Genomic DNA, 72089 nt, shown 5'->3' on the forward strand with positions numbered 1-72089 from the left:
GTCAAGCCACAGATGTCAAGTCGCCGACATCAAACAGCGACCTGCCTGGATTTTAGGTTTTTCCAGATGAAAGGTCTGGATTTCAAGACTTCCAAGATTTTACTGAGGCATCAGGTTGAGCCAAGCCATCAACGTCTACTCGAAACCAAGCCTGAAGAGGAGCCTAGGCTCGATGTCCAGAGAAAAAGCTACAAAGAAGTCAGAAGTTAGAAATCTGACCGGGGTCTTCCACTCATTGTATCCAACCCACGCTCCATAACGTTCAGCCTGAAACTTGGACTTTGTCTTGGTCTAGTGTGACCAGATGTGCCAAGTTGGCACCGGAAAGTGTTTAATCTTTAAAAATTCATAACTCTGGTTCACCACATTGCATTTTTGTTGTTTTATTGTCATTTTAATCATTCTATTATTTTCTATTTTTATAAATTGCTGTGGAATTTTTACTGTGTGGTTTCTTATCTAATGCATTGGTGGTTTTAAATGCTTTACACATCTGTCTCCTATGTTAAGCCTGCCTGCTCACAGCCAGCTTCCAAGGGTTGAGCAAGAGATTAATTTATGGTACCTTGACTGTACCTTGTATTGTGATTGTGGCTTTACTACTAGTGGTAGGTCCCTACCTACATGTTTTAATAAACCATCTTCCAACAGTGGGCCACCCACAATACAGCCATTGGTGTCACTCTCTTTCCAATTTATATCATGAGAGAACCTGCAGTTCATGAGCTGGCCATCATCTGTGGCCAGTCTCCATACACCCAGAGTACTAAGGGGCCTGGGGAAGGAATCTTTGATTGGACTAAGTCAGATGTAGAAGCAGAATGCACACAAATATAATGGTCACTCTTGAAAACATCCTAATACATTTTTGTTTGAAATACTTCTAGGTTATGTTTAAAAATAATTAATTGCTGTAGTGTAAATGAACATGTTTATTACCAAAATGAATATAAAGAAAGCATGAAAATGTGTTCAACCTGCCCCAATTATTTTCAGAAGTGGAATGGAGTTAATGTGGACCAGTGCAATCAGGCCTCTGGGTTATGTTTATAGTTGCCTGTATAAAGGTACAGATTCTTGGGGTTTGCAATTAAAATAAAAACACAGAAGACTGGGGTTCTCAAAAAGAAAGTCATGTCCATGTGGTAGGATGAAATTATTGTTTATTGATTGGATTCATGCATCTACTACTCATTAGCTGTTCAAATCACAAATTGTTACTCAACATTGTATGTTCAGCTTAATGGAACAATTTTATATTTTGCCAACATTTCACTATAAATAAAGAGAAAGCACTAGAGACATCGAGTCAAAAAGGGAAAAAAGCATTTGATGCTCGACTGATCTTCAAAGAAGGAATGACAATTAGGACAGACACAGGCTCACCCCTACAAACTGCCAACTCAGCCAGACAGGAGTCCCAGTGATTAGATTACTAACGCTGTGCAAAATTATGGTTTTCTCTTTATCTACTGCCTGTCTTTTTGTTTGCATGCTTTTATAAAGGCAAAATATTTATAATCTGTTACATCATACAAACTTTCAAATTCCCGACGATAAATGTGATCTTCCTCGATCTCATAACCAGCCCCAGTGACAGCATCCTTCAGAAAATCCGCATCTATGCAGAGAAGAGGGAACTTGAAGTCACCGCACATGTAGAACGTGGTTTCGAGGGCAACAATCATTATTAGATGCCCTCCGGGCTTTAAGAGAGAGGAGACATTTTTGAGAGCGTCGCAGTAGGACTTCTTGTCTGTGACAAGCCCTTCCAAGGCGCACGCCAGGAGCAGACAGTCAGCCCGTGGATGGATGACGGGGGAGAAGGGCTCACAGCTCGACGCATCGTATTTCAGAACTCTTTTGACTTTTATTTTTAATATTTCTTGCTTCTCAATCCATGTCTCACTAAAAGAAAAAGAAAACAGGATTAACATGCTTTTGATGAATGAACGACAGATATTTTGTAATGTGAAGATAATTATCTTCATGGTTCTTATATAAAATTCAATACATGTCTTCAATATGGTCCCCCATGACCTGTTCTGTGCACTTTGTACAACTGTATTCCAGCTGTATTTTCTGCTAAGGTGGAGGAGCATCTCCCCACTTCTCTAAGAGCAGTGCAAAGGAAAAATAAAATGATAATAACAGAAGATTATGGTTAGGGCGGGTCGGAGCTGGGCTCGCATGACGTCAGAGTTAGGAGAAGGGGTTGCTGTAGCATCACTGTGCATAGCGGTTTGGCTGACTGTCTTGGGCCAGCTAAACCGTCATGCGCACTTATGTTCTCCACCGGCTGAAGTGCACAGCCTGGGTGGGGAGAATACATAGCCTCTCACTCCCTGTCTGAATGCCAAGCCATGGCACTCAGACCAATGACGGTGCTGCTGTCATGCTTCTGACAGCAGCGTCGCAATTGGCTAGGGGAGTCTCTGGAGCCTGCGTGCAGCTTGAAGGCAAGAAAATAGCGAGGACGGAGGAGAGGTGGCGGCTGGCAACCAGCGACCAGCGGTAAAGTCTTTTTTACTCTTATTTTTCTACCCCCACTGCTCCCCCTCACCACTGATCCCTACCAGCTTCCATTGCTTTATTCTCTGGCGCAATCTCTGGTCTATGAACTCGTCATATATATGTTCTTGCAATTCTGCCACCCTGCCTTTTCATTAAATATGCAGTTTTGCCTTTTTTGGAGTTAGTTGTTTTCTTGGCATATAGGGGCATTGTGCACATTTAGACGCACTAATTCCTGCAATGTGATCAAGATCCATAGTTTGTGAAATGTGGTCATTACCAGATACATTTGCAGTCAACTCTTCATTTCTCTGCATTAGATGATATTAAATCCATTTTGTGGTTGTGGGCATCTCACTTGCTGGCAGTCAACTCTCCATATAACTTAACATCTCAGTTTCACAAGCTTTGTCTGGTGGCTTAGTGGACTAATGAGCTGACTGTAGGGGCCTGTGTTTGACCTCAAGGTCAAAGTTTCAAATCCGAGTGGGTCCACTCGGCATTTCATCTTTCTGTAGACAACAACATGAGGAGTTGGGTAACAATAAACATCTGTTATTCAGCACCAAGATACCCTTGGGTGAAAGTGGGCTTTACAAATGCACTTTATGTTATCCATGCACGAAACAGCAAGTGCTACTAACCCAAGAAAACCTCCATCAATTGGAGTGGCACTTTTTCACAGAACAGAAACTCTTGTAAGAGTTTCAGATATAAACAATTTTCAACCTTTCAATGTTTTTCAGCACAAGTGAAGTCTACAAATCTGAGGCATATCAAATTTAAAAGCAGTTGTCACCCGCTTAGTGATAACTATCTCTTTGCAGAACAACAACATTTTTTTTTAATTGTTTAGCAGTTAGAGTTAAATATATAGTGTATTCACTGAAAAAAACATAGGTTTTACACACGTTATAGTTAGGAATTAGCATTTAAAAAACCTTGCAAATTCACTGAAAAAACCATAGGTTTCACACAGGTTATAGTCACTGACCATGTCATGAGTGATGTAATATGTGACATCATCAGCAGTGCATTGCAGGCGCGCAAGTTATAGTTAGCTGCACTAACTATAACGGGGGAATTTCAATGGTTTTGTATGAGTGAAATATCCAGCTAACTATAACATGTGTGAAACCTATGGTTTTTTCAGTGAATTTGCAAGGTTTTTTAAATGCTAATTCCTAACTATAACGTGTGTAAAACCTCTGTTTTTTTCAGTGAATTTCAAAGGTTTTGTAAATCATAATATTTAAATGTATTAATTATTATATTTCTTTCTTTTTATACTATTTTCCTACCTTTTTATTATAAATACTTATATTTATTTTATTTTTTAAGTTATATATCATATTCTTAATGTAAAATAATAACAAAACTAAATTCAAAAATATTTTTTTATTAATTACATTTTTTTTTCAACATATTCAAATAAAATTCTATATAATTCCTTTTTCATTGTTTTTTTGGGGGATAATCGTACCTTACGCATACGGTGATTGCACAGTACTTTGTACAGGTAATTGTACTCTGCGCGTACCGGCGCACACGTCACGAATACGCTTTGACGTTACACGTTGCATCAACGCTTCCACGTGACATCATGTACGGCGCCCCGTACGCGTACAGCGCGAAAGTTTCTAATTGTTCAAAAACATATATTTATGTATTTAATGTACAAATTAAGGGAAGACATTATCTGGGATAATCATGAAAATAGTTTTTTAAAATTTTAAATAAGCGTATATTACTTTGAAAAGCAATTACGGAAATCGCGGCCGTATGTCGTCCGTATTCGCAGCGTAAGAGCATCATAAGCGCACTGTAAGCGTACGCAAAGCCATGTGACTTTAAAAGAAGAGATTTGACTAGTTCATAACACTTCCTATTCCAACTGTTGAAAGACCCCTCCCATTTTAATTATTCTACTTTGACTTTCTAAGAAAAAGCATCTCTTCTGTAGATCTCAAGTCATTTGGAAGAACAAATCACCGTGGCTGCACGGGATGATGCTTCTTCAGAATATTCCTCTGAGGAACATTTTGTACCTGCGGAACCTCAGAAGAAGCGCAAGGAAGCAGTTATCTGCACATTTTTTACATTTCCTCAAGGACAAAAAAAGGTCAATGCTCCCAAAGTGACCTGCAAAATTTGTCAGGTTACTCTTTCCAGGGGTGACCCCACCAAAAAGTTCTCTTTCGGCACTGCTAGCATGGTGCGCCATGTCTAGAATCTTCATCCAAACAACTATGCCAGAGTTCAAACTCGAAGGTTGCAGGCGGACCATGGATCTGCTCTTCCCAGTACATCAAGTGCACCACCACCACCACCACAGAGTGGTATGCTTGCAAATATACAACCTGAATTTGCAGACCTGATTGTTCGTTGCAAATTTTGCAGCAAACTACTGTCCTATGGGGAACAATCCATTGAACTCATTCTCCTCAAGAAACGGGACCACCGTTGTTCTCGTCAATAATTTTTTTGTTTAACTGTTTTGTTGATGTTCCACACTTTTTTTGGTTCTAGTTTCATTTTTTTGTTAAAAAAAACTTGTTAAAAAATACAAAGAAAATGGAAAACTAAAAAGACAAAAAAAACGTTCTTCTCAGAACTACCTCCACTGGTCAAAGAAAGAGCTATATTTCTATGATAGTGTGTAAAACTTTGTCTGAATGAATGTGTAGTGCAAATATGAATGAATGAATACGTTACTAGTGTATGGTGAATGTGAAAGTGCAGCACTATAAGGAAGTGCTACAGCATAACTCTATAAGGTGTTTACCTATAGTATACTGTAGGACCTCCGAAGCACTTGAATGTAACATATGCACATAAATTTGTTACAAGGCAGTGCTTCAATTTGCACTGCTGGTGAAACTGCTTGGGTGAATTTGTATGTGTTAGGGGCGGATTTACAACCCCCTTCTGCCTCTTTTACACAGCTGTTGCGTCACTTTTGTGACACAGCGGTGGTGCAAAAGATGTGCCATGGTGTGTGGTATTTACAATGTGACGCATATGGAAGGTGCATCACATTGTAAAGCACTGCACCAGAAGGAGGCTTTCCTGCGCAGTGGGGGAGTGTTCTGATGCAGAAACGCCTCCTAAAAGTGACTGAGTGAAATCTATAAGATTTCATTCAGTCACTTTTGGGCCTATGCTGCGTCAAACCACTGCACCTGCTTGAAACAGGTGTAAGGATTGACACACCATTGTGAGCATAGGGCCCCAAGGGAATTGCTGGAGCTGCGTTGCGCTTGCAACTTACAACACAAATACATCACATATCTGTGCCATATTTGCCCCATAATACACCACATTGTAAATACGGTGATTCCATGGTGGTGATATCACAGTGCAAAATAACTGGCATATCTCTGAGGATGTACCACTTATTGTACATCTGCTGATTAGTGTTTGAATGTAGTGAATGGATTACTACACACTGATCAATGAGTCACTACAAAATTATAACAGGAGTGACAGAGTGTTTGGTGGAAGTGTAAGGATAGAGATTGGGGAATTGAACATATAAAAGACAAATTTGCAGGTGCATAGAACAGTGCATGCATAGTCTATAGGAGTTTGAAGCAGTTCATGCCCTGAGGCCCACTTTGCACCATGAGTACTTGGGTACTGGCTGAATGATTACAATTCTGCAAGGAGAGTGTGTGGCTGAATGTATAGCGGCTTTACTTTTACAACACTGTATAGATAAGCACATACTGCTGTATGGTTCACTACAATACTGAAACAGTAGTGTGAGAGTGTTTGGTGAAAGTGTAACGATACAGACTGGGGAATTGAAGGTATAAAAGGCAAGTTTGACGGTGTATAGAACAGTGAATGCATAGTCTATAGGGATTTGAAGCAGTCCATGCCCTAAGGCCTACTTTGGTGCATGACTACTTGGGAACCAACTGAATGCTTACACTTCTACAAGGAGATTGTCTGGCTGAATATATAGCACCTTCACTTTTAGAACAGTGCATACATAAGAACATACTGATGTATAACTCACTACAATACTAAAATAGCAGTAGCAAAATGTTGGGAGGAAGTGTCAGGATACAGACTGGGCAATTCAAAGTTTAAAAACCAAGTTTGCAGATGTTTAGAAATGTGCATTTATTATCTATAGGTGTTTGAAGCAGTCCATGCCCTTAGGCCTACTTTGCTGCATGACTACTTTGGTAGTGGCAGAATGATTACACTTCTCCAAGGAGAGTGTAGAGCTGAATGTATAACTGCTACACTTTTTGTACAGTGTATAGATAAGCATATATTGCTATATGGCTCACTACAATATTGAAACAGTAGTGGCAAAGTGTTTGGAGGGAGTAAAAGGATAGAGACTGGGCAATTAATAGTTTAAAAGACAAGTTTTCAGGTGCATAGAAGAGTACATGCATAGTAAATAGGAGTTTGAAGCAGTCCATATACTAAGGCCTACTTTACTACATGTATATTTGGGTACTGACTGGAGCAAGCAGTGTCAAGCTCAATGTGTAACTGCTTCACTTTTAGTACAGCGTATAGATAAGCACATACTGCTGTATGGTTCACTACAATACTGAAACAGTAGTGTGAGAGTGTTTGGTGAAAGTGTAACGATATAGACAGGGAAATTGAAGGTATAAAAGGCAAGTTTGCAGGTACATAGAAGACTACAAGCATAGTCTATAGGGGTTTAAAGAAGTCCATGGCCTAAGGCCCACTTTGCTCCATGAGTACTTGGGTACTGGCTAAATGATTACAATTCTCCAAGAAGAGTGTCTGGCTGAATGTATAGCAGCTTCTCTTTTAGAACAGTGTATAGATAAACACATACTGCTGTATGGCTCACTACAATACTAAAATAGCAGTAGCAGAATGTTTGGAGGAAGTGTAAAGATACAGATTGGGCAATTGAAAGTTTAAAAGTGAAGTTTACAGATGCATAGAAAAGTGAATTTATTATCTATAGGTGTTTGAAGCAGTCCATGCCCTTAGGCATGGACTGCTAGGAAGAGGTGTGGCGCCGCGGCTAGGGCAACTGACTCCGGAATCTGGGGATCACGGTTCGATCCCCGGCACCGGCGGCAGATTAGCCCAGCACCATGTGACTCTGGGCAATAGCTTGTTTAATCTTCCCTACGGCCCCCAGCGCCTAGAGACCCTTATGGGTGATTGTGCGCTTTACAAATGTGGATTATTATTACTTTGCTGCATGACTACTTGGGTAGTGGCTGCATGATTACAGTTGTCCAAGGAGAGTGTGGAGCTGAATGTATAACTGCTTCACTTTTAATTAAAACAGTGTATAGATAAACACATACTGCTTTATGGCTCACTACAATACTAAAATAGCAGTAGTAGAATGTTTGGAGGAAGTGTAAAGATACAGACTGGGCAATTAAAAGTTTAAAAGCCAAGTTTGCAGGTGCATAGAAAAGGGCATTTATTATTTATTACTCTTCCCAACGCCCCAAGCGCCAGCACACCTTTCCGAGGTTAGGTTTATGATTTACAAATACTAGCAATTTTTAAATTAAGAAGCATAATAATAATAAATATTAATCCTTTTTTTTCTTCCAATGATAAAGATATTTTTTTCTGTCTTCTATTTAGATGTTTTAATCATGAAAATGCAAAGAACACAGTTTACCGAGTAACACTTTTTAAACTATTCAACATATGTAGAGAATAATACCTTATATGTGTTATGATCGAAATCGAAACCTTTACAGCTTCACAGTTTGTAACTTTTCCGAACACGTGCAGAAGAAAAACAGTTAAAACGTGAGCACGTGTAAACTGCAAAACGTGCCATCTAAATAGGTAGACCCACAGCTTCCTTCCGTAGACTGCTAAACAACCAATAACTATATAAACCACACCTACTGTGCAATTAGTTTCGTTTTTGCGAGTTATTTCTGAGTCGCCAATCTATGTTGCAGGTTCAGTTTTCTAGCATCGGATTCTCTTTTTGCGTCAACAAATATATTCCGGAGTTGCAAGTTGTTTCAATATGGCATAGGCATAGTCCTTAGTTATAATTTGTGGCTATTTGTGGATATTTAAACATTTATATCTAGAAAAAAACGTTATTGCATGTTTTTCGCTTTTTCTCTGTAACGTCAGAAGCTTGTTTGAAGAAACTGATAGATTATAACTTGCTCTTTTTCTGTCTCCTTTCATCTTATGTATAGTGACTTTTTATACTATAATATTGACACTGTACTTAGCTTGAGAGGTGTTGGTGACCCAACGACGCAAACCCTAAACATTTACAATCAACGTCACCATCTTCCACTTATTATTGTGTTTTCCCCTAGAGATCACATACTGGTAATATGTATATTATAACATTAACAGTCTTGGTGATCTTAGTGGAGTTCAAGATCCATCGTCACAAAGAGTACGGATAAGTAAGCAACGATACCGGCTTGCGGTTTTCATTCTATTTTCCCTTTGTGATCGTGTGCTGTGAAAATATATACATATTATTATTTTCACCGTCATGATCTCAGAGGAGTTTATGACCCGTCACCACGAAGATCAAACTCTTTCACCCCCCGGAGAAAAGAAGTTCAGTAAATAATTACCGCTCGAAAGTATTTCATAATGGATGTTCTGTTAAATACATAACTTTGTTTTCCTTTTCTTTTTACTATAACAATGGTATCAATCATTATATTATAATAGATTGTCCTACTGCTACAGAAGGGGAATGGGAGATTTTTCAGCGCCATCTATAATATAACTTTCAAATATTAAAAAGTACTTGATCAGATATTTTTTTTCAAGAAACATATTTTACGAAACAGCGGAACAAAAAATATAGCTATCATGCATACTTTGTTACTTATTAAATATTTAATAAACCCTACATTTCTGAATGTTATTTTCTAATTTCTATTCTTATTTTTTCGGTTCCTATTCACCTTCTCCCTAAAAAATGTATAGGACCTGTACTTTATATTATAAGAGTACCATCCTACATATTCTTTAGAGAGTATGTGATTTATTAGCGGAACAGTCTGCAACCTCTAAGCACTATGACAGCACGTTCCTGAATTGTACAGAATACAAATTTGAAAAATAATAATGCATGCATTTCTATGTAATATGAAACCATTTGTATTTAACTGTTTTTTACTTGTTCTCTTGATCTGTGATAATGTAGTGTGGGAGTGTTTCTTGTAGCACTTCTATTCTACTTTATCTAAAAGTTACTGATGCCCTCTTACATCATCAAGAATGGGCAACACTTTTACAAACTGTAGCACAAAAAAGAAGTATATAGCCACGCTTAACTGATATTTTATGAAATTCCATTTTTAATTTTCACCCCTTTCATACATACAGCGATAGTTTCTGAAGAAAGTTAATTTGTATTTGCTTAATAAAAACTGTTTCAAACATAGACCGAATTTTTTGCTGTGCAACCACACCTCCCCATCAGGAAAGTAAACACCACATTATAAGTACAGAGTACTCCTAAGAAGTATGTCACCCACAAACTTGATTAAAAAAAACAGCGCAATACGCTGTCATTTTTCCGCCGTGATTTATACACCACACGGAAATTATATAAATGGCCCTTGAAACATATAAAAAAAATGGTTCCCTCATAATCCCTCTCCACCACCTTATGAGCACTGTACAGAGTTAATAGTGTTCCTAACCTGCCCTCTAATACTTTCTTTCCCCATACTCCTTTGGAAAATGCATCACAATATCACTGACAACAGTGAACCATTCCCACCCAATAAGGAGCAGACTTGTGCTCGGAACACTTTAGCCAATAAAATGTCCATGTTGTTCCACAGACGAGCAAGGAATGACTGCCAAACCTTCTACTTTTCATACTTCACAGCCAATGAACATTAAGTATCGTAAAATCCCGCTTGTAGCACGTTACCCTAATACTCCCCGAACAGGAAGGAATCCCTAACAAAACTTTTCCACTGACTTCTTGTACAACTAATGGTTCCTATGAAAAAAATATAAATCTCCAGCACAATAACTATTTCAATTAGCAACATATTGTGGTGAACTTCTAAACTCTGTGCTCATGCAAGTGTTCCATGAACTTTTACTATGGTAGCAGGCAGAAAGATACTGCTGTACAAAAAACTTTATATTTACCCTGGATCCTCTACAAGACAGAAAGGAAAGGAAAGCAAAGTAAAACAAAACCCTGTACCAGATTTACAACCCCCTTGCGCTACTTGCACGACCACGCCCCCCCTAAAAAATTAAAAGTGTGTGCACCTTAAACCCCTGGAATAACCACCTCCCAGAGATTTCGGTACTGTGTGACACGGGCTCGGTGGCCCTCCGCCTGGTGCCCTCAGGAGCCCTGGAGACCGCCACGCCCAGAACCGGTTCCTGCAGTGTCCCGGGGTACCTACCCCTGGGATACTGCTGTTTGCTATGAGAAGGCGGAAGTCTTGCAGCTCCCGCCCTCCCATAGCAAACTTAGTTTGAACTTTGAAAGACACAACAGTGAAATCTATTCTCACTTTCAAAATCCAAACAAGATTGCATTTCCACATACAACTTAGCATCTCCCCATGTATAAAAGCAATGACTTTGTTCTATAGAGGAGTGGACCCCATCGAGCTGTGTACCCCTTTCACACAGCGCATGTGTATTAATGGTGCGCATGCGCACAATACGCCCCAACACACCCACCATCAGTCCGTTTACCCCTAATGTTTCTCATTTCATTTGCGAATGCTCTATTCAAACATGACGGTCACGAGGAGTCGGCAGGACCAAGGGGACATTGTACGCTCTGTCTTTTTTGTAGCAAGGGTCACGTGTGCAGTGATGTATGTACTGGATGGGTATGGTGTGGGTGTATACCAGCCAAGAGGGATTTCTTAGTTCCAGGTCTAGTTGTCAGATCGGCACACACACTCCCTCATGGCTCGTATACACCCACACCACACCCATCCAGCGCATTCGTCACTACACACGTGACCCTATGTATAAAAAAGACGAAAAGCACGTGTTGTACGTCATTTTAGAGTTGTTCCCAAACTACCGAACAAGGGGCCCACTCCTACATGCGTGACCTCTTTGGTCACTGAGTTAGTGGTGCCTGAAGCACTGAGTGGATGAAGAACCAGCGATGATGATGGGAGCACGAGTATGTCGTTAGCCATTAAGATATCAAGACTCGGCACAATATATGAGACTTCTTTGTTGGAGATCGGGACTACATCACGTAGAAGGTGTCTTTTCCACGAAAAGGTGAGCAGTGAGGCTTGACAACGCATCGGAGGGAGTCAGGGTTGTAGCAGACTAGATACAAAAATGCTACTTAGCGTTTTAGACAAACGCACTCCTATATAGTGTATTAATTTACATGTATACATTTTTTTCCCAATAGCAGGAACATTTTTATAATCGCTGAAATGTCCAGAATATTACCAATACACAGTTCGTAGAAATGTGAGAAGGAACGTGTATAAAAACGCGATGTTATCTAACTCCAAATTAATATAGTAACAATTACCAATCATAACATCTTTCTTTCATTATCTTTTAGATGTAGAGGTTCAGGATGGATTATGTCCGGCACGTGATGAAAAACACTGGTGATAAAAAGGTGAGCTGCGAGTATTGTTTTCAATCACTCTCTTATTTCCTCTCTTGTTTCATAAAAAAATTACAGACAATGTTAACTTCCTTTTTATCTTTCAGGTTATGTTTTACAAATTGATGACACCCCCGCAAAAGAAACTTACAAAGCTCTACGTTTGTGTATTATGCATACCCATTGTAACAAGGACTGAGAAGCCTGCTTTGACACGTAGTGCTCCCTGTTTGAATGACGGCAATGGCACAAGGTGAGCAAAGAAGCTTGTTTCCAAAAGAACGACAAGTTATCAGTGAAAGAAGAGAATGTGTACTATGCAGCAGGCAACACCCATTGGGCTAACGGGGCTTCAGCTAGGATGAGTTAACTTCCTGGGCCCACACACAGTCACACCCGAGTACTTCACAGGTCTTTTAAAGACCTTTTGTTTGTTAATGAGGCTTTGATGCCCGCCCCCGCTTATAGACCCTGCAGCTCCACTCTTCTTTTTCCTTGAAGTTAAGCCCCCCCCCGAAAAAAAATTCTAGCCCCTCTGATATTGTTTAATTTGGTTGCGCCTCTAGCTTCAGGCACACCCCCCCCCGTCGTGTGTGTCTCTCCCACGTTTTAATGTCCCTTTTTCTCTCTTTCTCTTTCTTACTCTCTCACATCGTTTATCTTTTTTTTTAAAGTTCTGGATGCTGCTGTCTCCAGTCTGCTGTATAGAACCTTATCTGAGTTGAAGTGGTGAACTCTCTTGCTTACAGTGAAGGCTGCTTCGACACGTAGAGCACCCTCTTTGAATTACACCAATGGCACTAGGTGAGCAAAAAATGTTGTTTCTAAAACAACAACAAATTATTTGTGGAAGGAGAGAGTGGGTTGTGTGCAGCAGCTAGACTGTGTAGAAATGCATAATTACCTCCGAGCAGTGACAACAGATAGGTTACTACAGTCTGAGAAACAGAACTACGAGCTTATTGCGCCACTTTTGTGTCACTTTTAACATGGGAAAAGTGGCGCAAGGAGCTTGTAAATCTGCGTGACTTTTCAAGAAAAACTCTCAACTGCAGACTTTGCAAGTTAATGGGGAGCAATAGTCCAGGTACGCAATTTTAAGAACTTATATTAAAATATTGTCAGGAGTTTTGCAACTCAGTTTACGGTGATTAATCAAATGTCCTTTTCTTTGCTTCACCAAACATCCTTCAGAACCAATCACGGCATATATACCATTATTAATAATTTATGTAATATTCCATTTAAAAATATTGTTTTGCAGCACTTCATAGAGACAAATGTTCTTAAGTTGATGACTTCTATTTGGTTAATATGTATCGAACATATTTGTTTTTACAATATCTGTACTTTCTGGCTCTTTTTCAGGAAAATATTCAGTTTTTTGTGCAGATTTAAGTACTCGATTTCATGTTGCAGCAAGACCTAGACTCACCCAAATGATTCTTCTAGATTTGGAGTATAGACTTGCAGATGATAAGCGATCCGAGCATTCATACGCTCCAATTTCTCGATGAGATAACCTCTTCAAACTGTTAGTATATAATTTCTTAGTCAGACTCTTCTTGTGGAAATTCTCTTCCCACATTTCTTTCAATTCCGTCTTTTCTGAATTTTTTATGAAGGATGTTACATATCGAGCAAGTTGAGGGTGTACTCTGAATCAGCACATCCGTGGACACACAATGGAGGCAAAAGGTGAGCGATGAGTATTTTCTCCTGTATTAACTGCTACATCTATAACTGTCTCTCACAGTGTTAATGTTGTTTTCTCTCTCTCACTCTCTGTGACATCATTTCTCTTTCTCTTTTAAAGTTATAGACACTGCTGTCTACTTTGACATGTAGAAGCAGAGTTGAATTCAAGTTGTGAATTTTGGTGGCCGCAGTATTTATACAAGGTAAGCACAGCGGCCTAGATATACAATGCCTCCATTGCAATGCATTAGAAATAAATCGGCGTATTTACAATCCCGTTGTGCCACTTTTGTGTCAGTACTGCAGTAGGCACTTCCATATGGACACCACTTGAACGCGGGACTATAACAGAAGCAAAATGTACTAGGCACACTGCACACATAAAATCGTAGTGTTACCTTCACTTGCAATGCTTCACCTTAGTAAGTCACATCTACGTAACTTTAAACTCTAATTTTCTTTTTTGTTTTTCAGATTACCTATCCTACATCTTTTGGCGTCCACATCACAATTTGTTTATAATACTGTTTTATTAAAGTTATTTTTCTAGTTGTTTATTATATCATCTTTAAGTTACGCTTAGAGTTATTGTTGTTTTAATAAAAGTTAATAAAAAAACTATAGACTTGTTTTTTTTGCGGGGGGTGACGGTACACAACAAAAATAATATTTATCATTTGAAGTACTATAGTAAAATGTTTGACAGTATGGTTGAAAGGTACTGGCTGTACAATAAGTTATATTTTCTCTGGATAGACTACAACATAGAAAGGAAAACAAAGTAAAGCAAAACAATGAGTACCACATTTACAAACCTTTTGTGACATTTTCGGGTGCAAACCTACCCCACTACAAAATTAACTGTGTGGGCCTCAATGACGCCCCTCAAACCACAAAAACGACCACCCCCCAGAGATTTCTATATTGTGTGATGGAGGCTGCATGGCCCACTGCCTGATGCCCTGGTTCCTGCAGTATCCTGGGGGAAACAGCCATTACAACGCGGTCATAACCACGCATGACCGTCACCACAAATTCATTAGCACGCATATGGCTTTACAACGCATGCCTTTACCACGCATGCTTTTACAGCTAGTATACATTTACCACACATGACAAAGGCATAAGCATGGTAATTGCTTTGTGGTGACGGTCATGCATTGTAATGGCTGTGCCTTACATGCTTCAAATTAGTTTTTAGGTATGCGTGTGACCAAGTCTGATAAGATCGGGGGCCAAGGACAAACACCGTGGTGTCTGTGGCAGGAAATCTCATGGATCACAGAGAAGATAGGCGAAGGTAAAATGAAAGTAGCAGGTATAATAAAAATAACGGAGGAAAACTACTAAAATAGTGGAGGACGGAGTATGTAATTAATGTTTGGCACCTCGGCAATACGTTTCAAATAAATAAAGATAGAATATGATTATAGTTATATTACAAAAGTATAGCAGTGGATGAGGCACGCGACCCAGCAGAAGAAAGCAGCAAATTTAATACCTGAAATGAGGAGAAGTTTGCTTGCCGAACTTGAAGAAAAACAAAGAAGCATGGGCTTGGAAACGAGGCTGCGCATGCATAGAGAGTACAACTGGTGCACAGAAAAACCCTGAAAGTTTTACATACTATCATAGAAATGTAGCTTTTTTTACCAGTAAAGATAGTTCTGAAAATAACTGTTTTATGAGCCCCAAAGCTCCCACGGTCCCAGCCAGCTCCCCGTGTCCTTCGGGAGCCGGCATTGCTCTTCGTCACCCTGGGCACTGCAGAAGGCGGCACTGTAGGCACCCCAGGACACTGCAAAAGCCGGCCCTGAAAGGTGGTGGTCCCCAGGGCCATCAAAGGCTCCAGGAAGGGGGCCGCGTGGCCCCCCTCCAAATGTTCAAAAGCCCGAGGGCTGGTAGTTTCCTTGGAGCTGGGTGGTCCCCCCCCCTATTTTCTATATTATAGCCTTGGGGAGGTGGCGGTCCCCGGGGCGTGTGTGGGGGGCTCGTAACCCCCACACAGTTTTTTTAAATAAAAAGAGGTCCCAAGGACTGGCGGTCGCCGGGGCTCCGGGGGGGCCATGAGCCCCCCCCCGCATACATATAGTTTAAACACCAGGGAATGGCAATCCCCGGGCAGAGGGACCCCTCTGGCCCCCCATTATGAAAAGAAATTGCCCCCGATATTTGAACCCCCGGGGATAATTAACAATAAAGCTGTCTTTTTTTTCTCCCCAAAATGCATACCATACGCGTACCACGCAATTTAAAAAAAAAAAATTGGGGGGCCTAAGGATCCATGTGGGACCCCCTCAGCAGGCCTAGAGGGTCAGGATGTTTCTACCCAGCCCCCTTTCCTTATTTTTCAACTTTGTTTTACTGTTTTCTTGTGGCTCGGTTCTACCGAGGCACAAGATGGCTCCCAACACTTCCTGGTTTGGAGTGTTGAGAGACAGTTGACATCCAATCAACATGCAGCTCGTGCTCGTAATTGTACGGATTTCCGTACGCGTACAGTACTTCGTCTCTAGATATCACTATGATTTTACTTTTGATTTTCTCAGGAACTACTGAACGGATTTACACCATTTAACAAAAAGCACAATCTGTGAACCGAACTCTACCTCTCTTCCAAATTTGGTATAATTCCGTTCAGCTGTTCGGGCTGTAGCCCTGGCTAAAAGTCCCTATGGAAAATTACATGGGGAAAACATGTTTTGGGACCCCCTTTTTTTCTCGGCCCCCACTTGACGAATCACCCCCAAACTTTCAGGGGGGCCTTGAGCGGAGCAGGCCATTTTCTTGGAGAAATTTGTCCACCGGCGCCAAAGTTATTCAGAACATGGTTACAAACTTTACTGGAGCTTAGTTGAAGGAATTACATGAGTACAAAAGCATAGCATAAACATGAGGAAAAAATAGGCAAGGGGAGAATAGAATAGGGGAGAGAGGGAATGAATAGGGGAGGTAGAGGAGAATAATGGGGGAAGAGGAGGGAGAGGGTATAAGAGGCACAATGGGGGGACGAGGAGAAACAGTGTCCGACGTCCACCTGGGTAGGTGATGGCCGAGGTGTGAAACTGAGCCAAACTCCTCTATAGCTCCACCGGTCATCGGCCAAAGGTTGCTCGGACACCGCAGTACATAGAGAAGGGTTATAGTTTCCATATGGGCACGCCGGTCAGGGTGTACGGTGCTGTGCTCTGAGTAGTAATGGGTAAGAACCCTAGCCTCTGCTGTGTGAGACTCCCTTGAAGCTCAGTGTGGTCTCTGAGACTACAGGGCATACATGTAGGATTCCTCCCCAACAAGGGGAGGAGTGCTTTGGAAAGGGGCCCACTCATGGTGGCCATTATAAGAAAATGTGTGTGTCATATGTCCCCAGAGGCGGACATTTTGACCTAATATTGCTTCAATAGACCGTATAAGCTGGTTCGGCCAGGCTGGGTACTTGTATACTTGTATAGGTTTGTATACCCCAGGGCAGCAGAGGATTTCACAAGCCTCCTTGCTTAGAGGTTGCTAGCTGACAGTACCTGCCCCAGATGACAAACATTAAGTCAGGACACCTGCCAGTCAACTGCTCAATGAGGTGCGAGCCGCCATCTTGAGGTCAGGCAGAGTCAGGAGTCCCCTGTGGCCTAGCTACATCACACTCCCTCCAGGCTGGCCAGTTGTTTCATTGCTGCATTGGAAGTCACCACAAGTGTGCCTCACGGAGCAGCTCGTGGTCCCTGCTGCATTCCTGTGAGGCCTAGGGATACCCAGAGAGGCTCACCCCGTCACAGGCATTGGCTCCGAGAGTCGTACAGGGGAGCAGTCGTGCCAGTGGGTCACTTGATCTTCCTGCAGGGGTGAGCCAGAATTCAGCAGTCATTTTAGACTACGGACCTGGCGGCTGCCATCTTGCACAGGATCTAGCACAGTCGAGACCCACAAAGGTTCACATCCGCATATTTTCGGGGCCAGAAGTTCTCTGTGTACTTGCCAGCAGGACCGGCGATGTCCAGGAGTCAATTTTCTCAGCGGAGTCTCGTCCCTCAGCATGATGCCGAATCGGGGCATCGCAACTACCGGGCCTGTGAGCCTCCTCACCGCTGGGGTTACATACAGCCTCCAGTGCGCATCTCCGCCTGCCTCTGTTCTCGATCAGCGGGTGCCTAAACCTGTATTTGCTAATTAATAAATATACTATAGCATCCAAGGGGTCCATTTATTTAGGCTTCATGGACCTATCCACAGCTTTCGATTTAGTAAATAGATCGAAGCTGTGGACGCGTTTATTGGATTTGGGCTTTGACCCCTGCCTGGTCTATTTTCTGGCAGAGCTACACAGGGATCTGCGAGCGTCAGTCAGGATGTCTCACGAGGGTTCTTGCACACTGGATGTTCCGCGTATAGGTGGCAGATCCATCCCGGTCCTCCTATACGCAGATGATGCGGTCCTATTAGCCCGCAGCCCGATAGGCCTACAGAGGCTATTGAATGACTTTGGGGAGTTTATGGGCTCTTTGGATTTGGCCGTAAACAGTGCAAAATCCAATACAATGTCCATGGGGTTAAGCAAGAATAAATTAAGGAATTTTTATTGTAAGGGGGCAGAAGTAAAAAGGGTGAAGGTTTTTACCTACCTGGGGGTGCAATTTGATGAGCGATGCTCCTGGGCCCCCCAGTTTGTAGCAAAAAAAGCTGCCCTAGGAAGATCAACACAAGCAGTCCAAAGCTTTGCACAGCGGTTAGGGGGAAGACCCTGTGAAGCTATTCTTGCTATACATAAAGCAAAATGTCTGGCAGGACACAGTGTCGAACGCCGCACTGACGTCCAGCAAGATCAGAACTACTGTCTGCCCTTCATCCGCTTGCTTTCTTAGTGTTTCCGTACCAAGGAGAAGGGCTGTCTCCATAGAATGAGCAGCTCAAAAACCTGATTGTGAGGGGTGCATTATATTATTTCTATCGAAATGATTGGTCAGCTGTATGTTCACAGCTTTGTCTGCTATTTTTGCAAAAACAGGTAGCAGTGAGATAGGGTGCAGGTTCTCTAGTATACAGCTTTTCCTTAACCCCTCCCATGCTAGTGACGGAACCGCTCCAACACCAGCCACGGACGAGCTGTGCTGATGACGGAGCTGTTCCGTCACGACCCGCTCGGCGCGCCTGAACAGCGCGTATTCCGTGCCTGCGCTGGACGTTCTGTTGAGCGGGAGGGGCCGTGACGGAACCGCTCCGTCATCAGCACAGCGCACCCGAGGCGTGTGACGGAGCGGTTCTGTCAAGAGCATGGGAGCGCCGTGTGGCCCCCCCAACTCCCTAGCGCTGCTGCGGGATTGCCGCCGCAGCAAAGGTGTTAAAGGGCGGACCATTGCTTGTTTCCATAATGAACCACATTCCATTAAATAGTTATTCCCGTAAATTGCAGGTATGCATTAACTACAATCTTAACTAAACATAAGCTCCACAATAGTGGTGGAGAGGTTACCTTTGTGTAGAGGCACGTGAAGCATACAAATGTTATTTTATTCCTAGGTTGATTTCTTACAGTAAATGCCAATACACAAATAATTCACTCTTATGATGAAGCTGCAGTTCCACCTGCATATAGACCTGATGAATACTTAGAAATTCCTTTAACATACCAGGAACTTTAGCTTTAGAAGGCTATGCACCTTTTCCGATTCCACATATATGACAGCAGCGTGACACGCTTGCTCTGTTAAACTCTTTAGTTAGACTATATTGATATCTATGGTAGTATGTTCTGCATTCAATAACTACTGCCCCAGCAAGGGCTTCTCAAGTTGTACAGGCACAATTGGCTTTGCCTGCAATAAGGCCTATAACTATTAATGCCATTATGTGTAAAGTCCTAACCAGGCGGAAAGAAAAAACATTTTGGATGGCAAAAAAACAAATTAGCTTGAAGCAGCGTTTCCCGATATGGAACCCCTTGATAAATCCTGAATTTTAACTAAGTGTCTTCCACTTGGTATGGTTCCCCCTCTAGGGGTGGCAACATGTGGGTTATTGTTTTTACATCTATATATACCACCACTCATGCTACTCTATCCATTGTTGTTTCACCTGAAGTCCTTTCAACATTCAGGCTGAACATGGAGGTGACACTGACCTCGATTTGTGGTTGTAACTCATTGGCAACTTTGCCACAGTGACCTTAATTATTTTAGGCAATATTATGTGGGAAGCAGCTGCCTTGATGAAATGCCAATGGCTTGCTACAGTTTCAGTGGCAAACCCGGAACACAAGCTTCCAAAATTATTTCTGAAACCTATACCAGTATAGGGCATGACACTCTGGGAACCAGAGCTAATAAGCCACAAAATACAAAGCAAATTGGATGCCAAAGATACTGAGAATACACCAGAGTCATCTAGTAAATGCTGGGATGAAAATAACGTAAAAACTAAAATAGTGGATCTTCGCAACCCGAGTCTACAGAAACATGTTGTGAGTTACTTAACCGTGATACACTTAAACAATCCAATAGATATCTGTATTCTGATACATGTCCTTCTCATTCAATACAGAACTCTTCAGAAGGACAGTCAGAGAGAGAGCGCCGAGGTGACTGCAGACAGGAGGACTATGTGAAACTGAACATAGACTAATTCCTCTCTTCTTATATCGTTATAAAAAAGGAAAATAAACTTCCACAACAGAAACACAACACAAAGTGGCTTGAATTTCGACTAAATATGCCACAAATACTCAAAAGTCTTCTTTGGAATAAGATGTGGGTGAGAACATGCTCAACAGCACCGCAGGGGTCACCATAGTTCAACAGACTCTTCAAGAGTTTTTTGGTGGCGAGGCCAACTGATGTGATAACTATGTTCAAGTAGAAACTCAAGATCAGAGATTAGTCCTCTTGACATACAATTTGAGGGTGATATACCACGTAATATTAAAGTTATATTTTGAATTTTTTTTTACAATTAACTATGAAATTCTCCTGGCTGAGACAGATTGGCCACATAAGTTTGTTTGTTATAAAAGTCGCAGATGGAGACAATGCAATAATGCCTTCCTTTTCTGTTTTCGTTCCCTAAGATGTTAACAGCATATGCTACAGAATGGGCTCTTGCTCAAGCCCCGCTATAATATCGCAACAAGGCAAGCTGGGATAAGGATTACCCTTATCTTTTTATACCTATATGGTATATCCCTCAAGTAAAAGCACATTACCCTATTAAACATAAGACTAAACACCATGTTAGGGAGATTCTACAACTGTTAAATGACCAAGGTGTGATTGGGCCTTGTGTCTCCCCCATGAATTATCCACTATTTCATGTGCTTTAACCAGATCATTCCTACTGTATAGTCTTAGATTACAAACAATTAAACAGTCACACACACACTCTTGAGGTTCTGTAATTATTGGAATTCGCTGAACATGGCTATAAATTCAATGTTCCCAGGTCTAAACTTGCTTTCCTCAGTTTTCTATTAGTGGGATATGAGTTCTCAAATGAAGACAAAAGCATACCATCACATTTCTATAGGAAATGTGCTCTCTTACAAACACCACATACATTGAAGGAGCTTCCATCTGTTTTGGGCTTTATAAACTTTGAAAGAACATACATATTAAATTATGCACAATGGTTCAATTGTTGTACAATTTAATATGTTGAGATTTTTCTAATAAATATTGGACTACTGAACATACTACTATTCCTAGAAACTTACAGACTGACAGGCTTGAGGCTAAACATTTGCACACTTTTGTTTACAGTAACAACTTGGTAATCTGCAAAATTACGGGTTTCGCTATAAACCCACAAGTATTAATCAATGAAGGTGAAACATTGCTGATTGTTTGTAATTAACATGTATATTCCAGTGTGAAAATGCATTTTCAATTGACAGAATATATTTTGACTGTATTTCAAACAGCTGTACTAAAGGAATATCCATTGGCTCTGGGGAAACAAATAATTGTGACACCTCCAGTTCCAGCTTTAGAGACTGTCACCAAGGCCAATGTTCCTAATGTTAAAGCATAACATCCAAGATGGATCCTGTGGGTCCTTTCCTTGACAGCTGCAGATGTAGATTGTCGTTTAGATTCTATCTTACAAACACAGGAATTCCCCCGGTATGAACAAAAATACTGTGTGTGTAGTTAAATTTTGCCTTTATATGAATATGATTTTATAATCTATACTGTTAGTTCAATCCAGCCCTCGGTTGGTGCTAAGTGCAAATATTCAGCAGCATGCGCTGTGCTGAAGGGTGTCATGAAAGATGGCTTATTTCAGGCACAAAAAAGATATACAGAAACTTTAGGACACTGTACTGCTCAGCTGGCTGAATTGAAGGCTTTGGTTCTAGTACTACAACATACAGGTCCTGAATTCCTCTAACTGATAGTGTTTGATTTCTATTACTGTGTTTATGCCTTTATTGACAATATACTTAACTTCTGCTTGAATGGATTCACAAATTCTAAAGGAAAGGCTATCTAGCATAACGTGCTTTGGGGTAACGTTGCAGCATTAAAGGATGCTTTGCCACAGGCTCATATTATTCATACCTGGAGTCATCAATGTGGTGGTTCACAACATTACAGGGAATTCTTTGGCTGCTGAAGCTGCCAGGGCAGCTGCTCAGACAGTTTTAGTACCTGTGATTACTCATTCATGAACGAGAATTGATGTTGACATCATGGCTGCGATCAGTGCTTCAGCTTGTGGTGAGTCCTTGCCTAAAGGCTATTCAGCAAAACAGTCCTATTTATTTAGTCCTCAAAATATCCCTAGAGCCCACATTTCTGGGGTGGGTTGATCGAGATATACTTAACAGGGACCGCAAGTTAGAGTTAATAATAGCGCATTAATAGTGGCATTAGTGTCTGTCCATGCTGGTGTTGTGGCTATAGTTTCTTTACAACAGAAAAGATACTAGTGGCAGGGTCTTTCCAAACAGAATACAAATGATGTCCATAGTTGTGACACTTGTCAGCAAACTAAAACTTCCACTGATGCTAGCCCACCACAGACACATCTTTTAATTTCCAACATGCCTTACAATGTGTCTAAGTAGATCATTACAGACCACTTCATTTGGATAGTGCATTTAAATCTATTTTATTGGCTGTTGATTCTTGTTCTCACTTTCTATGGGCTTGGCCACAGTAATCAGCTGACGCTCTAACTCTTAATACAGATTTGCGATTCTTTGTAGGTACATATGCAGAAGCAATACTCCATTCAGACCAGGCTCTGACTTTGACCGCTAAGGCTAATGGGGATACTATGGCCTTCCTGTGTATTGTTGTGCATTCATCTGTCCCCTATCATCCTGAGGGAAATTTGATAATGGAGCTGAAGAACCGTGACTTAAAGCACAACTAGAGTATTAAGTTTAGGTCGTAGTTGGATCCATCACCTGTATGGAGTCCAGAGAGAATTAAATTATCTGCCTAGTAGACCTTTGAGTGACCTGATACCCTACAAACTTCTCTTTAGGGTTCAGATGCATTTTCCAGATCTTAATCATAATATTGGCTGGAGATGTGCCCTTTGACATCAATGAACGTTTCACTGTTTTACAAGACTTCAGAGATGAGCACTCCAATTTGAATTCTAAACGTTCTGCCATGGTAGAAGTGAAGGAGCAACCAGAAATTTCTGGCTGGATTCCTAATGTTGGGGATCTAGTTCAGGAGATCATTGCTGATAGAAACGAGTTTGGCCAGTCCTATCATGCACTTGCCTGTCCTTGCAGTTCAAGTTACTCGAACTGTGATTTTGCCACCGCTCGCTGGTTGTAAACACAGACTTGTTTCAATTGATTTGATCAAGCTACACTATATGTCTATTATACGGTTCCCAGTGGAAAAAGTAGTACTGCGTATTAGGATGATAGGACTTCATAATGCATGGACTGAGTACATCTACACTATCAGGGACTGTTCTCTGCTGGGGTGGTGGGTGATTTTGGCAACCTCAAACATGACACTCTGACCCCCAAGGGAATTTTGGGGAAACAAATCTCACCCCTTTTGTTGTTTACTCATCCATGCCTTTGGTAACAAAAGAAAGGTACAAATAACATTTTCAAAAAATGCATTGAAACAATCATAATCTTGTATAGAGTGAATGAACTGTGATTATTAGGCAGGTAAAACAAAGCAATTTAACCAGCATAATGAACATGGTGAAAAGAATGAATAGTCCAATCATGGCATTTGATTCATATATATTCATACCTTGCAATTCCTCTATTCTGAGAGCCTAGTATGTGGAACCTATGCCTGCGGTTTTAAGTTAGCCTGAAACCCCTACCTGGATGAAGTAGTCTTGAGTAGGATTGGCAATCCCCCTCTGCAGGATCAGGATAGCAGATCAGCATTGACAGAATTGCTAGTGGAACACAGCATTAGAATCAGGACCATTGTGTCTGGTGCGCTCCTCGGACTCTTAAAGGGACAGTGCACTGTTTATATAATATATCTACTGTGTGAAAGGTACAGCTCTGATGCAATGATGTGCCTAGATGTTAGAAGCTGTCTCTGAGGGAGCAACGTAATCACTAGGAAATCTTGTACAGTTCTTAGTTTTGAACTAAGCGTACATATGTCACAGGAAAGGCTTTCTAAAAACAAGCAACATGTGTAGCAGCATCTTCTATAAATAATATTGTGTAAGTAAAATATGTAAAAACAATCTAGCTAAAACAAAGTCTGCTAAAATGTGTAAAATATCAAATTAAAAAGAAGAACCGAAGTGGGTCCAAGAGGGACTTACTAGACTCTCCCCTTACTTTTACTTCTGTCAGAATCCAGGCTGTGCATTGGGCTGCATAGCTTCTTAATCTCGGAAAACCGCCGCACTGGGTCTCCTCCTGCCGCCGCAGCTCCGTTGAACTCGAGCGCGGCCGCAGTGGGGGGGAGACCTTGCAGAAACCACATTCCCCAGCATTCCGAGCAGCAGGGAAGCCACCCACGCCCTACGACAGCGCCAGGAGGCGCATAAAATCACTGGAGATCCCCGGTGGAGCGGGGGACTTTCTTTTACTTCTGTCAGAATCCAGGCTGTGCATTGAGCTGCATAGCTTCTTAATCTCAGAAAACCGCCGTACTGGGTCTCCTCCTGCCGCCACATCTCCGTTGAACTCGAGCGCGGCCGCAGTGGGGGGGGGGAGACCTTGCAGAAACCACATTCCCCTTTTGATCTTTTTTCCCATTAGCTCCAGCCTGTGGATTGCATATTCGCAAATACTGCTTTTTTAATTAATATACATTCGTTTATTGCACTATCTATAATCTTATATCTTTGATGCAATCATTGTTACATGTATTTTTTAGCGTGATAATATAGTGAATATTGCTCTATGTTCTATTTTCTAAATAAATTTAGATCTATTGCTAAAAGACATGGGGAAAAATACTCCCATTCATTTAAGTGGGAAAACAAAAGCTGTTGCTAATCCCCCCCTACCTACCTTGACAGCTATAGATCGAATGCTGCAGCAGACGATTGGGGTGATCGCCTCTGCTATTGAAAGCACAGAAAGACGTCTTTCTCTGCCACCTGGCTTCCCTCCCCCTTTAGCTAATACAAATATGTCCATGCTATCTAGTAACTCCCAGGACCCCTTACTAGCCCCCTCATTTGTTGCTTTGCCTAGAAGAAATAGTATAACACCAATAAATGAGAGGTCTCTTAGGGATCCCACGGATGTAACTGAATCAATGCCCCTAACTGCAAGGTTATCTGTGACTCCCTCTTTACGTCTCAGCAAACAAGATTAGTGATCCCACTCCTCCAAATCAGGACGCCTCAGGCAAACAGGGACAAGATATTTTAGGAAGCCCAATTCCTATTTTAAATATCAGTGATAGCCCCTGTGTGAGAACTTGAGGGCAGAAGGCTAGATCTAAACAAAAACATATTGCTAGAGAAAGGCAATCTAGCAAAACAAATAAAACTAGTTAAAGGAATACCAAATCCAAAGAAAATAAAGTCACGGAAAATCTAAATGGGAGTAGAGGGAGCAGAGGGAGCGAGGAGAATGATCAGTTAGAGACTGGTCCTCTCCCAATTACTAATAGGGACCTAAAAAATGTTTTGTTTTGGGAGAGAATGGAAACTCTTTTAATGACCTTTTTAGAACCTATTACTTTAAAAGTCAAAAACATAGAATTAAGGCTAACTAACATTGAGGGTAAGCTTGACAAGCAGCCGACTTCTAGTGAGGTTAAGTCTTTACCTCACACTAGTGCCATATGTTCTAAAACTGGCTCATTAGCTTCTGCTAAAGTGTCAGTTCCAGCCAAAATGGCAGTTCCTATTAAAACACCAGCTCCAACCAAAGCACCAGCTAAATCCAAACATCTTAATCCAAAGTTTACTGATCGGCCTGATCAAAATGGCTTAAGAGGAGACACTGTAACCCATGATAAGGGGTCCGTTGACCCACTTATGGTAGTCCCGAATGTGTCCTCGTTTATACCATCTGAACAAAACAGAACATCAGAGGATCAATTTGAGGAAGGAGAAACGCCGAACCTTTTTAATTTAAATCTCCCGCCAGAAGCAACACCTTACACTGTGGTTTTGGCAAATGTACCTCCACTTCCCCCTAATACTGTTGAAAATTGGTCAACCCTGAGAAATAAATCTCTCTATTTTCTGTCATCTAGGGTAGGACTTAAAAATCATATTTTCTCAGAGTTTAAAATGGCTAGACGAGCAAGATGGGTAGGCACATCGACTAAAACGTTGAGGGGTGATTGCGTAGTTTTATCATTTCGGTCCCCTCAACTGGTCAATACAGTGTTGGAAAGAGTGGCCATGGGGACTCATGACTCACATTTTATTAACATTCTTCCCCTTGGTTACTTCTACTCCCCTCCTCGACCAATTAGACGCATAGCCCCCGTTCGCTACCCGACCATGAACTCTGAAGAACCATGGGTCAGAAGATATGGAATTCCTACATTTAACTACTATGACACTCTTAGTGGTTTGGAAAATGTCGACTGACTGCGGTCGGCTACTATTAATCCCACTGCACCAGGTTTAGATGAAGTCTCTCATCTTGACTTTTGTATGAGGGAATACGTAGATACATCTGGGGAGAAAATACCATCAGCAGTGCCAACCATGTGTGAGGATGTGGAGCTCGGGGGGTGTTTTTCACCAGAAGATGACACAGGGTGGGGGGCGACCAACTGGCCCCCTCCTCACTAATTAACTCAACCCCGATGTTCCCTGTAGTCTTGCCTAGCCCCCTGAAAAGTCCATCGGTGCTTAAAATGTCATCATGGAACATAGCTGGCATTAGATCCAAAATTGAAAACCCAATTTGGAGGGATTTTATTCAATCCCAAGACTTGCTTTGCTTTGAAGAAACATGGAGCCTTGAACCGGTCCACTTAAATGGCTATAGAACTTTTTGTACTTCAGCTGTAGCCGTTCCTCATGGGAGACCTAAGGGCGGCCTAAGGGCGGCTTGAGTGTCTACTTGTCAAACAAACTAGAGCTTGAGATAATTATTGAACCTGTTAAAGACATTTATTTTCAAATTTTGGTTCTTGGCCTGGCTTGTGACACCCCAATTGCTATTGTCAATATATATAACAATATTCCCTGTGATGATGTTACGAATGTCTTAAGGAAATTGACTAAAGCCTTGTCTGTACAGGAAAAAAAATGTTAAGCATAAATTGATGGTGATCATGTTGGGGGATTTCAATTGTAATTTGTGTGAATTAACCAAGGATAATAGGTGCGGTGTAGCACAGGATGATGGTGAGGGACGTTTCCATTTTAAACATAATTTTCTAGGGGAACAATTTAATATCTTGCTAGCTAATTTCGATCTAGGGTTTGCAAATGAAATGTGTATCTCTGCCCCTACAGTAGCCCCAACATTTAATGGAAGAGGTTGCTCTACAACCATAGACTATATCACTATTTCAAATAACTGTGTGAACAGAATCTATTCTTTTAACGTTCCTGATATAGTATTGAGCGACCACTTCCCGCTCTGCGTGTCTATTCTGTTGCCTACTGTATCAACATTGATCAATGATAAAGAATGTAACAGCTTAGACGCTGACTTAGCAATTGGTAAAATTAATGGATATACATTAAAATGGGCTATGATAAATGAGGCAGAGATAATTAAAACAGTGGTTGAAAAATGTTTTTTAGAAATAATTACGTGTCTAGAGATAGATTCACCACCTGAAATTTGTATTGCATCCTTTTTTGTAATATCGAACGAAATTAAAAACTCCCTCACTAGGAAATTTAAGAACCGGAAGCAGGAGGGAGGCTGGTTTGGTTCCAGATGCACTAGGGCCTATGCGGCCCTAAAAAAGGCATTGCACAATAAACCTAGATCGGCTGAGGAAATTCGCAGTTCTAGGAAAGATTACAAAATGGCAATTAAAGATAGGAAAAATACCCTGAGGTCCGAAGCTTGGGAGGCTCTTCATTCAGCCTCCATAACAAATGATAGTGCGAGCTTCTGGAAAATTGTGAGAACTCCCTTTCTTAGTGAAGAGGTTAGTCCAAAAATAGACATAGCAATATGTGACTCAGACTGGGTCAGACACTTTTCGAGAGTATATGAAGGAGAAGAACACGAAGGTGAAGAACAAGTGGGGTCTTTGATCCCCACTTTTGACCACCCCTCTAGCAGTTACTTGCATTTTACTTTTGAGGAGGTCGAAAAGGCCCTAAGTAGAAGCAAGGGCGCTAAGGCGCCTGGCCCAGACGTAGTCCCCATAGATATATTTAAGAGCATTTCCTCTCTATGGGCACCCTTTCTGGTCCAGGTGCTTAACGCTAGCTGCGTTGCTGAATTCCTGCCCACCTGGGGGGAATCTGTCATCGTTCCAATTTATAAGAAGGGAAATAGACAGGACCCAGCCTGTTACAGGCCTATTTCCCTATTGGATTCCTTCACTAATATAGCGGGCAGAGTTATTCTGGACCGGCTTCTGGAATGGGCCAAGGAAAACTCTGTTCTGTCTGATCTTCAGTACGGCTTTCGTTCCGGTCTGGGGACAGTGGAACTTTCAATTTGCTAATGCTGGTCGGGAAATATACAAGGGCAAAACAGGGCAACTTGTTTTTGGCCTTTATAGATCTCTCGGCCGCCTTTGATTGTGTGGTACATTCTAAACTGTGGTCTATATTAGAACAACTTGGGGTTGAATCTAACATTATTTATTATCTTAAACGTTTTTATAGCAACGCGTCAGCCGGCGTTCGTTTTGGCCTAAATGGAGAGCGCACAGACAAAATACCAATCAGGAGCGGGGTCAGGCAGGGCTGTATCCTGGCCCCCTTCCTTTTTAACCTGTATATAAATGGGTTGGAAGACGTCTTGTGCAAAGATAGCCTGGACCCCCCATTTGTAGGTGGACGCCCAATACCAGCACTTTTGTACGCTGACGACGCTGTACTTATGTCACGTACTCAAGTGGGCTTACAGCGGGTGGTTGACAGCTTTTCCCGCTTCATGAATGAGTTGGGCCTGAAAGTCAATACATCAAAGACTTTCACTATGTATTGTTGTAGGCAAAATAAATCTAAGAGGCCAATTTTTATAGCGGGACAGAAGCTTGAATTTGCCACGCATTTTTCTTATCTTGGGATACTTTTTGCCCAAAATGAGACATGGACCCAAGCGGTTTCTGTTAAAAAGCTTGAGCTTTTTAGATCGACCGCTGCTCTTAAAATTTTCTCAAGTAAATTAGGGACTAGACCTCCTGCAGAATTGATTCAAATCTATTAAGCTAAATGCGTAGCTGGTGCTAGCTATGGTAGTGGGGTTTGGGGTTTTGTAAACTACGTTCCTATCCAGGTTGCTGAAAATTCCTTTTTAAAATATATTTTGGCATTCCTCAAAAGCTTTTCTAATTTTAATTGTCACTCAGAATTAGACCTTTGCTATATCGCAGACCTGATTAAATTAGAGCCAGTTATGGCACAGACTCTGGACCCAAGAAGCAACACACTTAAACAGAGATGTCCGGACAGACATTTTGAAATTGGAGGTTGCTTCTAAAATACCATGGGTGAAGTATGTTTTTAATTTCTTTAAAGATATTGGGAGAGAAGAAAATTTTCTGAATCCCATGGATATTTCAGAAATCTCACGAAAAGATTTGAAGAAGGAGTGTCTAGCCCTCTTGAATTCACACAGGACTGCTGCGGAGGTCTTAAAACCTTCTGTCCAGCAGCATCAATTGGTTTTAGCAACTTTTAAGATTCAGCCCTACTTAATCCATGTAACTAATAATTAGGAGAGCTTTCTACTTTCACGCTTTAGATTTGATATTTTCCACAGATTAGTCAGTTTTCCTATGATTAATAACTGGACGCACAATCTACCTCTTTGCCCTTGCGATAATAACTCACCCCAGAGTACCATTCATGTATTCCTATTTTGTAAACTGTATGATGAAATGAGGAAAAAAATGTTATTGCCATTTTTAAGAGAAATAGGATTTCGTCATTGCCGTGCGGCGATGATTAGTATCCAAGCCCTAGACAATCATGTATCTGTAGCAACAGCAATTTTGTATTTAAAAAATGTGATGATCATTAGGAAACGTATGGTCATATAACTGCACTTTATAATTGTAATTGTTTCTTCCCCCTGTATTTGACTTCTATGAATTTAATGAATTCCTGTATTTTTACATATGTATCTTCTTTTTAACATTGTAATTATGTAATTTTTTATCTGTACTTTTATGATTGCACCTAACAATCGAATAAAGATATTTTGAATTGAATTGACTCTCCCCTTGGCCATGAAAAGACTCTGCTTCTGCATAAACTTGGCCTAAAAATATTAATAAATATTGTTATATTCACAAATCAAGCAAACTAAAACTATTTAAAAATATGTCAATTAAAATGTTTTATAAAAAGAAAATAAATGTAAAAAAAACTATTTATAAAAGAAGGGTTGAATTAAAAAGTATAAGAGGCTCCCAAGAAGCTATCCATGTTTCCATTGCCAAGGAAACAAAGATGGACTCCGCAGACAATATTTTCACAATAGCCTCGTATACCAGTTCCAAAGAACAAACGTGGTCAGCACCCTCAGGCACAGCTGAAGGCACGTTATCAGGCAGGATGCCCGTACATGAAAAGCCAGGACCCAGAAACTCAGGAGCTGAAGTATCCATATGACAGGAGAAGAATGGCTCACGATAGGCATTATGGAGGATTGAAATTCTCATGGGACAACTCTGAAAATTGGTCCTCATTGGACGGATCAGCAGATCTATGTCCATAGATTGTACTAATTGCATTACAAGGCAGAGGTTGATTGCACAGTCAAAAGGGCACCACAGACAGCAAAACACAGGCTGAACGGAGGAAGACCACCCTGGTCTAAAGGACACAAACCAGTCATTGTTCAGTAAATGAAGCAGAGACACTCCAAAAAGCTGTATCAAGCATTCACAACACAGATGGACGTGCAGCAGATCCATCTAGTGATGAGGTTGCCTTGCGTATTGGGGTGTATCTGCTCTAGCAGAGGACCCCTCTGAGGTATCAAGTGCAAAATCTGAATGTGTGGCTATCGTAAAGAATGCTGAACACAAGGAACACAGAAACTCACAGCAAAGAAAAGTCTCTGCTGATTACAGGGATAGGAAGGCTGAGTATGATACAAACAGGCAGACACGCATACCCCACTCAGTGACCCACAAAGAAGATCCCCAAACAGGAGCAAACCAAGAGAGACATTGCTAAATTGTTCCAACACAAATTAAAATAAGACCACCCTTGGGAGGGCCGCGTTGGCCGGGAACATGCAAAGGGCACGGGTCCTAAAGGAGTCTCCACCCCAAATAGCCCAATAGCCCCAGTAGCATCAGAGGCCAAGGAAGATGGCAGCAACCAGACCTTAGGGAATGTCACTATTGCCACTGGATAGGCCACATGGCAGACCAATGCTAGTTAAAAGCATACCATGAACAGAGAATGATGGGCCAGCGCCAGCCACCACCGATCCTAATCTCCAGAATCAAGCTCAGGGAAACCCAAATATACCTGATATTCAGCTGCAGGGAAGCGAGTCCGTTGCCGTACACTCGCAACAGGGATCAGGTAGTTGTACAAATATGTTGAAGCAGCAACTGCAGACAGTAAACTCAGCAAACAGTGACTGGGGTCACAGCCTCAGCAGGGAGGGTTAACTGTCTGGGGAGGTAATGCCTTCACACAAACACAGAGTCCAAATGAACAGTAAGATAAAACCCCAGAGTAAAATACCACCCATTTGCCCACATTCCAAGAATGAACTGTACCAGTAACCAAAGCCCCAATCTGCTTTTGATCTCCCGGGGGGCTGGGTTATCTGATGAAGGGGTGGGACAGCTCTTAAACTATGTACTTAAAAAACAGGCATCCAGGTACCCCCATCCAAGGTCAAATGGGGTGGGTTCCACTTACTAAGTCAAAAGGTTCCCATTCTCAGGCATTCAGGCCAGTAACCATGTTTCCATCATGATGTGGTTTCAACAGTGCCCCCAAAAAGTAGAAACCTCTGACTAGATGGAGCCCCCATTATATTATAAAACAAAGCTGTCCTCAAGTGGGGGTATCCAGGATTTCCTCATGCCTGGCAAAGGTAAGACCCTACAACCCTCACAGCAGACGTACAAGAGTCAATACGTTGCAAAGCGCCTTGATGGCTTTGGGTCCAATGAGAGATTTGTCAGGTTTATCAGACGTTACCGAGTTCAAGTCAGTCACGGTCTAGTCCTCACCCATAAGCAACATTCAGCAAAATGTCTTAGCCATGGGCCCCCAAGTCTTTGTGATCTTGGTGATGTTTTCAGTTATTTCTTTCATTTTTTTATATCTGAAGTTTGGTAATCATGCCATACCTCTAGCACTCCTGCCAGTTGGAAGTCCTTAGCCACATGCCAGGAACCGCAGATCCAAGCACGACTAAGAAGGCGTGGTCCAAGGGAAAGACAGGTCCTTGGGAGAGGGGAGGCTGCAAAGTCCATCACAGCTCCAGGCAAGAGTAGAACATAGACTGAGTACACCCCATATCAGGCCTAGCAGTTGTCCAAAGCACCAGGCCTCACATACACCATCCAAAGAAAGCAGTAAGCCCCAACCTCGGGCACCACAAAATGGCAATCAGGAGTATATGGGAGCCAGAGAATAACTTGCTGACCCCATGTGCCTCATGATAAGTGAAATAGCAGATCGTGCAAGATCTAGGGACATGCCCAAAACCAACCAAAAATAGCCCAAAGTTAGTCAAAAAAGAGAAGACTCTAGGTAAAGGATGTAACTGAGATATCTGGCACCACAAGGGAGGGGCACGTTGCACACCGCATGCCGAGAGATACGTGATATCGGGACACATTCCTACCACCACACAACACTCAACAACAGGCCCCTTCCTTGTTTAGTTCTGTGCACGAGTAGGTGGAAAACAACCCACACCAATGGTGCCCCAAGGCACACATCAGAGGAGACACGGTCGCAGGAAACGCACATAAAACCTCAGATAAAAACAAATAAATCCATCCCATAATCACAAGAGCACTCCTAAAACCAAATGCAAACATTGAAAGTGCAATGACTCATAAAGTAGATTAAATCAGCCCGATTAACCATAAGCCTTCCGGTGCCTCACTAAAGGAGTGTGTAAATGGGGTGTGGAGAACACACCCATGAGGTAACTACAGAGACCTGAAGAAAAGTATTATTAACCATAACGCACATGCAAAGTTTTTTTTAAAATTAACAAACAAACCTAGATCTTACCCAACAGGTCTGCAATTGAACCACCAAGTGCACCACCTGTCAGCTGTCATGTCATCACCACAATGCAAATTTAAAGAATATGAAATACAACTTACAAAACGGTATGTGATATTTTTGATTGAAAACACCTGATAACCAGAGGACCACAGACATCCCCCATGGATCCATATCTGAGACTTCAATGTTTAATCTCAAGTTATGAATTTTCGCACTTTTATGCATCTTCTGTCTAGTGCTACAGCATCTATTTGTTGCCCCGGATATGCATGGCAAAATGGAGTCTGTCACAGCTCTTGCATATGGATCTCTCTCATGTTGTGTAGGATCTGTCTCATGTCACTTATAATTACCTCAACACAAATCCTAGCATTCGACATGCACTACATAGCGCCCTTTTACGCAACACATAGTCTATGCCGGGATCAAGAAGTCTCTGCTCTGTAAGCTCCAGACCGTACAGAATACCGCAGCCAGACTCGTCCTCTGCATCCTTCAACTCAAACACATCACCCAACACCTGGGGGACCTCCACTGGCTCCCCGTTGAGAAGCCAGTTACTTTTAAGATACTCACCCATGCCTCCATATGCCTCCAAAACACCGGACCCCAATATCTAAACATGTGAATCTCCTTCCACGTACCCAATAGATAAACCTCCAATCCGCCGCCCTTGCTCTCGCCGAAACCCAGCGTATCCGCAGAGCCATAACAGGTAGAAGAACCTTCTCCTACATCACGGCCAAGACCTGGAACAAGCTCATAATCTTCATCAGATGCACCACCTCCCTGAACAGCTTGAGGAAGACGCTAAACCTGTATTTTTTTCAGTGAATTTCTAAGGTTTTTTAAATGCGAAATGTGCCGAAAGAGGAAGAAAGGCGCATAAAGAAGCCAGAGAAATGCAGAAAGTGGCAACCGAAGTGCAGAAAGAGGAAGAAAGGTGCAGAAAGAAGCAAGAGATGTGCACAAAGAATCAACAGAGGAGCAGAAAGAGGCCTTGTTGCAAAGTCATCCTGTGCCCCCAACTTTTTGCTGACTTGTACTAGTGGTAACTGACCCTGACTAACCAGGCCTGGAGCCAGTGATATGATGTAAGACACTTAGAATACAGTGAAAACACCAACATACACTAGGGTACACTATGGGTTGCGGTACCCCGGTGATTGGCATGACTACCCCTGTATGGCCCTAGTACATAATAGGGAAGGGGATTAACACTACCTCTAATTAAGAGGTGCAGAAGTAGGTGAGAGAAGTGCCGAAGGAAGCAACAAAGGTGCCGAAACAGACAAGAGAGGTGTAGAAAAAAGCAAGTGAAGTAAAGAAATAAGCAAGAAATAGGCAAGTGAAGTACATAAAGAGACAACAGGGGTGCAGCAAGAAGCAAATCAGGGGCAGAGAGGAGCATGGAAGCAACAGCGGTGCAGAAGAGGCAAGTGAAGTGAATAAAGAAGCAACATAGGTGCATTTAGAGGCAAGAGAACTGCACAAAAAGGCAAGAGAAGTGCAGAACATAGCAACAGAGGTGCCGAAACAGGCAAGAGAAGTGCAGAAAAAAGCAAGTGATGTGCAGAAATAGGCAAAAGAGGTACATAAAGAGACATCAGGGGTGTAGAAAGAAGCAAGACAAGTGCAGAATTATGCTTGCAGGTGCAGAATGAAGCAACAGGGTGCAGAGAGTAGGGTAGAAAGAAGCAAGTGAGGTGCTTAAAGAGCATGCAGAGGTGCAAAAAGAGGCAAGAAAGGTGCAGAAACAGGAAATAGAATTGCACAAAGAGGCAAGGGAATTGCTGCAGAGGTGTACAAAGAAGCAAGAAAAGTGCAGAAAGAGGCAAGTGAGATGTAAACACAGGCAAGAAGGGTACAGAAAGAGGGAAGACGAGTGCAGAAATAGACAGCAGGGGTGCTAAAAGAAGCAAATGAGGAGCAGAAAGAGGCAACAAACGTGCAGAAAGAGGGATGAGAGGAGCAGAAAAAGGTGAGAAAATTGCAGAAAGAGGCAAACGAGATACATAAAGAGACAGCAGGATTGCAGAAAGAAGCAATACAAGTGCTGAAAAAAGCATGGAAAGTGCAGGATGAAGCAACAGGGATGCAGAAAGAGACAAGAGAGTGCCGAAATAGGCAGGAGAGGTGCACAAACAGGCAAGATAATTCCTGAAAGAAGCAACAGGGATGTAGAAAGAAGCAAGAAAAGTGCAGAAAGAGGCAAGCGAGATGCAAAAACAGGCAGGATAACTACAGAAAGAGGGGAGACGTGTAAATAAAGTGACAACAAGGGTGCAGAAAGAAGCAAATGAGGTGCAGAAAGAGGCAACAAACATGCAGAAAGAGGGGAGAGGTGCAGAAAAAGGTATAAAAATACAGAAAGAGGCAAACAAGGTACATAAAGAGACAACAGGGGCGCAGAAAGAAGCAAGACAGGTGAAGAAAGAATCATGGAAAGTGCAGAGTGAAGAAACAGGGGTGCAGAAAGAGGCAAGAGAAGAGAAGAAACATGCAAAAGAAGTGCACAGAGAGGCAAGAAAAGTGATGAAAGAAGCAACAGAGGTGTAGAAAGAAGCTAGCACATTGAAGAAAGGGGCAAGTGAGATGCAAAAACAGGCAAGAAAGGTACAGAGGAATGGAAGACGAGTGCAGAAAGAGACAACTGGGGTGCAGAAAAAAGCAAATGAGGTGCAGAAAGAGGCAACAGATATGCAGAAAGAGGGAAGAGAAGTGCAGAAAAAGGCAAGAGAAGTGCAGAAAGAGGAAAAAGAGGTACATAAAGAGACAACAGGGTGCATAAAGAAGCAAGACAGGTGCAGAAAGAAGCATGGAAAGTACAGAATGAAGCAAAAGGGTGCAGAAAGAGGCAAAAGAAGTGCAGAAACAGGCAAGAGAAGTACACAGAGAGGCAAGGAAATTGCTGAAAGAAGCAACAGATGTGTAGAAAGAAGTAACAAAACTGCAGAAAGAAGCATTGGAAATGCAAAAACAGGCAGGAAAGGTATAGGAAGAGGGAAGACAAGTGCAGAAAGAAAGGTGCAGAAAGAAGCAAATGACGTGCAGTAAGAGGCAACAGACGTGCAGGAAGAGGGACGAGAGGTGTAGAAAAAGGCAAGAAAGGGCAGAAAGGGGCAGGAGAGGTGCATAAAGAGACAACAGGGATGCAGAAAGAAGCTGGACAGGTGGTGAAAGAGTCATGGAATGTGCAGAAAGAGGCACAAGAAGTGTATAAAGGAGCAAGTGAGGTGCAGAACGAGCCAATAGAGTTGCAATAAGAGGCGAGAGGGGTGCAGATACAGGCAAGAGAAGTGGACAAAGAGGCAATGAAGCAAGAAAAGTGCAGAAAGAGGCAAGTGAGATGCAATAACAGGCAGGGAAGTTACAGAAAGAGAGAAGACAAGTGCAGAAAGAGACAACAGAGGTGCAGAAAGATGCAAATGAGGTGCAGAAAGAGGCAACAGACGTGCAGAAAGTATAAAAGATTTGCAGAATGAGGTCAAGAGAAGTGCAGAAAAAGAAAGAAATGTGCAGAAAGAAGCAACAGAAATGCAGAAAGAGGCAAGAGAGGCGCAGAGGAAAGCAAGAGTGCCTTGCACACCATTAATATCAATTTAACAGCCACATTTAGCAATAAGTAACAATTGACCATTCTAGGTTTGCCAAGGGCCTTCCACCATGCTGTAACACTTGTCACTACATGTTTGGTAACGTTTGACCCGTTTCAGCTAGAAACAAGTCTTTTTTTGTTCTAATCTGCAGATTAGGGTGCAGATGATGAATTATGTGGCTAATACAGAAAATGTATAATTGTGCGAAAGTCAGTGCAGCCAAACAGTCCCATAATTCCAGTGGCCCTGCTCATACCTCTGACTAGGTTCACAATTGTTCCTCAGTGATTTAATCGTTTTTGTCTCATTGAGTTCATACTTGAGGTTCTATGGCAACGAGGAAGACTAAACCTGATGTTACCACTCCACAACACAGACTACCATATCACATAATTACTCTCCATAACATATAATCCCACTCTCCATAATTCCTATTCACTAAATACCACATAGTTTCTATCCACATAATTTCACTGCACAACACGTCACATAATTCCACTACACACAACGTACATCCACACCAATCCAAAAAACATTAGTAAAAAACGTTTGCATTTACAAAACCAATAGATCTAATTCTCGCAAATGCGAAACCTATCACATTGCAAATACTTCTTTAACTAATAGTCGTGTTTGCAGAGTGGTGGAGAAAGTTTGCTGGGCCTCTGACCAGCGCTGAGGAATTACGGTGCGTAGGGCTTACAAGAGATACCAGTAGGGCTTCTCGGTCCCCAAAGTCCCTCTGGAGTAAATTGGGCTTCATCCCCCATACCATAGTCTGCCGGGAAGCATGTTTGCAGAATGGTGGAGAAAGAGTCGCATGGCCTCCGAAGACGTCTTAGCAATCCCATCGTGCACGACTTACTGGAGGTAAAAAGAGCGGTAGTTGGCCCCCAACGACATCCTTGGGGGCCAATTACCCCTCCTGTTACCTCCTTTAAGTCCCACACAGCAGAATCACTAAGTTTGAAGAGCATGCTATGCCCCTTTTTCCTACCACTCTACAAACGGGCCCCCGGTGCGTTTTAAGTTGGGGGATTAAGTCCCCTTGAATACTAAGTGTTCCTGGGGGCCAACTAGCCCACCAAGTACCTCCAGTAAGCACCACAGAGCTGCGCCGCAGAGAGGTGTAAAAAGGGGCATGGCCTAGGACCACTTCTCTGCACTCCAGCTCTGTGGCACTTACTGGAGGTGCTGGGTGGGCTAGTTGGCCCCCACGGACCCTCAGTTTTCAAGGGGACTTAATCCCTCAACTTAAAACGCACCAGGGGGTGCATATGCAGAGTGGTGCAGAAAGGGGTCAGGGCATTGGGCGAGATGCAGCTCTTCAACAAAAACAATTTTGTTAGAAGGGGGCTATATGGCCCCCCTTCTTTTATTCTATTTTTGGGCCCTGGGGACCCCATCAAACCAGGCCCTGCCACATAAAAAAAAACTAGAAGGGGGCAAGGCCTTGTTCTTTTTTTTTACTGTTATATGGAAGGGGGGCCATGTAGCCTCCCTCCCCTTTGCCACTTCTGCCCTGGAGACCCCATCCTCCAGGGCCAGGCCACCCTTTCATTTTTAATTATAGTGGGGGGTTTTGTGGCCCCCTCCTCAGGCCACTATTGGCCCAGGGGACCCCATTACCCGAGGCCAAGGCATTTTATGTTTAATAAAAGGAAGAGGGGCCATGTGGCCCCCCTCCCGGACCACTTCTGGCCCCGGGTAGTCCATCTCCCAGGGCTGGCCCTTTGTGTTAGGGATGTGGGGGGAGCCCCAATGCCCCCTTGGTGCCGCCGGCTCCCCGCCTCCTGTGGAGCCGGCATTACCATTGCAAAATCAGGTCAAGAGGAGGGACAGAACACCAAACCATAATTTAGCACTTTCTCTTGAGTAGCAGATAGAGAGACATCTGATGTATTCACACACATGCATCACTGATGAAATGTGATTCTCCAGATTGTATTGTTTCTTGTTTTTTTTTGTTGTTGTTGCCTTTTTCTCTTGCCCCTTTTTGGTTTGTACTTCCTCGTCAATGGCCTCTTCCCTTGCAGTGTTGAGGCATAACCATTCTCATCAGACGCATCTCCTAGTAAAAATCCAGCACTTCTCTTGATGTCTTATCAGCTAAAAAACCTAGTTCAGAGCTAACATCTGTATCACTCAATGTTCTAGTTTGTAGGCCCATCACAGTCAACTTTTCCTTTGCTCTTAAATGCTCAATTTTTTTTCACAAATGTATATATTACTGGTAATCCAGTTTGTCTTGATTGACCTTGTGGGCTTTACTCATCCTTGTTTCATCTTCAAGTTTGATGAAATGTTCCTCCATTTTGCTAAGCAGAAACTTAACGTCCTCTGGATCTTTCACTGCTTCAATTGTTTTCTGTAACAAATCTATTATTGTTGCTGACTCCTCCATGCAACATTTAACATGTGTTATTAATGTGTCCATTAGCCTGAAAGAACAGCCTCAGTGTTGGACTGCCACTCAAAAAACAAATCTGGATCCATGTCCTCAAACGTGGGCATTACAATAATTCTCAGGCCACTTCGTATTCTCTTGCGCGCAAAATATTTGGCAAGGGATGTGATTTGCCACCACTTCTTGGATTCTGCTGTGTGTGTTTTCTCTAGTTTTCAAAACACTTGCTGCAGTGTTCTCAAGCTTCTCCCACTAATTGTGACCCTCCTTCCATTGAACACATTGTAGGCTGTGTTCTCCAATTGGGTACCACATTGCGCCATGCCAATTGTCACTTATCTTACTTAATGGGCATTCATTTTCGGTGCTAGAGCCTTCTATTGTTGCTAGCACTTGAGCTGGTATGCACATTATATAAGCTGTTCTACCTTTTCAGCTTTACGGACACGATTATTTAATAAGGTGTTGGTATATTTTGATTCAAATACTTGAGCTCTGCTTCGCTAGCTTGTACAGTGCTTGTGCGAGCAATTACTCAGTAGTTGTTTTCAGGATTTGTAGTGCATTCTGTTTCACATAAGCCCCATAATCCACATATCCTGTCCAACGGACCAACAATGCTCTTACTAAGCCCACTAATCACATTGGGGCAGTGTCCCCGCCCAGTGGATCCCCCTCATCACCCAACCAGGTGAATCACTTACCCCCGCTTCATGTGTGGCCCACACATCCATCCATCCGCAATGTATAGGGATTTCACTTACCTTATATATACTTACCTTGCGTTGTAGATCCATGCATGGTAAATGCATATGAATAGTGAAGACTGACTTCTTAAAGGTAATGCATAGTAAAGGCATTGTGTGGTAATGGGTGCATGTTAAAGGAATGAGTTGTTAAGTCATAGAATCGGTCCAAGCGCTAGATATGTAAGCTAGTGATGAAGCATGCCATACTATGTAAGTAAGAGTTCATCAGCCAAAGAGATAACTGTCATGAGATGGAAATCCCATAAAGATTCAGAAACCCAGAGGGGAGTTGTACTTGTATGTTCTCTACAAACTAGTGAGGAAGCCAGTCATCCAAAATATCCTGTCACTTTTCTTCCCACTTGTGTCCAACATCAATCACACAACCTGAGAAGATGAATGCATCAGTACAGATAGAGATGCATTTATGCAGTGGACTAGAACAGCACTTCCAAAAGCAGAACCTCAACTTGAATTGATATGGTATTTAGGCTTTAATATGAGGAAAGTTATGGCAAAGTAGAATCAAATGTTAACTGTGATTGTGAGTAACTTAGTCACTGTATCATTAAAGCCCAATTACAGTGCATTGAATATTATATCTTCTTTTACACTTTTAGCAGTGGCACTAAAACTTTCATTTTGTTAAACTCTCCCTCTGACTTGTTTACTCCTCCCTATGAGCATGCATGTTCTTAGTTAGAGTTATACAAAGAGAATCTGAACAGGAAAACAAAGTAGGAGAGTTTCAGTACACAGCAGAATCCTTACCCACAGCCCTGAATCTCACAAACCATCCTAACAGCATCACTCCAGTCCATGGCATCAGGTTCATTTGTCAGCCATTTCTGTGTCTCCTGGGTGGATTTGTCATCTGGGCAAGCAAAGGTGATCTCGTTGAAATAGTCACAGAGTGGGAGAGTGAAAAAGAGAAAAGGACCGAAGCAAAGTCCAATCAGGGAGTCTCCTTTAACATCACCTGTTTAGAAAAAGGTTCATACTTGAGTGAAGTGAAAACCTACAACACCTTACATGTGTCTTCTTTATCAGCAAATGAAAACAGACATGTCCAGTATGCCCATCATTATCAACTATATGTTGCATGTTGGGATCTCCGTGTGGCACACCCCCTCTAGGACTCTCCTCTGAACCTCATAACCTCTCCAGATCTGTGTTGGAGTCAATGCTCCACAGCCTCTTATTTGGGGTGCAGTTGCAGTGTCTCAGAAGCTGGAACGGTATCCCTCCCATCTATATGTTTCTTCTTTGTTCTTCAATGGGAAAGGTAGGTTTTTGCTCGTGTAGCATTGGTCCCTACACCTCCCTTGTAGACTATGAGATTTGCTGGAGTATGCTTTTTCTCTTGAATACATTTATATCTAGGGATATGGGTCAGAATTTCTTTCCCAGGATTTGGGACTCGAAAACTTGATGAGTCTTGCATCTGCCCCTCACATTGGTTGCTCCAATGTTAGAGCACATACCCTCTCTTTGTCTATGCCCTCAATCCCCACAACCTCATTTCTCAGGACTGACACCACAACAGATGGCTGACTGTCTCTCACTTGAGACAATAGGTAGCTCTCTTTGGGCTCTCTGTACTCACCTGCAATTACTTACTGTCTGTGAAGGACTTCTGAGATCTCCTCTAGTCTATATTCCTGCCAGGAGAGTTTTGGGCGGCTCCCCAGGTTAATTCCTACCATTCCCTGCCTGACTCATAGCTTGTATTTCTGATAGACTTGTCTTGATAACCTCTGTTTATGAATTGAAAAGGTGTGATGGTTATCAAATGGTTATTTATCTACTTCACACCAGTACGTTAATCTCCTGTTATCATGTTCTACTTAGAAACACGTGTGTGCCACAAACACCTAAATAGTAGCAGTAATCTATTATTAAGAAAAACATGTTGTGAGAAGGATTTTTAATTCTCTTTAATGATGCATGAGATGCATTGTTCTTAATTGTAGGTGCAGGTGCAATAATGGTCCATATTTGGGGAGCATTTCCGAAGAAAGCTTGCTTTGGGGTTCTGCTTTTTTTCTGCATATATAAGTAGCTAGTTGTAGAGAGTATGCACATGAGTGTGCAGGCATCTCCTGAAAAGATTAAACTCAGCACCTTTAATTTGGCAGAACTGTTATACACGCCCTTGTCATTTATAAAAGCCAGCTTTCAAATTCTTCTGAGATCCATGGGAAGCCAGTTAACTGTAATCAAAATTAGTGTAATGTCATCACCAAATTTTCTAGCTCTGGGGACTATGCGAGCTGAAGATTTGAGGACTGCTATCAAAGGTGCTAGGTATGGTCTAAGCAGGGACATCTTAAGGATTTTGGGTTTGTGGGACCTTGTTTGGAACATGTTTGAATTTATGATCCAGTCAGTCAAAATATCTTTATTCGATTTAGTTAAAAATCATACAAAGCGATAAAAACATTTCATACAAATAAAAACTATTTACAATATCATACAAATCAGTGCATACAAGAGGCTCATAAAAAGGCAGATTAAGTTCATTTAGTGTTGTACAAAGTTCAAATACAATGATTAAACGCAATTTAGAGGGGCCCATTGTTCTAATGTGTTTTTTTAGTTCTGGCTGCTGCCACCAAGAAATTGGCCATACAGAATGTAATGCGTATGTTGTTCAATGATTGCAGATAAAGCAGGGCTGGTCTCACTTGTGTGAAGCCAGCCTCCTTTAGAACAGGTAACAGATGTTTTTTCCTCGGCTCTAAGAAAAACCCACAAAACATAACAAAGTGCATGGTATCTTGGACAGAAAAGTGATCACAACCACAGGGGGGGCTAATTCAGGTTTTTCCCACGTTTTAAAATTACCCAAATAAAAATGTAACAAATTAAACCTAAACTTAGTCAGGAGAAACCTATGAATGGGATCGTAACTAAACCAAGGTAAGGTGCTAGTGCACATGAATTTACAAGCAGATAGTGTCTCCTCACTCGCCGGTTTCACTAGTTCCTTTTCCTCGCGACACGCTCTTGCCCTGCCCATGAATTGCTTCTTGATCAAGTCAATGTCCTGATTCTTGATGTCCCAGGGGGATGTAAAGAGTTCTGGTCGTCCCAGGTCTGAGAACGACTTCATCAAGCAGGCCAGCCATGGCACCCTTTTAAAGTGGTCCAACGACATGACATCAGCCATGATCATATGATTAAGGGGCAGTTCTTCGTTAAGCCAGGTCTTTAGCCAGAAGATCAAGGGTGCCATGTTCAGCCCATCAGTGACGAAATCTAGACCCACCTCCATATGGATGGAAAAAGTCGGCGTGGACTGTGGGACAGACAGGAGGGTCCGTATGAATCTATTTTCCGCCTTCTGAATTGGTTCCAGGTTTACGTAACCCCAAAGGGGTGAACCATATGAGGCCAGAGCAACTGATTTATTTTTATAAATCTTCAAAAGGGCTTCCATCGGCCTAGCGCCCAACCTGCCTGCAAATCCCATTTATGATCCAATTCCAGCTCTTTCATATTTTCTTTGGCATTGGCACCCTTGTCTAATTGTGTTTATAACAAATATTCAGGGATAGTGATGTGTAATTTTCAATATTGTAACACAGGAGCAACTCCAAATAATTACTCCAAATAATCCCTGTGACACCCTCACTTTTCTCATATGTGAGGTCCTGGTTTATTCTAAAAAAACTTTTTTTATGAATGTTGCATGAAACATAAACATAACATTTCTTTCCACACTCTCTAATAGACTTTCACTGATCAGCCAAAATAAATTAAAGGAAAACGATTTTTAAAACAATCCCTTAAAAAAATATTCAAGGTCATCAGGGCAAATTGCTCTGCAGAACAGAGCTGGCTCTATCAAGGGTTCTGAAGGTGTGGGGCCCTGGACCAGAGCCCACATTGCCCATGCCTTAAATCCTCTCTGAACCTGGGAATACCAAGTTGCCACAGTCTCATTTAGAGAGGACAAGAGATTGAACTGGAGCTTTCAATTCATCGTCTGAAAATAAAAGCTGGATTGAGTCATGATTCTCCTGAAGAGTCTGATTCAGTATTAGAAACCCTTAGTTACTGTGTTATTGTGGGTGTGTAGATTAAGGTTTTATCAAGCAGTGGATGGTTTGCAGTATGGTATGACAGATCAGAATAATTAGGTTGTATAGCAGTGGTGCAGTGCAGCGAAGAGAGTAACAGAAACTGCTGGCTGTTCAGCTTGAGGTGATGGAAGGATATTCAGGAGTGATGATACATGAGAGGTTTGAACAGATTAACTATATTTTAGGGTAAGGAGGCCATTGAACCAGATATCTTTGGTGTGGTATTCCCCCAACATTATGCCTTCAACTGGCCTGTTTTTACAGATTTAATGTTTGCTGGTTTTAGGCCTTACTACTGCTAACCAATGCTTAAGTGCTGGTACCACCTCCTTTACACCTAAACAGTGACTTACACAAAATTGGCATATTTAATTCACTTATAAGTCCATAGTAAGTTAACACTCCATGTGCCCAGGGCCTGTAAATGAAATGTTACTGGTGGGCCTGCAAAATTTATTGTTCCTTTAAACATGTCTCAGGCCTGCAAATGCAGCCATTCTATGCTTTTTTAAACTGCTATTTCAAACGTGCAAAATAAACCTTTTACTAAACGTTAATTTTTAATACATATAAGTCACCCCTGGGGTATGCTTATACAGCCCAGAGTGCAGGGTGCAATGTATTTAAAAATGTGTACACATACGTTTAAGTTTTACATGTCCTAGTAGTGAAAAATTAAGGTCCGGACTCATCATACGTTCATGCAGTGTAAGGCAGCAAGCCACCTTGCTGCTTGAATGGGAAAGGGCAGGTATGTGTCTCATGTAACTTTATATTGTGCATTCCTCTCCTTTCCTTGTACTGGCACACTTCTGGTTGCCTAGCGCCAACTCAGGCAAACTTACGTCATGGTGCAATGGTGACTGTTTTTGTGTAGGGAGTGACACCGTCCTGCAAAAAAAACAATCCTCAAAGACATTTTAGTCTTTCTAAGTGTTCTGCATAATGCAGGCCAAATAGCCTGTGCTCTGCCTTCACACAAAGGCCTAAATACCCTGTCTTGTAAATACAGCCAGCTTGCAGCCACAGAAGGGAAGTCAGGAAATTCCATGCATCTCAAATAACCTTTCCAGACGCTTCTCCCACCTTCCAGAAGAATTGTCCCAGGGTATAAAAAAATGGGATTTCCAGACCCACTCCTCGGTTTACTACTTGACCATCAGAAGGTCGCTCAGAGGACTGGCTGCTGCTGTGATCTCAGCCACAGGGACATAACAGACTCCCATCACCTTGAACCTGCTTCTGGGCCCAGCCTGGGTGAGTCCTGATCTCCCAAAGAGGTCTTCCATTACTTCTGGGCCTTTGGTTTTAGTGCTAAAGGTACCCAGATGGCCAATTTCCAAATTTCAGGCCATACACAATTTAACCAAAAAAAGTGCTCTGAGAACCAGGAGGAGACAGGACCATCCTGCCCGCCTATCTGCCTGAGGTGCATTGTGGTCAGATTGACTTTGTTGCTTCTCCTGCTACATTCTTCGTCAAAAGTGTGTCTGACCTCATGGAACTGTCTTTTGGTACAGCCCTCTGCTTCATCCAGCTGGAGTTATTTTACTTACATTTTGGCAACTGTTGGAAATGGCCCTTTTTGAAGGGTTATTGCCAAACTTTTTGCTTCCTCCTATTTTTGCTGACTTGTTTTTGTTGGCTATAAGACTCTGGCCACCTTACCACTGCTAATCAGTGCATATGCTCCCAGGGTAAGTTGTTATTATGATTGGTTATCCATGTTTGGCATATTTGAGTATTTGTCCCTAGTAAAGTGCACTAAGACTGCCAGGACCTGTAAATCAAATGTTACTAGTGGGCTTGCAGCACTGGTTGTGCCACCCACATGAGTAACCCTGTAAATGTGTCTCAGACCTACCACTGTAGTGTCTGCACATGCAGTTGTTAACTTCAATATCGCCCTGGCAAGTGGACCCACTTGCCATGGCCTAACCTTCCTTTTTCTTACATGTCAGGCACCACTCAGGTAGGCCCAAGGTACCCTCAATGGCAGGGTTCAGTGTATGTGAAAGGTAGGACATGTAAGGGTGTGTTTTACATGTCCTGATAGTGAAATACTGTTTTGTTTTTCACTATTGAAAGGCTATCTGTCCAATAGGATAACATGGAAGATACTTTGTCACATCTTACAAGTATAGCTTCCCATTGGGACAAGATCGAGAGATAGAGTTTAGGCTCTCTGAACTCAATAACAAAACTTTTAGTAAAGATGGTTTTTAAATTGTGTGTTTGAAAATGCCACTTTCAGAAAATGGGCATTTTCTTGTTTAACCATTCTGTGTGCCTCTGCCTGTTTGTGTATTGACTGTCTGGTACTGAAATGACAGGGGCTGGGGAAGTGCATTCACTGTAGACAGCCACTGGGGGCGTTGAGGTGTGCCTTGCCCTTTCTGGATGACTCGGAGCTAAACAGAATATACTGCGGCTGCATTTGGAGTGGTGGGAGGGGTTTTCTTGCATCTGAATAGGGCCTGTCTCCCTTGCACAATGCTGTCTCCACCGCCTTTGGGGATACTGCACCAGTAAGGACAAAACTGGTTCGGACTGGGCTCAGAGACCCTTGCACAAAGAAGAACAAAGTGAAAATGGGGTAAAAGTAGTGGACCTTAAACCCCAGAACTTTAGATCACTTCTAGACTCAAGTGAAATCTTTGCCAAGGAACTGGAGAGCTGTGAGGAGGTGTACTTCCTCTTTGCTGTATGCTGTGTGGGATTGGCCTGTAGTTACTGCTTCTACCAAGTAAATAACAAAGACTGGAATTTTGCTAAGAAACCTGCTTGAAGAAGAATCTCCAAGGGTTGGTGTGTGTTGGCCTCCTGTTCTGCAGTCTCAGGGGCACACAGAATTCACCACCAGCTCTCCTGAACTCCACTGCTGGGAGTTCTGACCTGCCAAGAGGTGCCTATTCCAGTTTTGGGCCTCTGAAGGGTATTCCTGCTGTTGGGACCCAGAAGAAAACTAAGAGAAGCAAGAAAAACAATCTCTGAAAAACGTCAGTGATGCCGCCATGACGCCGAAAGCTGCACTGAGGCCAGGTGCACTGCTCGTGAAGTGCACGAGGCACAGCCCAGACTGTACAGCAGCTCCAATGCCCTTCGATGCTTGCCAACACTTGCTGTTATCAGGCTTCCCGACCCCAGCGCTCACACCGACGCCGTCACCGCTAGCGCCTGCATCCTGTTATTTTAATGCCCTTAACTGCTGAGGGTGACTCAATAAACTCACAGACTTCATGCTGCCTCACCAGAACCTTCGCCTCACCACCGGCACAACCGACACAACCAACTTCCCCTGTCCAGGACTCAGCATGTTGCCTCCTCGCGGACACAATGCATCGCCTCCCCTGTGACAGCCAGAGAGCTGACCTCGGCACTGACCCCTTACCTCCACAATGCCGTGCATCTTCATAGACTTCGTTGTCCAGGGTACTGTTTGTTTGGGGTGTCCGGGTGACTCCATGCCCGACGCCACATTCCTCGTGGTCGGCGCCATACTTTGGATTTATTGCTCTCACAACATTGTAATAGCCCCAGGTGTAGATCACTGTTTTCTACAAGCTTTATTTTTGCAATAACTGTTCTAAAAGTCATATCCTATTACATGTATGTATTTATGTTATTTTTCTAAACTGGTGTGGAGTCAGTTTTTGGTGTTTTCACTATGTTACTGTAAGCGTTGGTGCGAATGCTTTACATATTGCCTTTGGGATAAGCATGTTTGCTTGTTCCAAGCTACGCAGGGGGGTGAGCAGGGGTTATCTAAAGTGTGTACACCCCTTACCCTGAGAGTCCCTAGTTTGCCAATTAGAGACCCTCAGTTCTAACAGCAACTGAATGTAGAAATCTTCACTGCGGTTTCAACCCATGTCTATCTGACAACAACACTCCCTCCTAGGATACCTCCTATAGCCTTGCCCCACTGAATTATACCTTATCTGTCATTTTTCTTGAGAATTTATTCTAAGACCAAAGGCAGCGGAGCAGACAGAGCCTCGCTCCATCACTGCCAGCCTTAACTTTTGACATGTCCTGGTATCTCGTGTGAGAAGATGTCCTTGGTTGGCGCTTTGATCTTTTAGCTGCTATGTTGACCCTTAAACGTTAAACACTCATAACTCCGGTTCTAGTTGAAACCACTGATGTGCGAAGCATCCATAAACCACAATCTCACATGGCTAGCCACAACCTCCTTCGATCTGCTGCTGTGCGATGCAACCTCAAAGAAAACTTGTGACTTTGGTCCAGTCCAGAGTGACCAGATCACCATAGTTGGTCTATTGTGCTTTCATGCGCTATTTTCACTTAAATATTTCAAACTTACATATCTCTGCTTATATTGATTAGATTTGTGTTGTTTCGATCTCAAATTATTTATTAAAGTTACTTCTATTTTCTAAATTGATATGGGATGGTTTAATTCATGATTGTTTGAAATGCTGCATTAATGCTTGACACATTGCCTCTAAGTTAAACCTGACTGCTTTTTGTGCCAATATTCCAGAGGATTAAGCACAGGTTAATGTAGTGTTTGCTTGTGGTTCATCCTGACAAGAGTCGTGGTTGCTGCTTGAGTAGGGTTTCACCCCCTCTGTCACTAACCCATTTTCTTTCAGAGACTGTCAAGTACAGCTGTGTGTCATCTATCCACAACTGAGAAAAGATTATTTACATGAAGGAGCAAAGGGTTTCCATTTACATAACGAACAGTGTTTGTGTGGGGGATTGGCGACTTTGCTTTCTCCTTGACGCAGAGTAGAGGGGCTTTGAAGAGGGTTAGGTAATTTTACTTGCTGTGAGAGATTTTTGAAGCAGGACTTAAAACATCCCAGATTGGACTCTTTGATTTTCATCTGATCTTCAGGAGAGATAAGTGATTTTTGGGTCAATCCTAAGGAAAGGACCAGGAGTATGAGAAGAAAGGATTTTCCATTGCCTATGCTGCATTGACCATCATCCACTACTTGCAGCATCACTGTCTCCCTGCTTCAGGCACATCTAAATCCTACCTAGTTATGTTGAAGAACCTTTCTTTTATGTGTTTGCTTAGCTGTCTTACAGCACAGCTTTCCAGCACTTTTGCTTGAGGGGGGATGGAAATGGGCAGACTTTGCCAATATTGGAGGAATGAGTATGTGGGTTTTAAGAAGTTTGCTGACTTGCCAAGTTTTGAGACACTCAGAAACTACCTCTAGCCTAAGGGATGAGGTGATTACATAAGATAGATGAAGATATATTGTTCACAATAGTGACTGGGATGGGGGTCTGCAAAACGTGGGTGGTCTGATAGTAGAGAGAGTTTTTCCTAAGATATATTCAGTTATAAGTTAAAAAGAGGTGCACTCATCTGTAGGTGTGGGTTTCCACATGAAGAATAGATGCCGCTATGCGAGAGAGAGCTGGATTTCTATTTTATATGAAGAAATTGAAGAGTTTGTCTGTTACTTTGGAAAATGATAGAGGGCATTTTTAGAGTTCTTCAAGATGTTAATCAACTTCCTAGATTTAATTTCAGGAATATTGAGTTCTGCCTTAGCTTTGAGAATATGGTAATTGTGTTTGCAGCATTTGATTCAAAGGTTTTCCAGGATTTCCTTAAAGTAAAGTAAGAGCCATTCATTTATAACTTCTTTTTTGACAGAGCTGTAGTTCCCTACTAGTATGATAGTGCCTTTATAACCCTGTGAATTAATTAGCTTTAAGGTAATTTGGGATTGTTGTTCAAGTGGCTGAACCCTAGCCTTGCTTTCTTTGTTTGCTTACAGCTGGACGTTCTGCTACCTACCAAGAAGAAAGAAACCAGAAGTTGGTCCGACTAGTCCATCGGGGGTGACTTTTTAATAGGGTATTTTTTGCTAATGAGGAGGTCGAGGATAGATTATTTTCTGATGGGTAGGTTTAGAGTAGATCTGTTTGAGGTTGGTGTTGATACAAAAGATGGCTAGTTGTGGCATGGCTGAATCAGATTCATCTCCCCAGGTTAGGTTGAAGTCACCCAGAAAGCTGCTATTGAAGCTTTTATTTGACATTTCATTTATTAGATCTTTAAGATGCTCAGTGAAGAGCAGGTTATTCCCAGGAGTGTAGATGACCTGGCGTCTTTTGGCATGGTTTCCCTTAACTTTTTGCTTGCTTACCTCCTGCTTTGACTGTGTGCTGAACTTCACTTTTGCTGGCTCAAGGATCCTGTGCACTTTTTCACTGCCGACCAGTGCTAAAGTGCATGAGCTCTTTGTCTAAAATACAATGGCTTTTGGTTTCTCCATGATTGACATATTTGATTTACTGATAAATCCCTAGCAGAGTGTACTACATGTGACCAGGGTCTGTAAATTAAATCCTACTAGTGGGCCTGCAGCACTGATTTTGCCACCCACATGAGTAGCCTTTCAAACACGTCTCAGGCCTACCACTGCAGAGCCTGGGTCGCAGTTTTAACTGTCAAGCCGACCTGGCAAGGTCACCTACCTTCACTTTTATTACATATTCTTCAGCCTTAAGGTAGACCTTACATAGCCCCTTGGGCAGGGTGCAGCATATTTGAAAGGTAGCGCATGTCTGTTTGAACTTTAAATGTACTGGTAGTAAAAACCTGCTAAAATTGTTTTTTAATACAGCAAGGCCTATCTTTCATATAGGTTAGCATTGGAGCTGCCTTGTAAAACTTTACAAGTGTAACTTCCAATTGGAAAAAGATAGGAGGAATACGTATGGTGTTTATGGATTCACAATCTGAAAACACAACTGTTTGTGAAGTTCATTTAAAAAACATTGCAGGTCAGAAAATGCCGCTTTCAAAAAGTTAAGTATAAGGCAACAATATCTCAATCGGATTCAATTGGACAGCAGATATATTTGCATGTGCATTACATTACAAAGGATATGGACAAGAAAAAAGAGGCTCACAATTTTTTGGTTTTTGAAAGTGCATATAGCATCATATATTTGAAAGGCAATATTGGCAAAACAATCAAAGAGGGTAAGATAGTCAACAGCATTTATGGCAAATAATGTGGTGGCAACCCAAGGGGGCTTTGTGCACTAGGTGATAGTGAGACAAACAGTGATGGCGCGAGTGACATAAGGGTGAAAAAACAGCGATTGGCGCAGACAAAGACATTTTTTTAACACAATATATACAGATTGTGGGTTCCTCCTTGATGAGTTAGTTGAGTTCCTTGAGTAGCTAGTTTGGGAACCAAAGTAGGTAATGCACCATGAGTTGCTCTGCAGTGCGGGTCGTCGGCGTTGCGATCCTATTGATTTAGGATCTTCATCAGGACCAGGCTGCCGAATAATGGAAGTGAGGGTGAGTTCTGGTCCAGAAATTGATCCCCGTTGTGGTGGGGACAGAGGTGAGAGGATCCTGTGGTAGGGGTGATCCAAGGGTGTCAAAGTGTGAAGAACAAGGTGGCCTAATGCGGGAGGAAGAGGAGGTCGCCGGAGTAGTGGTGTAACCTCGAAGTAGACTCGGCAAGTCGTGGGAAGGATGGGTGAACGAAGCCCCGTTCAGGTGGGATGGGATTAGTCCCGGTGCAGGCACCGTGGGCATGTGGAGTGAGCGCCGTCAGAAATCCAGCAGTCAGGGAGCGGTCAAAGGATCTGACTAGTAGATCGGGATCCGCTGCTTGACCGGGTCAACAGGTCCAAGCTTTGGGATATTCTTGGGGTAATGAGACTGCCAGCTCAGTTGACCATTTTTCTTAGAGCTCTACACGCGGATGTAAATGCCTGCTTTAGATTTGGTACAGAGGAGGAGTCAACTAAATCTTTTATTTTCCCATGGGCGGTCGCAGGGATATGTTTTGGCACCGATATTGTTTCTGTTATATATGAATAGCCTTAACAACTACCTGATTGAAAATGGGGTTGATCTGCCCAGGGTAAAGTCTGTCAGCATGCCTACCCTGCTATGCACCATCAACGCCGTAATGGTGGTCTGAACGGCTAATGGGTTAAAACTCCTGGTTGACAAGTTTGTTAAGTTCATGGATGACCTGGACCTAGATACAAACATCTCAAAGACTCATTCTGTGGGAGGAAGAAAAATATCAAAGGGCACAAAGTTACTAGGGTTTCTACCTTTCCCTACTTTGGGGTATCATTTGACTGACAGAATAACTGGGTTTCATGCATTTCCAGTTGCTGCTCCAAGTTCACACAAGCTTGTTGTGCCCTAGTTAGATTTTTACTGTTGGTGGTTCACAATCCTATCTTGCCCCTGCTGCGAATCTACACAATTAAATGTCTCCTAGTCCTGACATACAGTGCACCCATTTGGCGGTGCCATAAGTGGAGGGCTCTCTAGCTTGAAGAGGACCGATTTTGTAGAAAACCTCTGGGCTGAGGCCAAACAGTTCCTCAATTGCAACCCATGAGGAACTGGCTTTGGACTATATGGAGGATCAGGTTAAACTGGCTCCACTGTTACTTTGGATATCTGTTTGGGTCGACGGGAGACTGTTGTTCAACAGGAGTGTGTCTGAGGACTGCATGGAATGCACGTATGGCCATAAGATACAGTGGATTAATTATATAAGATCTGTTCCCGTTCCCTAGAACGCATGGATATTTTTAAGCAGCCACACCTCCTTAAAAAGGGCGATTGTGGTCTTTTTAAGTAACACATTTGTAATATAGGTGATAGGGAAGCATGGGCATTGGAGAAAAAATCCAACAGATCCTATCTACTGCTGAAATCCGCTGATGGCTTTAAACCATATCTCACAGCAGTCAAATATCCCAGGGACAGATCCCTACTTACTAAATTTCGTCTAGGTACTATTCGGACAATTATCTGTTTCCCTCTGGGACAGTTCGATCCCGATGCACTTTTAACTTGCCCTTGTGATGACAGTTCACCCCAGACCTTGATACACCTGGTTTTATTCTGTAAATACTATGAATTCTTGCACAAAAGTTACCTAATACCACTTTGAAAAGCGAGGGGTTTTACCCAATTCGCCCTGCCTTTTTACATTTACAGTTATTACCTCATCAGGTGGTGATGTTGGAGGTCACTGGTTATTTAAAAGGTGTCTTACACTAGAATAAAAAAATGTGGACCTACTAAACAATGACGTTTAGGTTAGGCTGGGCTGTTAAATTTTCAAGGTACTTAAATGCTCACACATTTTTTCACAATAAATTGTACCATGTCATGCTTAAAAAGGCTTTTTAATATTTTAATGTGGCTTTTATGTATATGTTTTGATCTTTTATGATTATGATATATAATTGAATAAAGATTAATAATAATAATATTGATCTAATTCAATTTAATTGTTACTTGGGTGAATGACTCATGCATTTTTTTATTTTTCTACCACCGTCCATAGGCCATTTTTCACTTCTCACGACATAGGCTGATGAATGCAGAGAGAGAAGAGAAGATATTCACTCCTTGAAACCCTTGGCTCATAAGCGACCAGGCCAAAATCCATTCTGTTTCCAGATGTGCTACAAATTGTACTATTGTTTTGATGGGGCAGAATTTACTCTTCCTCTGTGGTGGTTGCAATACCCGTTTCTGAAATAGAGACACTCCTAACAATAATCTAGGGTTATTTCCTGTTATTTCTATCATAATTGATGCATAATAATTAGACTCAGCCTTTTACTTGAAAATGATTTGGAGACATTATTTATGTTCGAGGACATTCAGAGGTTATATGCCGCAAACAAAATGACAGGAAAAGCTATTTTCTGCAGGTGAGCTGGGGCATCAATATTACATACCTGATGACAAGCTTTTGACGTAATAAGAAAATGATCCAGCAAGTACATCCTTAAAAAAGGAGGATGACTGAATAAAATATGCCTCGTTGAACTTCCGTGCATCAGAACACATTTCACGGAACTTCTTCAGGTCCATAGCGGAGTCCATTTCTCAGGGGCAGCCTTCTGCAACCTTCTGCCTGTGCTACGTTAACCCAGACTAAGTAGTCAGAAATCTGTCACTGAAATACTTCCAGTGGGGGCGATCACACGCTAGCATCATGCCCTGGGCAATGTTTGCACAGTTTACTCTATTTTACCTTCAAAAATAAATTTCTCATCGGTTAACTTGACTAAACCTGTTCCCACAGCCAGGTCCTGCTTTGTTTGCTCTACCTTCTGCCTGGGCTCTGCTTATTGTGATGCACATCCAGGATGTTGACTCCTGAGCAGCGTACCCAGGCCAAGACTCCTGAGCAGAGTATACAAGCCATGATTCCTGAGCAGTGTGTCCAAGCCAAGACTCCTGAGCAGTGTGTCCAAGACAAGCATCCTGAGAAGTGTTTCCAAGCTAAGCAGGGACTGGTGCCTTGCCTCTGTGACCTAAGTGTGATCATCTAAAGAGTTGTGATACAAATCAATAACACTTGCCAACACTTGTATTGATGAATGAGAAACAAAGAGACTGCCATGCCCATGGTTTGGCAAATCTACTTTGGGTCACACATAGGTCCAGTATGACACAATGTTCTTTAACAGGTTGAGGACGCCTCGTCTAGCGTCGGTTGATGGATTTGTGTGAAACTCAACATATCAAGACTCAGATAAATGTGGTAAGTGCCTGACAAGTTTTCTGGATCACTGTAAAAATATGCCAGAGATAGTAGCAAATACATTATTTTTGACTTCCGCCATCCATTTACCTTTTCCCTCAGTTGTATGTCTGGAGTTGGGGATCTCAGGCCAGATCCTCAAGAGGGGCTCATCAGTGCTTCCCTCTCTTCCTGACATGAGGGGGGCTCCTGAGGATAACACTCTGCCCTAGGGTTGGGATCTCCAGGCCCTTTTAGCTCTGGGAATGGGGCCCCTCACACTGCCGCTCCCAGTGTTAAAAATGGAGCATGTTCCTTCTAGTGACCCCCAGACACTGGCTCACTCCGGGGTAATTTTAAAGAAATCAGTACAATGCTTTTTGTTTCTCCAAGGGTCGAATATAACAAACCTTAAAACAGTCATAAATGTGGCCCCCCCTGGGCTAATTTAGACACTTGAAGGCTCATTTTATACTGCTGTTGAAAAGCTCCATGTTGGACTTGGCTTTCCCCCCTGAAATTTTTCGCTTTTTGCCCCCCTAATTTGGAATGTCTACCCCATGGGATTAAACCTGTAAAGGCCATGAGTGGTGTGAGACACCTTGTTAAATTGTAATGCTATGTAATGGTGTGAGCACTTGTAAATTCCCCCCATTGTAAAATGTACCTGACTGAAATGTACTGTGTTTAAAATGGATGCCATGGCCATGGGTTTTGCCACTGGACTGCCATAGGTCAGCGGTCTAGATAATATTACCCAGCTACCCCAAGCTTTTGGAGGGAAAGCCTGGCACCCAGGGTGCTCAACCCCTCCCCTTGAACCAGTTTAGGCCAGCTTTGCCAACATTCTAGAAGGTTCTGGCACTGCCTGGGAGGAGGGTATAAGTAAGGGGGATGTGCCACCAAAGAGTCAGTCAGAGCTGGGACAAGAAAGAGAGGGGACCTGCTGCGAGGTGCTACCACCACATGGGCCTGTGGAATGGGCCCTGCACCCCTAGAACCCCCCCTCTACTGTCCCCTGGGCCCCTGACAAGGGAGGGCCCCTACCCAGGTCACTGACACAGTTTGAACCGGGTACCACGCCAGCACTGCGTGAGGAAGCGCCCAGGAGGTGAGGAGTGGGACTGTCTACCCCCTCTTGTGAAGCTGTAGCCCTCTGGGAGCAAAGGGCTGTGAGGAGCCTACTGGGAAGTGCTGTAGACTGCTGCCTTACATTGACCGAAATGTTATTTCCTCATGTAATTCACTGCTTATTCCTGCTGGAGGAAGTGTTTTACCCTGGCATAAGTAGTTTTATTCCGGCCTGGTATTTTCAGGTTACCTGTCCAGGTGCGATGCGCTCCTGCGCCCAGTGTTCCTTGTAGGCGGATTATCCTGCTAAGGTGTGTGCCGAATGTTAAATGCATTTAGGCTGTTGTGATATACCCACAGGGATGATGGAGTAGACCGCGTGGTGCCCTTTTATTGCAGGTGTGCCCCGAGGCTGGCCTGACATGCTGTTCCAGGCCCCTAGTCACATCCCCTGTTAAGGAGCAAGCCTTGCTGATTTGTTACAGGTGCTCCTGTCTATTATGTGCTATGATGCCCTGATGTTTTCCCTTACAGGGGTCGTGTTGGAGTTATAATGCAGGTTATGTATGTATGCTAATGTTGGATCTTTCAATTTCAGCCTACCACTAAGGATGAGAGCCTGAGTGGGCCCCGCCAAATTGGCCCCAGGTTGAATGTTAATGTAATCATCTTCTTTATTTCAGCCATGGACTTACGGACTCAGCCCTTACTTCCCATGTAAATAATCCCCCCTGATACACTTGGCTCTGGTGCCAGTTGGCGCCGTGTTATGATACCACTGTTGATGCATTTTTGCTTTGCAGGTTGGAGATACTAAAGTTCTTAATTTTCCAACTCAAACTGGTGTCCTGCCTCTGTTGTGGTGTGCCTGGTGTGTCGTCTGTGGGTACTGCGTGAGTGCTTCACATGTCCTCCGAAGTTTGGCCTGCCCGCTTGGTTCCATGCTACCCCCTTGGAGATCTGGTAACCCCATTTCTTACACTCCAGCTACCAGAAGAAGATTCAGCAGGCCTTCTGGCATAGAAAGCAGTGCACTATCTCTGTCAGGGTGAACCTCAAAATTCACTAAATGAATCGATACTGAACACTCTGGGAGCTTGACAAAAAAGCAGTCTGGCTTAACTTAGAGGCAATGTGTAAAGTATTTTGCAGCACAAAAGCAGCAATAAAGTGAAAACACAACCCAAGAAAAATCAACACCAATACTCCCTGAACTGGGTACAAGCTGTATCTAACTGGTGGTTCTTATTTGTTAAGCCAAAGATGAGCAATTTAACATCAACATCAGCATTATTACATATAAAAGTACTCCACTGCATAATAAATTGGAGGAAAGGCAGCAGATTACTGCCGTCATTTACAAATGAACGTAGTCATTTGAGAGCAGTTCCCATTTTGGCAAGTCTAAAGATTAGTGATAATGTCACCCCACACAATCATAATCCAACAGTTTATAGAGTTCATCCAGAATAGAGAGAACAACCAATTCAGTACTTAACTTGGCGAAGAAGCCAGCCTAGCAGAATCTAAGATATGGCTGTGCTCTGCATACCTGTTTGGTTATTTTCTATTTTTGAATGTGTGTATCAAAGGTTACATTAGGGTGAGAGGAGGTCTGCCACTCTTTCACAAGGATGATGTCATCAGTGATGTCATTTTAGATGTCATCGGTGATGTCATGAGTGATGTCATTGACCATGTCATGAGTGATGTAATATGTGACGTCATCAGCAGTGCATTGCAGGCGTGCGAGTTATAGTTAGCTGAACTAACTCTAACGGGGGAATTTCAATGGTTTTGTATGTGTGAAATGTCCAGCCAACTATAACATGTGTGAAACCTATGGTTTTTTTCAGTGAATTTCCAAGGTTTTTTAAATGCTAATTCCTAACTATAACGTGGCTAAAACCTATGGTTTTTTCAGTGAATTTCTAAGGTTTTTTTAAATACTAATTCCTAACTATAACATGGCTGAAACCTATGTTTTTTTCAGTGATTTTCAAAGGTTTTGTAAATGATAATTTTTAAATGTATTAATTGTTATACTTTTTTATACTAATTTACTACATTGTTTTAAAGCATTTATTTTTAGATATTTTATTTTTTTAATTACAATACATATTTTTTATATAAATTGAAAAAAAAAAAATTTTTTAAATATTAAAAATGTAATATTTGTTTTTTTTTATTCATATTTTTTAAAATGTATATATATTTTATATAGCAGGTAATAATATCCTATGGAAGGAAATTCAAGTTACTGGTAAGTACGGTTAAAATTACTTTTCAGGATCAGTACTGGGCTGAAAGATGCAGCACTGAGGTCTCTCTTGATAACTGGTGAGTAAATAGGAATTCGTAGTTCGGCAGATTTTAGAGGAATTTTTTAAAGTTCCGAAACTCCACACTTAGAAGAATTTCCAAGTGAAACCAGTCAATGTTAGCCTATGGAAGGAAATTCAAGTTACTGTAAGTATGGTTAGAATTACTTTTCAGGATCAGTAGTGGGCTGAAAGATGCAGCACTGAGGTTTCTCCTGATAACAGGTGAGTACATCGGAATTCGGAGTCGGCTGATTTTAGAGGAATTTTTTTAAGTTTCCAAACTCCACACTTAGAAGAATTTCCAAGTGAAACCAGTCAATGTTAGCCTATGGAAGAAATTCAAGTTACTGTAAGTACGGTTACAATTACTTTTCAAGATCAGTAGTGGGCTGAAAGATGCAGCACTGAGGTCTCTCCTGATAACAGGTGAGTAAATCGGAATTTGTAGTTTGTCTGATTTTAGAGGAATATTTTGCTCAATAGTGAAGGAAGGGGGCGGGGCCTGAGGTTACATGTGTGCAAACACGCACCGTGGCGCGTTTTATGTTGGGGAATTAATTCCTCTTCAAGCCAAAGGTCCCCTAGGGGCCAACTAGCCCACCAGGTACCTCCAGTATGCACCAGGGAGCTGCGTTACAGAGAGGTGTAAAAAGGGCCATGGCCTCTTTACACGTCTCTGCAACGCAGGCCCCTGGCACATACTGGAGGTTCCTGGTGGGCTACTTGGCCCCCAGGGACCCCCAGTATTCAAGGGGAATAACTTCTCACTCTGCAAATGTGCCAGGGGGCGCATTTGCAGAGTGGTGCAGGGAGAGGGTATGGCCTCCTCCCCGATCCCAGTTTTTTGTATTTTTTTTAAGAAGGGGGGCTGTGTAGCCCCCCTTCTTTTTCTTTTTATTGGGCCCTGGGGACCCCCTCCGCCAAGGCCTGACCCCCAAATATATATATATATATTTTTTAACAGGAAGGGGTCCGCGTGGCCCCCCTCCCGTGGCTAATTCCAGTCCCCGAGGATCCCATCCCCTGGGGCATGGCCACATTTTAAAAATATTTTTAAGGAGGGGAGCTGCATAGCCCCCTTCCTCAAGCCACTTTAGGCCCCGGGACCCCATCCCCCTCCTTTTTTTTTTTTCAAATGTTTTTATTATTTGGGGTGGGGGGCCATGTGGCCCCCCTCCAAGGCCACCTCTGGCCCCAGGGACCCCATCCCCCAGGGCCTGGCCCTCTCTGCAGGGGACCGTGGGGGGGTCCCCAAGCCCCCCACGGTCCCTGTCGGCTCCCCGCCTCCTGCAGGAGCCGGCATTGTTTTTCTACATGGGGAGGAGCTAACATGCTGCTCCCCATGTAGAAAAGCAATCAGCTTTGGTTTTTGGAAGAGAGAGCAGGTTTCCTGCTCTCTCTTCCAAAAACCAAAGCAGTTTGCTATGGTAGGGTGGGAGCGAGGCTAGCCCACCAGCTAACTTGTGGGCTAGTTGGCCCCCAGGGACCCTCAGGATAGAAGGGGAATTAATTCCCCAACTTAAAATGCGCCACAGGGCGTGTTTGCACACATGTCAATTCAGGCCCAGCCCCCTTCCTTCACCACTGTGCAGACTCGCCAGTGGCACATTTTAAGTTTGGGATTAAGTCCACTTGAACTTTCAGGGTCCCTGCGGTCCAACTAGCCCACCAGGTACCTCCAGTAAGAACCACAGAGTTGCGTTGCAGAGAGGTGGTCCGAGGTCTTGCCCCTTTTTACACCTGCCTTACCGTTTAAGTAGCGTACGATCTATCAGAGTTCAACTGTGCTACTGTTTAGCATGTTCTGAATAATTTCTACATTTGCACAAACTGCCTGCAGAAATATCCGTGACAAACTTTTGAAAAAGGACAGATACACTTTCATAGGTCTGAATGGAGGGCTCACTTATGTGACATCGCTCTAGTGAAATAGTTTTCCTCAGTCTAGAGGCACAGAAACAAACTATGGTAAAAGCAAAACCGTGAAACTGCAAACAGACATGTTTTTAAAGGAAGATACGAAACGAGGCACTGCATAAATTCCTCATCATGCAGGGGGTTGTGCTGGGGTAGTGTTTTAGGGTTTTGGGTAGTGTAGTGGTGTTTGTGGAGAGTAGGGGGTCGTGTTGGTGGTAGTGTTTTTAGGTTTAGGGTAGTTCAGTGGTGTTTGGGTAGTGTAGGGAGCGGTGGTATTGGTAGATTTGTGTAGTGTCGGGGGTCGTGCTGGGGCAGTGTTTTTAGGTTTATGGTAGTTCAGTGGTGTTTGGGTAGTGCAGGGAGTGGTGCTGGGGTAGATATAGGGTTTAGGGTAGTGCAGTGGTGTTTGTGTAGTGTAGAGGGTTGTGCTGGGGGTAGTGTTTTAGGGTTCAGAGTAGTGCAGTGGTGTTTGTCTAGTATAGGGGGTAGTGTTTTAGGGTTTAGGGTAGTGCAGTGGTGTTTGGGTAGTCTGGGGGTAATGCTGAGGGTAGATTTAGGATTTAGGGTAGGTTAGGGTAGTGCAGTATTGTTTGGGTAGTGTAGGGGGTCATGCTGGGGTAGTGCTTTAGGGTTTAGGGTAGTGCAGAGGTGTTTGGGTAGGGTAGTGCAGGTGTGTAGTCATTAGGCCCTACAGCATTAGTGGAAGAGCCAGGCCTTCAGACTCTTTCAGAATTGAAGAAGTGAGGATATATTCAAGGAGGTTGTTCCAGATTTTGCGTGCAATGTACGAAAATGAGTGACATCAAACTCTGCTTTTGTGGCTACTGGGAGTGTGTGAAATTGAGAGTGCTGCTGAGCATAGTTTTCTGGCTGGTTGGTGAAAGTGTATGTCTTTGTTCAGGTATACGAATCCAAGGTAGTGCAGTGCTTTATATGCACGGATGAACAGCTTGAATTGTCCATATTTGCATATGGGGAACCAGTGGAGCTTTCTGAGGTGTGGCAAGATGTGAGTGGCATGTTTGAGGTTGAATCTTTCTGCAGTGTTCTGGATGGCTTGGATTCTGTGTGAGAGCTGTTTGGAGATCCTGGCGTAGAGAGTGATGAGTGTTTGTGTGATGGTATGTATGGTGTTCTAGGGGCAACCATTTGAAAATCTTGGGTAGCAAACATAGGATATGGAAGCAGGAACAGTTAACAGAATTGACATGCACTGTCACATTAAGTTTATCTTCCTGAAGGATTCCCAGGTTTCTGGCATGATTGGTGGGTTTGGTGTGGGTCCGAGCTCTGTTGGCCACTAAGAAGGGTCGCAGGGAGTCTTCCTGCTTCAGAAGACCAATATTTTTGTCTTGTCGGAGTTGAGTTTCATGCATTTGGTTTTCATAAATTCTGATAGATTGATCATGGGGTTGGTGAAGTTTGTTCTGATGGTGTTTGTCTTTAGGCCTGGGTAAAAAGTTTATTACGCCAGAGTAATCTGAGTGATTACAGTAATAACACATTTGTCATGTGAAATTGTCAAAATTGTGTAATTATGCAGTTGAGTAATTAAGAGTAATTTGGTTCAAAAATCCTACCACAAGAGTAGAGGACAAATGAACTAAGAGAGAGTGAGTAGCTACTGGTTACTGCTTTTTGTGTCCAGCAATATTTAGTACTATTTTATTAGCAAATAAAATTGAATTCTAGCGCTAATTTTGGATGCAAGTGTGCATTTTGCACTAAGAAAAGATGAATGCTGGATTATGCTTCTCCCGTAATTACATGTAATTTTGTTGTAATTACAAGTAATTTCACTAGAGATAATTACCCAAGTTATGCCCAACCCTAGTCCTGGCGCCGTAGGATATGATGGTTATGCCTTGGGATTTGATGATATTATCGAACAGAGTTATGTAAATGTTGAAGAGAGATGATCCCTGCAAGACTCTGCAGACTAGGTTCTTGGATTGAGATCTGTAGGGTGGTAGTCTGACTTTCTTTTCTAATGAGAAAGGAGCCTATCCAGTTGTGTGGATACTGTGGAGTCTACTGATAAGTGAATGGTGAGAGGCAGGAGTAGGCTGCAGGAGGTCAAGCTGGATGTGGGCTGTGGTCTCGCTTCACTTCAATATGGTTTGTATGTCATCTGTGGCTGCAATCGGTGCAATGTCCTTGCTTTGGTTACTTCTGAATTCTGACAGGTGTTGTCCAGAAGGTGGTGTAGTTTGAGGTGACATTTATGCTGTTTTGAGAAAAGTGAAGAAATTGGATATTTGTTATCATTCCAGCTCAGAGATAAGGGCTAAAAGACTTTAATTTCTAGTATCCAAAATGTGTCTTGTCAGATAATAACAAGCACTTCGGGCATCTTGTCTGCTTTTCATGATTTTTATTCTACCCTATATAGGGAGGAGTGTTCTCCCGCACAAGAGTGGATTGAGGGATATCTCCATCTCAGCGTATCTACATCAGTTAAATACTTGACAATGTGCAGTACGAAATGCACAAGTAACTGTACCTGATCTTAGGAATGCTAAATATCAATAAAACCCAGGTCTACCAAAGTTCTGGAATCTCAATATATCTGCTCAGCCATCTATACTAAGGTTGATATTGGTCTTAACTTTAATACACTATTTAATGGATCGTTTGCATTATTTCAGAAAATGGATAGACTACTGTAGGATCTTGCCCTCGTTGCAGGTTCACCCTCAATTCTTTTGCCGTTCTTCCTCTATTTTCACTGAACTCATTTTTTGACAACCTTGGGACTTTGTGCACTTTACCATTTTTAACCAGTGCTAAAGAGCTTGTGCTCACTCTCCTAAAACATGGTTAAATTGGCTAATACCCAATTGCTATGTATAACATACTTTTAAGTTAACTTCCATATAGAGTGTACCACATACCCAGAGCCTGAAAATTAAATTATACTTATTGTGCCACCCACTTAAGTAGCACCTTAAAACATGTCCCAGTGCTGCAAAAAGTAACCATTTTGCCAGGCCCAAACCTTCCATTTTAATACAGACAAGTCACTCCTAGCGTAGGCTCTGGACAGCACAGAGGGCAGGGTGCAGTGTATTTTAAAAGTCGGACATCTATTGCAAGGCCTATATCTCTGCTTTGGATAACATTGGGGATTCCTTCCTACATTTAATAAGCTGTAATTTCCAATTGAGAGCAGGTCGCTATGCCAAGTTTGGGATCTTTGTAATTGTTGTAAAAAACCCTATTTAATGACAAAGTTGGGTTTTAATTGACATTTTGAAAATGCCACATTTTCCTGCCCTTAGCCTATTTGTTCCTGCAGCCTGTCTTGGGTCACATGACTGGATGTAACTGACAGACTTTGTGAATTCCTCCAAGACACTCAAACAATAGAAATATTAGGTATGCCTGGATGGGCCATCTGCTGTCAGGATGAGGGGGCAGGGCTTAGCACAATCCCTCTTGAAACTGAATAGAGAGTGCTCTGCCCTCTTTCAAAGGATTTTACACCTCCATATTGTCATTGCAGCAAGCATGGAGCCAGGGCAGAGGAGCTAGGGAATGACATGCACTGCAAGGTAACTTCTAGAAATGTTTCTCACCTTCTAAAAGGTGGGTACCTGAGTATAGAAAAGGGACCTCAGACACTCAAACTCTGCAGTTCACTACTTGACCTGAAGAAGGACTCCTAGAAGATTGACTGCTGCTATGACCTGCTGTGAAATCTACCAGACAGCAGCTGTATCTGGAAGGACTGTTTTACTGTCTGGAATCTGCCTTGAACCCTTAGAGGCCAGTCCTGCTGTTGAGTCCTGCATTTTCACCTGCAACCAGGACAACAAGAGTGACTCCAATGGTTAGTTGGCTGGTATTCTATTTAGCACCACACAGAATTAAAAGGATTTTGTCATCTTGAACCTGCAAAAGTTCTCAGCCTGAGTGGGTCTTGAAACCACAAGAGGTATCCTAACAGCCCCAGGCCCATGGCTGAGGTTCTAGATTTACCCAGATGGCCTGAGGATTAAAAAAAATGTTGGCCAAAAACTGATATGAGAACCAGGAAGCCTGGAGCAACCTGCTCACCTATCTGCCCAAAGTGCATCATCAGGTTGACTGTGCAGCTTCTCTCATAATGTACTGATCCCCATCAGCAAAAATCCTTTTCAGTGGTCCTTTCCTGACGTGAAGTAGAGATTTACCTTTTTGAATTGGGAACTTAGACTTCAAGTTTCAATTTAGACTTCAGATCTATGTTTATGTTTATGTTTGTGAATTAGACGCTTAGACTTCAGGTTGTTGGTCATCTTGCTGCTCTGCACTGCATGACAGGGATAGGGCAGGAATGCATCACATTTCAACAAATATGGTACATTAATGTAATTTTGCTTGTACTGGCACTCTTTTGGCAACCTAGCACCAACTCATGCACCCTTGCACTATTGTACAAGGGGGCCTGTGCTGCATGCAGGATTATTTGTGTGCTGGAAGGGGCATCCTCCTGCATGAAAAACAATCCTGGGAGGCATATTCCACTTTCTATGTGGGCAGCAAAATGCAGCTCACATAGAAAGAAGAACAAACGAGAATAAACAGAGATATTTCTCCTTATTACACCTCCCCTGGGACGGTGTAAGATTTTGGCTTCCCCCAGGTTTACAAGTTCGTGTAAATCTGGTGATGCATCAAAATCCATGGGAGTTGCATGGGGACACCCACGCAAGTCCCATGGAACACATTCCAAAGGCAAGGTAACACAATGCCACAATTTGCACTGCACTGCTTTACTCGAGATTTTTTAACCCAATCAGAGCCAGACAAAGGAGCTTTGCATGGCTTCAAAAATCTGACTTAGAGATTTGTGTTACACATGTACCACGTTGCGTGGTGCAAACATGACCGAACCCACTCATAAATAAGGCCCTTAAATTCAAGTCAAAATTTTGCTTTGTGAATTGGGCCCTGCGAGTCTCCAGCTTCTCTCTTGATTGTTGACGTCAATCTGAAACCATTAGTGAAAAACATCCACACTATTCCCTTTTCCCAATATAAATGTATATGATTCTATATGGTCAATGAGATAACATTGAAATACAATGTTCAATGAAGAGAGCAACCAATTCCAAGATTGGTGAACACACAAAACCCTGCTCAAGCTCTTTAGTTCAATGCAGTGCTTCTAATTATCATACGGTTCACTGATAGAGACTTCTGAAATACTTCTGTTGACGTCAGCACACCAACAAAGTTCGAAAGCAATCTGATACAAACATTATAAATTATTGGATGTGTTTGAACTACTATTAAGGTGCTCATTACGATGTCAGTCGGACAAGTGTCTGTCCAACATCACAATGAGAGTGGAACCGCCTTACTAGTACTCAGCAGTTCCACCCACCGTATTCCATTGTGAGCGCCAATACAGCAGTCAGAAATATGCCTTTTCAAATTGCAGCACATGCTATGGCACATAAAAGGGCTTCAGCACAAGCTGTATTTCAAAAAAGGCATATTTTGAAACATATATGCACAGTGTGCCAGGCACCACGTGGTCCTCGCACACTGTGCATGGATGTTTGGATGAGCACCATTTGTGCCCCCAGGCCCTATAGCACAGGCCCGGGGGGGGGGGGGCAGGGGCCCTGCTATGGCCCCCAAAGTCCCTTTCCGTCTACCATTTCATGGCAGCTGAACAGCCATGAAAAGGCAGAGGGAAACAGGCATTGCAATCACTAAGGTAGGTGCCTGAGCAAGCACCTCCCCTATTGTAGGGATTACAGTCCCACCAGAGCCCCAACGGGCTTCTTGAGCCCATCAGAAAAGCAGCGATTGGCCCCTTCACCCGATGCCTCCAACCGCCGGATCTTAATTAAGCAGTCAGACCACTTCAGTTGATGTCGAAGGGCCTGTTGGTGGCCTGCCCTTTGACATTGTAATGAGGGCCCAAGTGAGAAAAAATTGTTAAATTCAAAGGGATTAATCTATACCGCATGTTTTAAGCAACCACAAAATATTTTAAACGACATAGGGGCTTAGTTGTTTCACTTTGATGAGACACTAGGGAGCATATTGACTAAGATCTAGTGCCCTGTTTGCATCACAAAAATGATGCAAATCAACGCAAAATCTTTTTTTTCCAATTTATTTTCCGGTGCAAAACTTGTTTCAAGTAGGTGCTATCATGGAGAAATGCTTTTATTTCTCCTTACTTTTCTGGCTTTACATGTGCGCTACACTGTGCAGTACATATACAAAATGAGAAAATGTTTAATGTCAGTCTAAGCATAGTATGATGTACTGATAGGGTAGTCTTTAAGTACAAAATCTATGCTGGACTCATGCAGAAACCCTTATCAATCAATCAATCAATCAATCAATCATAGCATTTGTATAGCGCTCTACTCACCCGGGGGGTCTCAAGGCGCTTGGGGTAAGGGGTCCACTACTGCTTGAATAGCCAGGTCTTGAGTTGTTTCCTGAAGGCGAGGTGGTCCTGGGTCAGTCGAAGGTGGATGGGGAGGGAGTTCCATGTCTTGGCCGCCAGGTAGGAGCAGGATCTGCCTCCGGTGGTGGCTCTTCGGATGCGTGGTACGGCGGCGAGGGCGAGGCTAGTAGATCGTAGCTGGCGGGTGGGCGTGTAGAAGGTCAGTCGGTTGTTGAGGTACTTGGGGCCCAGGTCATGGAGAGACTTGTGTACGTGGGTGAGGAGCCTGAACGTGATCCTCTTGTTGACGGGGAGCCAGTGCAGGTCCCTCAGGTGGCCGGAGATGTGGCCGCGCCGGGGGATGTCCAGGATGAGTCGGGCGGAGGCGTTCTGGATGCGATGGAGTCTCCTCTGTAGCTTGGCTGTGGTTCCGGCGTAGAGGGTGTTTCCGTAGTCTAGTCGGCTGGTGACGAGTGCCTGGGTGACCGTCTTCCTGGTTTCGGTCGGGATCCATCGGAAGATCTAGCAGAGCATGCGCAGGGTGTTGAAGCACGATGAGGAGACGGCGTTGACTTGTCTGGTCATCGAGAGGGAAGATTCCAGGATGAAGCCCAGGTTGCGTGCGTGGTCTGTTGGCTTGGGAGCGGTGCCCAGGGCGGGAGGCCACCAGGAATCGTCCCAGGAGGAGGGCGATGGTCCCAGGATGAGGGCTTCCGTCTTGTCTGAGTTCAGTTTGAGGCGGCTGTTCTTCATCCACTCGGCGACGTCTTTCATCCCTTCGTGTAGGCTGGTTCTGGTGGTGTCGGGGTCCCTGGTGAGGGAGAGGATCAGCTGGGTGTCGTCGGTGTAGGAGATGATGTTAAGGTTGTGTTGGCAAGAGGTCTCATGTAGACGTTGAAGAGGGTGGGGCTGAGTGAAGATCCTTGTGGTACGCCGCAGATGACTTCGGTGGCCTCGGATCGAAACGGGGGAAGGCGAACTCTCTGTGTTCTTCCGGCGAGGAACGAGATGATCCACTCCAGTGCCTTCTCTTGGATGCCGATGTTGCTGAGGCGTTGGACTAGGGTGCAGTGGCAGACAGTGTCGAACGCTGCGGAGAGGTCCAGGAGGATGAGGGCCGCTGTTTCCCCATTGTCGAGCAGGGCTCGGATGTCGTCGGTGGCTGCGATCAGGGCGGTCTCGGTGCTGTGATTGGCTCTGAAACCGGACTGCGAGGGGTCGAGGGATTCGTTCGTCTCGAGGAAGGCGGCCAGCTGTCTGTTGGCGATCTTCTCGATGACTTTGGCAGGAAAAGGGAGGAGCGAGATGGGGCGGAAGTTCTTGAGGTTGGTGGGGTCCGCTGTTGGTTTCTTCAGTAGGGCGCTGAGCTCGGCATGCTTCCAGCTCTCCGGGAAGGTGGCGGTGTTGAAGGAGGTGTTGATGATGTTCCGGAGTTGGGGTGCGATGGTGGAGTCGGCCTTGTTGAAGACGTGGTGGGGGCAGGGGTCGGTCGGAGATCCGGAGTGGATGGTGTTCATCGTGCGGGCTGTGTCTTCGGTGGTCACCGTGGTCCAGGTGCGGAGGGTGGTGGTGGGGGGCGTTGGTTCGACGGTTGGGTGCGTGGATGATGCGCCGAAGCTGTTGTGGATGTCGGCGATCTTGCAGTGGAAGAACGAGGTGAGAGAGTCGCAGAGATCTTGTGATGGAGTGATGTCGTTGTTGCTGGCGCTGGGGTTGGAGAACTCCTTGACGATGCTGAAGTGTTCCTTGCTGTCGTGGGCGTTGTTGTCCAGTCGTTCCTTCAGTGATTTCTTCTTGGTGGTGCGGATAAGCTGGTGGTGCTTGCGGGTGGCTTGTTTGAGGGCGGTCATGTTGTCTGTAGTCTGGTCGCGGAGCCAGGCTTTCTCGAGGGTGCGGCAGTTCTTCTTGGAGTCCTGGAGTTCGCCGGTGAACCAGGAGGCCTTCTTGCTTCTGGGTCTGCTGGGGGGTGTTCTTCAGTGGCGCAGGCGGTCAGCCACTGTGTGAAGTTGCAGGCTGCTTCGTTGGGGTCCGTTGTGCTGGCGGGTGGGCTCTTGCTGAGGGAGGTGGTGAGCTGGTCGGCGGTGATCTTGCTCCAGCTCCTGTGAGGAGCCTGTTGCGGGTGGTGGTGGGTCGTGGTTCTTCTGAAGCTGAAGTGGATGCAGCTGTGGTCGGTCCAGTGGAGTCCGGTGGCGTGGCTGAAGGTGATGTGCTGGCTGGAAGAGAAGACGGGATCAAGCGTGTGGCCGGCGTAGTGGGTGGGGGTGTTGACCAGTTGCTTGAGTCCGAGGTTGGCGAGGTTTTCCAGCAGGGCGGCGGTGTTGCGGTCCTTGTTGTTCTCCAGGTGGAAGTTGAGGTCCCCTAGGAGGATGTAGTCGGCAGAGGGGAGGGCGTGCGGGCTGATGAAGTCCGTGATGTCTTCGCTGAATTGTGTGCGTGGTCCCGGGGGTCTGTAGATGAGGGTGCCTCTGAGGGTCGTCTTTGGGTCGGTGTGTATCTGGAAGTGGAGGTGCTCCGCGGTGGCGAGGGTGTCGTTGGAATCGGTCGTGATGCGGATGGTGTTCTTGTGGACGATGGCGATGCCTCCTCCGGTCTGGTTGATGCGGTCCCTCCTGATGATCTTGTACCCGTCCGAGATGGCGATGGCGATGTCGGGGGCTGAGGAGACGTTCATCCAGGTTTCTGTGAGGAAGGCGATGTCTGGTGATGTTGTGTTGAGGAGGTTCCAGAGTTCCACTGCGTGTCTGTGGACGGAGCGGGTGTTGAGCAGTATGCACTTGAGGTGGTTGTTGCTGGTGTTTGACTTGGCGGGTGCGGTGCAGGTTCGGAGGCAGGTGAACTTGCAGGTTTTGCAGGTGAAGGGTCCGTGGATGCGTTTCGGGGTGGCCCAGCAGCAGGCGGGGTTCCGGCTGGCATTGAGTGCGTTGAGGGCGGCGGCGTCGTAGGTCTGTCGGGTCGTCTTGCATCGGCGAGGGCCAGGGGTCCTGGCGCTGGGCGCGGGCCAGGCGCGGACGGGCGCAGACGGGCTTGCCTTTGGCGTGCCTTTGGTGCACAATCGGCGCGCCCGCTGCGCTTGTGCGTGGGCATCATAAGAAGGAATCCGGGAGGGCGGGTCAGCTGGGTGGCGGGAGCGGCGAATGGGCTGGCGGGGGCGGGGCCACAGGGAGGCAGCGGCGGGAAAAGAATCAGGCAAGCGGGTGGCTCAGCTGTGGCTGGGTCGCTCGAGGCAGGCAGAACAGGAGGCAGGCAGCAGCGGTGACGCGTGGGGGGTGACCTCGCCTGGAACAGGCTTACACTATAGTGCAAAGGTGTGTGCATCACACATAGAGGAATATGCATCTCAGTGTTGTTTTTGTCTAGGGAAGTGCTCCTTCCTGCACAAAAACAACCCTGCATGCAATCCGACATTGCCAAAAGGGCTGCAGCAACAGATGAAAGGGCAGAAATGCACCATATTCCTACCCTTTCCCTGCCACTCATTGCAGCACAGCACGTCAGCTTGCTGCACCGCACTGCATGACCTTTTAGTAATAGGTCCCCCAATTCTCAAAGAGAGTCAACATTAAGCATGGGCTAAAAATTCGTTCCGCTCGCGGAATTTGCGGATCTTCTGCGATTTCGCGATCCGCGAATCTCGCGAAATCGCGGTAAAATCCGCGAATCAGCGGGGACGAATTTGCAGCCAAGCACTTACAGGGTTACAGCAGCAGGTGCAAAAGTTGAAGCTAATTTTTTGTAACCTTTTACAAAAGGGTTACAAAGAAATTAACTTCAACTTGGGCACCTGCTGCTGTAAGCCTGTAAGTGCTTCCTGACGCCTCGTTGACTACTATCAACTATTCTCTGACCCTGCTCTGACCCTTGAAGCAGGGTCAGAGAATAGTTACAAGTAGGCAATGAGGCGCCTGTCACGAAAATTAAACCTCAACAGGAAGCACTGACAGATATAAAAACAAGCATTTGCAATGCAATAGGTCTCGCATAAGGAAAGTTTGAGCAATTGGTCTTGTAAATGACCATTTTTTTTTATTTATGTGTTGGTTTTGAAAATAGCTAAATTAATAGCTTTGTCATTTACAATACCAATAGATATAACTTTCGCAAATGTGACACCTATAGCATTTGTAATGCAACATGTTTTGTATTTACGTGACTTAGCTGTATTGATATTACAAATTACAATGGCCTTTAATTTTTAAAATAATTAATACTTAAATAAAAGTGATTTTAATTTATAATGGCAATAGCTTAAACTTTTGTAAATAACTTTTGTGAAGATTATGTTCAGTTTATTTTATTGTGACGAAAATCCAAGAACAGAAGTGAAATATTAACATCTTTTTTTGACATTTGTAATAAAGTTTGAAACATTGAGAGAACATATTTGAACCAGTTGTTGTTGAATGGTTGCGCAGATTGATGCTGGGGTGGCGCTGAGTGGTGCTGTGGTGGTGCTGAGTGGTGCTGTGGTGGTGCTGAGTGGTGCTGTGGTGGTGTTGAGTGATACTGAGTGATACTGGGATGGTGCTGAGTGATGCTGGGGTGGTGCTGAGTGATGCTGTGGTGGTGCTGAGTGATGCTGTGGTGGTGCTGAGTGTTGCTGTGGTGGTGCTGAGTTGTGCTGTGGTGGTGCTGAGTGATAATGTGGTGGTGCTGAGTGATGCTGTGGTGGTGCTGAGTGATGCTGTGGTGGCGCTGAGTGGTGCTGTGGTGGTGCTGATTGGTGCTCTGGTAGTGCTGAGTGATGCTGTGGTGGTGCTGAATGATGCTGTGGTGGCGCTGAGTGGTGCTGTGGTGGTGCTGAATGATGCTGGGGTTGCGCTGAGTAATGATGTGATGTTGCAGAGGGCAGAAAGGCACAAAAAGCAGTCTAACAAAGGGCAGAATGGCAGAAAAACAAGGGAAAACTGAGTCTAACAGAGGGCAGAAGGGCACGAAAAACGAGTCTGACGGGGCAGAAAGGCACAAAAACGAGTCTAACAGAGGGCAGAAGACTCCAAAAAACGAGTCTAACAAAGGGCAGAAGGGCACAAAAACAAGGGAATAACAGAGGGCAGAAGGGCACAAAAAACGAGTCTAACAGAGAGCAGACGGGCAGAAAAACAAGGGACAACGAGTCTAACAGAGAGCAGAAGGGCAGAAAAACAAGGGAAAAATGAGTCTAACAGAGGGCAGAAGTGCACAAAAAACGAGTCTAACAGGGGGCAGAAGGGCAGAAAAACAAGGGAAAACAAGTCTAACAGAGGGCAGAAGGGCACAAAAACAAGGGAAAAACGAGTCTAACAGAGGGCAGAAGGGCACAAAAACAGGGGGCAGAATGAATCTCGCCCTGCGTGTTTGTCCATGAAGATGCCACCTTTTTGTGCAATACCTCTACTCAACTGGAGTACTTTCTACTGTCTAATCAGTAAGTGCTCCCTCA

General features: G+C 43.5%; 1 protein-coding gene across 1 annotated transcript; it reads right to left on the reverse strand.

Annotated features, from left to right (window-relative positions):
• Positions 1-1146: 1146 nt before the first annotated feature.
• LOC144826941 (indolethylamine N-methyltransferase-like) lies at positions 1147-54354 on the reverse strand. Its single transcript, XM_078685402.1, has 3 exons — positions 54171-54354; positions 41113-41320; positions 1147-1908 (listed from the first exon to the last, which is right to left on the reverse strand). The coding sequence occupies exons 1-3, from the start codon at positions 54316-54318 to the stop codon at positions 1470-1472; spliced, it is 795 nt and encodes a 264-aa protein (XP_078541528.1). The 5' UTR covers positions 54319-54354; the 3' UTR covers positions 1147-1469.
• Between the last annotated feature and the right edge of the window lie 17735 nt (positions 54355-72089).

Source organism: Lissotriton helveticus, chromosome 4_1, assembly GCF_964261635.1.
Source record: "Lissotriton helveticus chromosome 4_1, aLisHel1.1, whole genome shotgun sequence".
NCBI lineage: Eukaryota > Metazoa > Chordata > Amphibia > Caudata > Salamandridae > Lissotriton > Lissotriton helveticus.

Excerpts from the sequence above, each read along its gene's own strand:
- LOC144826941 (XM_078685402.1), bottom strand. The coding sequence starts at position 54,318 with ATGGACTCCGCTATGGACCTGAAGAAGTTCCGTGAAATGTGTTCTGAT. Across the intron at positions 41,321-54,170 it reads CGTCAAAAGCTTGTCATCAG|GTGATGTTAAAGGAGACTCC; the intron begins GTATGTAATATT and ends TTTTCTAAACAG. Across the intron at positions 1,909-41,112 it reads TGTGAGATTCAGGGCTGTGG|TGAGACATGGATTGAGAAGC; the intron begins GTAAGGATTCTG and ends TTTTTCTTTTAG.